This window comes from Myxine glutinosa, unplaced genomic scaffold (genome assembly GCF_964187855.1).
Source record: "Myxine glutinosa unplaced genomic scaffold, kmMyxGlut1.1 SCAFFOLD_154, whole genome shotgun sequence".
In the NCBI taxonomy this organism is placed as follows: domain Eukaryota; kingdom Metazoa; phylum Chordata; class Myxini; order Myxiniformes; family Myxinidae; genus Myxine; species Myxine glutinosa.
Window position 1 is genome coordinate 97,677 of NW_027616366.1, and position 70,608 is coordinate 168,284.

A 70,608-nucleotide genomic window follows, 5' to 3' on the forward strand; every position below is an offset into this window, starting at 1 on the left:
GGTATGGAACACACGTACCTATTTGTTTGCGAACGGGTACGTTTTTCATGGAAGTCCTTGACGAACTTGCTGTCCATGTCTGACGTGCAACTGAAGGTGCTCCAGGAATGTGGAATTTATTGGTTTCATGCTTTAGCATTCGCCATTTCTGTAATGTCTGTTTGCTTCTGGCCTCCCACCCGTGCATAGCACGGGTACCTCACTCGTAAAATTAATTTAACATTTCAGTTGTGAGCTGTGAGTTGTGATTTCCTGTGCCATTGAGAATCCCTGTAGGTGTGTGAACCACTTTGTGGTTGTGAGCTCCTGTGTGATTGAGAACCCATGTAAGTGTGTGAACCACTGTGTGGTTGTGAGCTCCTGTGTGATTGAGAACCCCTATAGGTGTGTGAACCACTGTGTGGTTGTGAGCTCCTGTGTTATTGAGAACCCCTGTAGGTGTGTGACCCACTGTGTGGCTGTGAGCTCTTGTCTTGAGAACCCCTGTGGGTGTGTGAACCACTGTGTGGTTGTGAGCTCCTGTGTGTGAACCACGGTGTGTGAACCACTGTGTGGTTGTGAGCTCCTGTGTGTGAACCACGGTGTGTGAACCACTATGTGGTTTCATTCATTGCACACAAGTAAATCACGCTGCTCGCAAAGTAACGTGTAAGGAGTGAAAGACTTGGGAAAGATGGCTTCTTATTTGTGTCATTGGTGATGTAGCAAGGCTGACCGCGTATGAGAGTGACAGCAGGGGTGGGTTCATCTTACCAATCAGCTAGCTGGTGCTTTGAAATGGACATTGCACTTTGAAACCCCCAATAAATGTAATAACGTCCTGCCCAGGCATCTGTGAGTGTGTGCGCCACGGCCATGTGGTTGGATTAAAGCGGTGGTTGAGGACGAGGACTCATGTTTGCGGTTTGTGTGGTGGGCTGGAACATGAGGAGGGCGACGTTTGCTGCTTTGCCTATTTTCCTTACTTGGCTCCAGATGTTTCAGGGTCCGCTCGTGGCTTTCCCGTCGGCAATGCCGGAGGATGCTTGGATTACATTGCAGAGGAGAAGGAGACATTTGCGGTCCATTGAGAGGAGACTGTTTCGTAAATAGTTTCCTCTGTGCACGGCACCTGGAATCGTGACCTCTGAATGGGCTTTGGAACCATATACATAATACATACGCAAAATCTGTCGCGGCCGTATTTACATATATATATTTTTCCATCTACTTATTACATGCGCAAAAAGTGACCCTTTTTATTTTTTACAATTGTTGCTCTCTATGCTTATGTAATATGTAGATAGCCCCTTTGCAGTTTCTTACATGTTGTGGGCCCTAGAGATGGATAAATACGTCGTTTTTAGGTCATCTGATCTCGATCTCATCTCGAAGAGATGAACTGATAAAATGGGTTATGATATCTGTCTGTCCGTCCGTCCATCCGTCCACTGTGGTTTGGTGGGCTCCGTCTGTTAACTTTTTTGCTATTTTCTGCTACTCCTTCCTTATTACCTGGCTGATTGTTCTGAAACTTGACACATTTAATACAAGACAGTAGCCCACACAATCCATCAGGTTAAGATTTTTAGATTTCGGATATTAATGGCAGGTCCCTGAAACATCGGAATGCCGACTCATCCCTTATTTTCCAACCGATTGATCTGAAACCAGATACAACCCTTCAACTCGATGTAGTAAGGGAAACATATGAAAATCTGTTAACTAAATTGTTACCAAAAAATTTCTTCACCAATATGTTTGTAAAGGTGTGTAATAACATGTGTTAAAATGTTGAAGGTCAACTCCCGTAGGAAACCCAGAAAAAAAGCTGTTGAATTCGGGTACCGAAAAATTATTTTCGAGAATTTTTTTTTTTTTAATCGGCCCTTAAGTAACTTATGAGGGGTCAAATAAGGGTTTTTCATGATTCTGAGTTGATTGTTAACATTTATATTTCACCACAGACACTCCTTTGTGGAAAAATAATTTCTAAATATATCTCATTTTCTACTTTGCAGGACATGGAGTCTAGCAATATGGATGAAGACGTTACTCCACCTGTGCTCAATTGCTTCATCTGTGCACGCTCGGATACACCAGCTGAAAGGCTCATACAGGCAACTCCAAAGGGATACTCAACTTTATTGAAACAAGCAGAAACTGTCGAAAATGTTACTGTTGTGGAACGTATGAAGGAGGCTCAAAAGGAAGGAAAACTGAGGTACCACCAGAAGTGTAAAAATGATCTGTACAACAACTTTGTTGCAACCACCAAGAAGTCAGCTCAAGCATCAAAGGCAGAGAAAGAGTCATCAAAGTTGAAGAGAAGACGCACTACTTGTGAGTTCAGTTCATCAACTGGCTGCAGTTCTAGAAGATCACAGTCAGTTGACCTCCTGTATAAGGATGTATGCATTCTTTGCAACCAACCAGCCCAGCTCTACAAAAATAATCCAGCACAAGCTAGAAAGAAATACAGAGTGCCAGATAATTTGACTGCAGATACACTGAAGGCAAGCTTGCTGAAGACAGCACGGAGTCGCGGGGATGACTGGAGCACTGAAGTCACTGGACGCCTGGAAGGGATCAACGACTTGGTAGCAGAAGAAACACTGTACCATTTGCGATGCAAACTTATGTTTGCGAGAGGTGACAGTTTGTCCAAGACTGATGAGGAAGGAAAAAGGAAGAGAGGACAGAGGAGTATTGATGAGGAGCGAGAGGCAGTTTTTATTGAATTCTGCGAATGGTTAGACTCAGAATTAGAGCATGGGGTAATGAACATGGACCAAGTCCATGAAAAGCTGCAGGAGTTTGATCAGTCACCAGAGAAGAGCCTTTCTTATTCAAAGCATTGGCTAAAGATAAAACTTCTAGAGAAATACGAAGACACCTTGTATTTCACAACACAGGAAAGAAGGGCAGATGTACTCTGTCTCAAAGATGGCACCGACAATATTCTGCGAGAGCATCATGCTAATCTTGACCATGGAGATGAGAAGACTCAGATCATAAAGACGGCACTCAAGTTCATATCCAATGATATTGCCTTGATTGATTTAGGTCCAAAGTCATACCCCACCACACACAGTATGACTGACATCGATAGTCAGCTGACACTTGTTCCTGCAAGCCTTCAGATGTTCTTGAGACCGATTGTCAAGACAGACGAAAGAGTTGCCGTTTGGGGGCAGAATTTTATTAAGGCCTGTCGACCTCGGTCTGGAGTATTGCCACACCAAATGGGGCTTGCCATACAACTTGATCATAGATTTGGTCAAAATGGATGCTCAACAAGTTCCACCGGCTGGGATACACTGAGTCTTACACGGAGACACAAAACTACAAATACTGCTTCCTTAATAGTAGGAGTGGAGATGATGTTCCAGATACTTCTGGCACTCTTGACACCATTGTGGAGGAAACCGATGAACAGATCAATGATGAGGTTGCGGTTGATGCTGCGCTTGAGGATCAATCAGTGATGACAGCCAAAGTGCCAGCCAGTGAAAGTGAATTGTCAAGTAATGATCAGGTGGTCTTTATGGAGGTTGGGGAAACAAACAATACAGTCACTCAGTTTGTTGGAGACAATATAGATTTAAACATTGTCTCTATTCACGGAAACACTCCCTTTCACTCAATGGGTTGGATCGAAGTCACCTCTCCGGCACCACCTTTGCCAGATCCGGCACCACCTTTGCCAGATCTGGCACCACTTGCGATTTTCAAGTACATTTACCATGGACGAGATACTACATTGGGTGAAATTCGGTACAACATGTTCTCAAGGAAGGCAGCGGCAGGAGTGATCAAACCAGAGACTCTACCTCCAACAGAGGGTGCAGCTGCACAACATTCACTCCGTGCCTACCTGCAGACCCGGGACTGGATCCTTCTACAGAGCATGTCTCTGAACCCCAGTGACTATGGATGGACAATAGGTGTGCATGGGTATGAGCCAGTTCCAACAATGGACCCCACGGCTCCTGAGGAGCTATTGCAGTTCACGAGCTGTAATTGTCATGGAGATTGCAGCAACCGGCGATGCAGCTGCAAGAAGAATGGGGTCACGTGCATCTCGGCCTGTGGAGTCTGTAATGGCATTACATGCAGAAACTGCAGTCATGATGTTGTTGACTCTCAAGAAGACATAGACAATGAATGTTGAAACTTCTGACATTGTGAATGAGAAATAACTCTTGAGTATTATATATGTATGTGAAATAAAAGCTACTTTGTGTGTAAATGTAAAAGTGAAAATATAAATGTTAACAATCAACTCAGAATCATGAAAAACCCTTATTTGACCCCTCATAAGTTACTTAAGGGCCGATTAAAAAAAATAAAAATTCTCGAAAATAATTTTTCGGTACCCGAATTCAACAACTTTTTTTCTGGGTTTCCCACGGGAGTTGAACTTCAACATTTTAACACATGTTATTACACACCTTTACAAACATATTGGTGAAGAAATTTTTTGGTAACAATGTAGCGGTTACCGCTGGATGTACATAATCGCCTTGCACCGGCCAGAACACGGCCAGACGCGCCTCTCCCGGGCATGCCCGGACTCACTGTTCCCGGGCACGCCCGAACCTCCCGGGCACGCCCGGTCTCGTCTTTCCCGGGCATGCCCGCTCTCGCCTTTCCAGGGCTCGCCCAGAGCGTCCAGGCATGCCCGCTATCGCCTTTCCAGGGCTCGCCCAGAGCGTCCGGGCATGCCCGCTATCGCCTTTCCAGGGCACGCCCAGAGCGTCCGGGCATGCCCGCTATCGCCTTTCCAGGGCTCGCCCAGAGCGTCCGGGCATGCCCGCTATCGCCTTTCCAGTGCTCGCCCAGAGCGCCCGGGCACGCCCAGCCTCGACTTGCCAGGCCGCAGCCAAACACGCCCGGGCAGGTCCAGACTCGCCTTTCCAAGGCTCGCCCTTGATACCCGGGCATGCCCGGTATAGCTTTTGCCGGGCAAACTTCCCGACATAAATGTGTATATATATTGTTGCCCGAAAAACGGGCTTGTCAGAATACCTGAGCTGTTTGGTTTCAATAAAGCAACTCGGACGAATTCCGTCTTTGGTCGCGTCAATTCTTTCGACTCGCGTTGGAGCGCAGCTCCTTCATTGGTGACCTACCGACATGGATACAGCAGTGACGCTTAAACTGCCTACCTTCTGGGAGACTCACGCGGCTGTTTGGTTCGCCCAGGCGGACTCCCAGTTCGCCCTGCGAGGCATCACCGCGGACGACACCCGCTTCCACCATGTTGTGGCGGCGCTCGGTTCCACCACCGCGGCCCGCGCCTTGAGCCTCCTCCAGCACCCGCCGGCTGCTGACAAATACGACGCGCTGAAGACGCTCCTCCTCGGCGCTTTCGCCCTCTCACCGGCAGCACGCGCACGGCGCCTGCTTGAGCTGCCCGAGCTCGGCGACACGCGCCCGTCCGAGCGCATGGACTATATGCTCTCGTTGCTCGGCGAGCACTCTCCGGCATTCCTGTTCCGGGAGCTGTTCCTCCGTCAGCTGCCTAACCCGGTACGCCTCGCCCTGGCTGGCACGTTGATCACGGATTCCCGCGCCCTCGCCAGGGAAGCCGATAAGATCTCCTCGGCGGGCCAGCACTTCGGCGCGGTTACCTGGAGCCCGCCGCCGTCCGAGGCGACGCCCACGACGCCCGAGCGCCCTGCGCGGTTGGAGGCCGAACTGCCGGTGCAACTGGCGGCCGCCACGCCGCACCGCCCGCTTCTGACACGACGGCCGGGGCCTCCACCTGACCGGGCGTGGTGTTATTACCACGCCAGGTTCGGACACAAGGCTCGGACGTGCCGGCCCCCGTGCACTTTCGGCAGGTCGGGAAACGGCCGGGCCGGCGTTCATTCCCAGCCATGAGCGCCGGCCACTCGGGCAACTTGCTGTTTATTCGGGACAAAGCGTCTGGACGGCGTTTCCTGTGCGACACCGGCGCCCAACTGAGCGTCATACCTGCCTCCGAGCAGGACAGGCTGGACGCAGTTTGCGGCCCCTCTTTGGTCGCTGCTAATGGCTCGGCCATACGCACTTTCGGCCCACGCGTCGTCACCCTCTGCTTCGGCAGCCAGCGCTTTGAATGGACTTTCGTTACCGCCAGCGTCCCCGTGGCTTTGCTGGGCGCCGACTTCCTCTGCGCGCACGGGCTGCTGGTCGACGTCAAACGACGTCGCCTTGTCCACGCCGAGACCTTCAGCTCCCTGGCGTGCACAATGAGCAGCTCCGCGCCGACCGAACTGGCGTGCGCCCTCCCGGCAACGAACGAGTTCGCTCGCCTGCTCGTGGAATTCCCGGCCCTCACGCGGCCGACGTTTTCGGCCGTCGCGGTGCGGCACGGGATCGAGCACCACATACCCACTACGGGCCCGCCGGTCTACGCCAGGGCCCGCCGCCTCGACCCAGCCAAGCTCGCCGTGGCAAAGGCCGAATTCGACGCGTTGGAGCACCTCGGCATCGTGCGGCGCTCCGATAGCGCGTGGGCCTCGCCACTGCACATCGTGCCAAAGCCGGGGGGTGGATGGCGCCCGTGTGGCGACTACCGCCGTCTCAATGACGCTACCACCCCCGACAGGTACCCGATCCCGCATATTCAGGACTTTTCCGCCCGTTTGGCGGGACGGGTCATCTTTTCGAAAATTGACCTGATACGGGGCTACCACCAGGTACCTGTCCGGGCGGCCGACGTCCCGAAGACGGCCGTCATCACGCCGTTCGGCCTGTTCGAATTTTTGCGGATGCCGTTTGGCCTCAAGAACGCGGCCCAGGCGTTCCAGCGCTTGATGGACGGCGTGCTGCGCGACCTGCCGTTTCTTTTCGTCTATCTGGACGACATCCTCGTCGCCAGCACGTCCCGCGCCGAGCACCTCCTCCACCTCCGAACACTGTTCGGTCGCCTCAGCGAGCACGGCTTAATTGTCAACCCGGTCAAATGCCACTTCGGCGCGACGACCGTTGACTTTTTGGGCCACCGCATCACCAAGACCGGGGCCGTGCCGCTGCCGACCAAGGTCGAGGCCATCACCACGTTCCCGCGTCCCCGTTCCATCAAGGCCCTCCAAGAGTTCCTCGGCATGGTGAATTTTTATCACCGATTCGTGCCCCGCGCTGCTCAGCTCATGCGGCCCCTTTACGAGGCCCTCCGGGGCAAGCCGGCCAAGCATGACATTGTTTGGTCCGCGGCCATGGACGCGGCCTTCGCCAGTGCCAAACGGGCCCTCGCCGACGCAACGCTGCTGGCTCACCCGGTGCTCAACGCGCCCATCGCCCTCACTACGGACGCCTCCAACTACGCGGTGGGCGCCGTCCATGAGCAATGGGTGGACGGGGTTTGGCAGCCACTCGCTTTTTTCAGCCGGCAACTCCGGCCGAATGAGTTAAACTACAGCACGTTCGACCGCGAGCTGCTCGGGCTATTCCTGGCCGTTCGCCATTTCCGACACCTCCTGGAGGGCCGCCCGTTCACGGCTTTCGTCGACCACAAGCCGTTGGTCTACGCAATGGCTAAGGTCACGGAGCCGTGGTCGGCCCGCCAGCAGCGCCACCTCTCCGCCATGTCGGAGTTCACCACGGACATCCAGCACGTCGCCGGCAAAGACAACGCCGTGGCCGACTGCCGACGGCCAGCGCGAACGCGGTCCACCTCGGCGTGGACTTCACGCTCATGGCGGCCGACCAGACCACCGACGCCTCGGTGCAGGCACTCCGCGTGGCGGACACGGGCCTCCGCCTGGCCAACATCCCCTTCGTGGGCACCGTCCTGCTCTGCGACGTCTCCCAGGGCCAGCCTCGCCCCATCGTGCCCGTTTCCTGGCAGCGCCGCATCTTCGCCTCCATCCACGGCCTTTCTCACCCGGGCCGGAAAGCTTCTCAGAAGCTGGTGTCGGCGCGTTTCGTCTGGCACGGCCTTCGACGAAACATCCGCGACTGGGCCAATGCCTGCACGGCCTGCCAGCGAGCCAAGGTCCACCGCCACACCCAGGCCCCGCTGGCACCTTTCGCCGTGCCTGAACGGCGTTTCGACCACGTCCACGTGGACCTGGTGGGTCCCCTGCCCCCCTCGCGGGGGTTCACCCACCTGCTCACCATGGTGGACAGGACCACCAGGTGGCCGGAGGCCGTGCCCCTCACCTCCACCACCACCGCCGACGTGGCGCAGGCGTTCATCGCCACCTGGGTCGCACGCTTCGGCGCACCAGCGGACATCTCGTCCGACCGCGGCCCACAGTTCACGTCTGAGCTTTGGGGCGCGGTCGCCCGTTCGTTGGGGGTCACGCTGCACCACACCACGGCCTACCACCCCCAAGCCAATGGGTTGTGCGAGCGGTTTCACCGCTCCATGAAGGCCGCACTCATGGCCGGCCTTCAGGACGACGGTTGGGCCGACCGGCTGCCGTGGGTCCTTTTGGGCCTTCGCACGGCCCCCAAGGAAGACCTCCAGGCGTCCGCCGCCGAGCTCGTCTACGGCCAGCCACTCCGCGTCCCGGGCGAATTCGTGCCTGACGCTACCAGTCCCTGGTCCGCCGCTCGCCAACGCTCGGACCTCCAGGAGGCCGCCCGACGATTTGCCCCCGTGCCGACGTCTCGCCACGGTGGCCCCCAGTCCTACGTCCCCCCGGCGCTTCGCACAGCGGAGTACGTCTTTGTGCGTCATGACGCGCACCGGGGGCCACTCCGGCCGCCGTACGACGGGCCCTTCCGGGTCCTGCGACGGGGCGACAAGTCTTTCATCGTCGACTTCGGCGGCCGGCCGGACCGGATTTCTGTGGACCGCCTCAAACCGGCGCACATGGACGTCGACCGACCACCACGGTTGGCCCTTCCTCCGCGGCGAGGCCGCCCCCCGTCCACAGTTCCCCCCGCTCGACCACCCACCACCACGTCAGACCCCTCCCCACGACCCTCCAGGGGTCGCTTCGGCCGGGTCATCCGGACCCCCCTTAAATTGACCCTGCCGGTGCAGGTCGATTCTGGAGGGGCGTGTGTACCGGTTACCGCTGGATGTACATAATCGCCTTGCACCGGCCAGAACATGGCCAGACGCGCCTCTCCCGGGCATGCCCGGACTCACTGTTCCCGGGCACGCCCGAACCTCCCGGGCACGCCCGGTCTCGTCTTTCCCGGGCATGCCCGCTCTCGCCTTTCCAGGGCTCGCCCAGAGCGTCCGGGCATGCCCGCTATCGCCTTTCCAGGGCTCGCCCAGAGCGTCCGGGCATGCCCGCTATCGCCTTTCCAGGGCACGCCCAGAGCGTCCGGGCATGCCCGCTATCGCCTTTCCAGGGCTCGCCCAGAGCGTTCGGGCATGCCCGCTATCGCCTTTCCAGGGCTCGCCCAGAGCGTCCGGGCATGCCCGCTATCGCCTTTCCAGTGCTCGCCCAGAGCGCCCGGGCACGCCCAGCCTCGACTTGCCAGGCCGCAGCCAAACACGCCCGGGCAGGTCCAGACTCGCCTTTCCAAGGCTCGCCCTTGATACCCGGGCATGCCCGGTATAGCTTTTGCCGGGCAAACTTCCCGACATAAATGTGTATATATATTGTTGCCCGAAAAACGGGCTTGTCAGAATACCTGAGCTGTTTGGTTTCAATAAAGCAACTCGGACGAATTCCGTCTTTGGTCGCGTCAATTCTTTCGACTCGCGTTGGAGCGCAGCTCCTTCAACAATTTAGTTAACAGATTTGTGAAATATCTCATAAAATGCCCTTACTCGAAGGCATGAAATATGTAACGATGTTTTTGTTTTTTTGAATTGACCCCCGGTTAATGCCCCAGTGGTTGGGGTTCTTCGGGTCACAGTGGTCAAAGCAGATAAAAAAAATTCTCATATTGGGTCATTCCTGGTGGAATTTTTTTGCTGTCTCTTAAATTTTCTTCAGGTGGGAAGCGTGTGGATTCGAAATGGCGTGGATTCGAAACTTCACTCGAGTTTCGATTATCATTTAATCAGACTTTGTCTAATGGTGGTAATTGAGTGGTGTAATGGTTAGAATGAGTCTGCTCTGAGTCTGGGAGGTCAGTGGTTGATAACCCCAAACAAATCATACCAAATACTTTTAAAATGGTATGTGCTGCTTCTTTGCTTGAAGCTTAATATTTAAAAAGGACACAGCACGGACAAATAACCATCGGTTGGCAGCCACTGTGCAGGTTGTTTTATTTGGGTTTTTTCGTATACAAGATCGAGGCTCGTGTAAGAGCTAACATTAATCACAAAAAAAAAAACGGACACATAAAATATATTATAAAGGGAGCGGGAGACACGATGAGGAGAGAGAGGGAAGCACACAAGTACAACATTAGAGAACAGGGACATCGGGAGATCTGTGGGAGGGAGAGGGCTTGGAGGGAGGAGGCATGGGAAAGGGGATGGGGGGGGGGGAGGTAGAAAACACATGGACACTGCGAGAACTTCCATGAAAGAAGTTGGTTTGATGGGCTTTTTGGCCTCCTGTGGTTGAAGTTCCTTTTAAGGAAAGCCATTATTATCATTACTGTTAAGTTTCACATGTATTTTGATATTTAATGGACATCATTCACGAACTCATCCGCTCTCTTGTTCCACTTCATTTTTGGGGAAAATGCCAGGGGCATAGAAAAGGCCCCTTTATATGGTACTAGCAGGAGTACCCGGCGTTGCCGGGGGCAGGGGGGTGAGGAGGTGGGGGGAGGGAGGGGTGGGAGGAGGCAGGAGAGGGAGGGGTGAGGAATGGAGTGGAATGGGGAGGGGTGCGAGAGGTGAGGGGAGAGGGAGGGGTAAGATATACCACATGTACATATTTTGGGGGGGGGGAAGGGGAGAGGTTGCTTTGATAGGCCCCTCCGTTTTGGGGGAGGTGGATGAGAAGGAGAAAAAATTCTTGTGAACCGTCTTGTGAACCGTCTTGTTTTTTTGGCCTAAAACACTCACAGACACTCACTGATGAACTTCTGAAAGTTTGACGAAGATCCGTTCAGCCATCTCTGAGAAAAATGGTGACACACAGACAGACAGACAGACAAACGGCTCTCTTTTATAGTAGATGTGCCATGTGGCAAAGTATAGAAAAGAAGGGACGGGAGACAAGACGTGGCTTTCCGTATTTATATATTTTGTTTGGACTTGGACTGTTTTCTACAACATAGCTTGTAGAAAATGTCGAACAATAGAAATTAAGGGGCATTCAAAAAATCTCGTGTGCATGCTGGACTACCCTTGTGTTCTTAGGAGGAACCAAATAATGTGAAAACAGGAATTGCATTTTAAAATATCCTGAACAAACATTATAAGCTAGATATCTGGGATCACAAAGCAATCCCCAAGGGTAAACCTCCCCCGGCTTACCCTTCGCGATTGCCCGCGACGTACCCTTGGCCCATGATACAATTATGGCATATTTCTTTCGGACTGCCATATGACCTTGACCTTCAACATTTAGGGATAGAGTGTAAATTAAGAAAAAGTGTCCACATCTATAGTCTCTCCAAAAAACTCAACATCATGAAAATCAGACGAAAATTATTCAAGTTATGATCAAAAAGGTGTTTTTTTGTTAATTAGGTCACAATCCCTAAAAGGCAGGTCAAGGACATTAATCAAATACCAGGTGCATGACTTCAGTGCAGGTGCACTATTGTGATGGAAGAACAACTTGGAAGGCCACGCGTTCTTTGAGATTCCACGTTGACAAAATTGAGCGATGACAAAAAACACTGGTTTTTTCAAACCGCCATTTGACATTGACCTTTAACCCGGAGGGGAATGATGTTAATTAAGCCTAACTGTGCCTTGCTCTGGGCTAAGGAAGGCAATTTCGTTGAGGTTGAAACAACCTTATTTGATGATGATATGCCTAAAATTGGGTCCTAACCTTAAAATTAGGTCAAGGTCAACTTTTCATATCAACCCACACTTTCTATTCACATTATTGATGCAACAATTAATTCCGAAAGTGCTCATACATTGGCAGAAGTAGGGAGAAAACCTAAATGGTGGTTTAGTACTCCCAGGGGCGCAAGGCCTTGACCTTTAACCCGGAGGGGTATGATGTAAATTAAACGTAAATTATCCTTGCTCTATGTTATCGAGAGACTAGAGAGGACATTTTCGTTCTGATCGGACAAAAATATCGGACAAGTCGAGTTTTGGTGAAAATGTTAAAATGGCCATAATTAGGTCATGACCTTAAATTAGGTCAAGGTCAAAAAAATCGACCCCACGTATTTTCGATTCACATTATTGATGCAAAATTAAATTGCGAAAGTCCCAGCCGGCTCAGAGAGACAGCTTGGAAATTCAGAGTGCAGTTTTCATTCCCTCAATTTCACGTCACCCGTCACCATTTTCCGTGTCAGGTCGAGGGCGAATACCGAGGACGATGGACGGACATTCCAGAGGTTCGGGTCCAAATCCGAATTTTAGATGTTTGTTTCACACACTCCAATTTATAATCGCAATTGTAAATCTGTCACCGTGGCGTGAACCTGTAAACCAATCATGCCCAGTTGAACGGTGTATAGGTGTCACGTATATTACAGAAGCTGGATTGCCATTACCCGCGTCATTTTGCTTACTGTACGTACTGTATGTAGAGTAATGCCCATTTGTAATGATAGGCGGCTTGCCTGTTGGTGTTGTGTGCGCTTAACCCAAATGGCAGAGGTGTATCACTTCGGACAATATAACTGTGGAAAGAAAGGTACGAACTAGTACTATGACGTGGACTGTTTGCTCCCAGTTAGGCCGCGTGTCTTGGTTAGCGAAGGCTAAAGTGTCACGACTCACGACCCACCGCTCCCGGACCCTTCGAGCGCCGCCGCTTTGCCGCGCCTTCCGAGCCGCGACCGCCCGACGGGCTCCGTGTCTGTGAGGAGTTCGTGAGTCTGCGAGAGGAGCAGATTTTACTGGACGAAGTGGAGCCTTCGTTTCGGAAAATGAAGTACCAGTTCGACCACTGGGACGATGTGAGCTTATCTCCCTCTGATTTGTGTTATTTACTCGATTTCTTGCTCCGCTCTGACCTTGAGCATTTCGTTATTGAATAAATGACATTTCCTCGTCACATTCGTAATATTGATTTCTGTTCAATCTGCCACTTGTTTGACCGCCTCACCCTCTGCACTTCAATCTCCGCCCCCTCTATTTTTCTTTGAAACCCCTCCTCTTTAAAACCTTCTCGCTCTGCCTCTGCACTTCAATCTCCGCCCCCTCTATTTTTCTTTGAAACCCCGCCTCTTTAAAACCTTCTCGCTCCGCCCTCTGCACTTCAATCTCCACCCCCACTGTTTTTCTTTGAAACTCCGCCTCTTTAAAACCTTCTCGCTCCGCCCTCTGCACTTCAATCTCCACCCCCTCTGTTTTTCTTTGAAACCCCGCCTCTTTAAAACCTTCTCGCTCTGCCTCTGCACTTCAATCTCCACCCCCACTGTTTTTCTTTGAAACCCCGCCTCTTTAAACCCTCGCTCCGCCCTCTGCACGTCAATCTCCGCCCCCTCTATTTTTCTTTGAAACCCCGCCTCTTTAAAACCTTCTCGCTCCGCCCTCTGCACTTCCATCTCCGTCCCCTCTATTTTTCTTTGAAACCCCGCCTCTTTAAAACCTTCTCGCTCTGCCCTCTGCACATCAATCTCAGTCCCCTCTATTTTTCTTTGAAACCCCGCCTCTTTAAATCTTCTCGCTCCGCCCTCTGTATTTTATCACGCTCCGCCCTCTACGTACAGTACTGCCTTTGACCTTCACAAACTCCACCTTCTGTCAGGTTTCTGATCAGTGCACCCTCTGCATGATCTTGTCATGCTCGACCCCTTGCACAATGTCTGTCTGCTCCCTCTGCCACTGTTTGTACTGCACCATTCGTACTCTTTTCACAGCTGGAAAATGGTCTTTGTTTTCTACACCGCTCTACTTTTATTTCCTGTCTTTGCTACTTGCACCTTTGCCAGGAAATGTTGTTTTGGAACCCATGCATTCATTGTGTTCTTTAACTTCTCAAAGGCTTCCTTTCACAATTTTATTTTGTTGTTTTAAACATGTAAATGAGCGAGCAACATTGGCAATCATTGATAATCCATGTTATATGTCACCTTTCTCCTAATCAAAAATAAAGCATGGAATCAACAATTGCAACAGGGCACACTCACCTCTAAGCTGTGCAGCCTGGATTTGAATCCCGATCCAGCCATAAACTGTCATCCCAGTGTTTCACAGGCAGGTTGAGCCGTCAATGTGTGTCACATTCATCAATGTTCAGCATTTATACACTTACTAGCGGGGTCACCCGTGGGAATCCCACGGGCATGGATGTGTGTGACATTTCGACATATTGAGTTATATGCTGCACATTCATTTTTACAAAATGGTTACTGGCAAGTCATCAGATCCAGAAATGGTGTGATGAACACAATTTATTTATTTCACATAATATGTGACCCCTCACTCCTCTCCACCTGACACTCTCCTGTCTCCACCTGACACTCTCCTGTCTCCACCTGACACTCTCCTGTCTCCACCTGACACTCTCCTCTCTCCACCTAGCACTCCTCTCCTCTCCAAACCCTCACATCCCTCTCCTTTCCAATCCCTCACCTCTCCAATCCCTCACACTCCTCTCCTCTCCAATCCTTCACACGCCTCTCCAATCGCGCCTCACACTCCTCTCCAATCGCGCCTCACACTCCTCTCCAATCGCGCCTCACACTCCTCTCCAATCGTGCCTCACACTCCTCTCCAATCGTGCCTCACACTCCCCTCCAATCACGCCTCACACTCCTCTCCAATCGCGCCTCACACTCCTCTCCAATCGCGCCTCACTCGCCTCTCCAATCGGCTTTCCCCGTCTCGTTTCTCTCCTTTTTCTCCCGTCTCGTTCTTTTTCTTGCTCCAAATTGGCCCGTCGGAATCGGAAATCGGCCCGTCTCGCCCGTCGGAATCGGAAATCGGCCCGTCTTGCTTTTGTGCTTGTGCGTAAATAAATTGTGTTCATGACACCATTTCTGGTGTTGGGCTAGCGGCTAGGGTGCCGGCTTAGGATCCTGGGTTCGAATCTCGGTCGATCGCCGAATTAATGCCAGGGGGGTTGACTCAGCCTGTCATCCTTCCGAGGTCGGCTAATTGAGTACCAGTTCACTGGTAATTCCCTGTTTGTCGTTGAAGGCGGTAAAAAGGGTTGGCGTCAGGAAGGGCATCCGGCCGTAAAACATTGCTTCAAAAAGGGGACAAAAAAACAACAACTACCACGGTCCCCGAAAAGGCCAACCCCCGCTTTGCGGGGAAAAATGGCCTCTAAACGGTGGTTTTTACACCATTTCTGGATCTGATGACTTGCCAGTAACCATTTTGTAAAAATGAATGTGCAGCATCTAACTCAATATGTCGAAATGTCACACACATCCATGCCCGTGGGATTCCCACGGGTGACCCCGCAAGTTTGCATTGACGTTCGTCGATGGACTCGTTCGCCCGTCTCATTCGTTTTCTTGCTGCATCCTGTTCAAGTCTGCGTTCTTCATCGATCGTCTCATTCATTTTGGAAATAGAAGTTTCCACGCAGCGCATGAATTGTCACGATCCTCAAGAGGAATTTGTCTCGTAATCATCAAATGATAAATGGCAAGTAAATTATATTGTGGAAAATTAAAGATTTCAAATAAACCTATTTAAAGTGTATTCGCACATAACTAATTTTAAAAAACGAAGAAATATCTCTCGGTAATTTCCTGAAACATATTTTACTTCCGGCTAATAATGTTGAATTAAATAAAAACGAAGAAATATATGTCGGCATCATTGTTGACGTTTTTGTGACGACTGTCATCAAACGAAAAAGTAATATATCTTAACGGAAAAGCAAAAGCGAATTTTTAATATATATCGACACGTTGCCGTCGGTGTCATGTTGGGCAGTGTATGATACACCATGACGCGATTTTAAAAAATATATCTCTGCATTTTCCCGCGTGTGTGGAATGTTCTCAATTATTGCTGACACCGAGTCCAAAACCATCGATAAAAATGAAATCATATGGTGAGTTAGATTGGAGATAAAGGCGTGAGAGAGACTCAATGGCCTTGAAGTTGAAGTTACAGGCGTTTGAGAATTCATTTCGTTCTATAAACGGCAACTTTCATTGGATTTCCTTCCCGTTTTTTTTCAACCGAGTCGAAAACTATGGTAGCGACTGTGAAAAATGAAATGATATATCGAATTTTTAATATGTATCGACACGTTGCCGTCGGTGTCATGTTAGGCGGTGTATGATACACCATGACGCGATTTTAAAAAATATATCTGCATTTTCCCGCGTGTGTGGAATGTTCTCAATTATTGCTGACACCGACTCTAAAACCATCGATAAAAATGAAATCATATGGTGAGTTAGATTGGAGATAAAGGCGTGAGAGAGACTCAATGGCCTTGAAGTTACAGGCATTTGAGAATTCATTTCGTTCTATAAACGGCAACTTTCATCGGATTTTCTTCTCGTTTTTTTTCAACCGAGTCTAAAACTATGTTAGCGACTGTGAAAAATGAAATGATATATCGAATTTAAAATAGATATCGACACATTGCCGTCGGTGTCATGTTGGGCGGTGTATGATACACCATGACGCGATTTTAAAAAATATATCTCTGCATTTTCCCGCGTGTGTGGAATGTTTGTGGAAAATTAAAGATTTCAAATAAACCTATTTAAAGTGTATGCGCACATAACTAATAAAAAAAACGAAGAAATATCTCTCGGTAATTTCCTGAAACATATTTTACTTCCGGCTAATATGTTGAATGAAATAAAAACGAAGAAATATATGTCGGCATCATTGTTGACGTTTTTGTGACGACTATCATCAAACGAAATAGTAATATATCATAACGGAAAAGCAAAAGCGAATTTTTAATATATATCGACACATTGCCGGCGGTGTCATGTTGGGCGGTGTATGATACACCATGACGCGATTTTAAAAAATATATCTCTGCATTTTCCTGCGTGTGTGGATTGTTCTCAATTATTGCTGACACCGAGTCTAAAAGTAAAACCATCGATAAAAATGAAATCATATGGTGAGTTAGATTGGAGATAAAGGCGTGAGAGAGACTCAATGGCCTTGAAGTTACAGGCCTTTGAGAATTCATTTCGTTCTATAAACGGCAACTTTCATCGGATTTTCTTCCCGTTTTTTTTCAACCGAGTCTAAAACTATGTTAGCGACTGTGAAAAATGAAATGATTTATCGAATTTGATTTGAAATAAAACTGGGAGAGAGAGGAAGACACCACGGGCCTACAAAACAGGACTCAAAGCTATGCGAGTTAATAAAATGGTGGATATTTGTTTATAATTATATGAAGCCACTCCCAGAATGGGTGGAGCTATGGGTGGAGCTACTCTGCAAACCGAGTAAGCCACACCCCGGACAGACACCCAACAGATAGACAGACAGACAGACAGAATCATCTACGGCTATTATAATATAGATGGTCTTGATTGCAGCCCTTATCTTATTCCTCAGATTTGCAATATCGGTAAGCTTCGTTCGGTACACCAGGTCCTCCACATAACCATATGAAAAAACATCCAGAGGCGTTATGTCCAGCAAACGTGGTGCCCACAGTTTCGGATCGTCGCACCCAATCCATCAATCATTGAAGTGTTCATTGAAGAAATTGTGCACTATAAGACTCCAGTGTGGGGGAGCTCTGTATTGTTGGTAAATGACCTCTTTCCATCAGATCCACCAATTGCGGGAGTACAAGGTTCTCCAACATATTCAGCTAATAATTGTCAGACTTTATAGTGGCTTCAGCAGAGAAGAATGGCCCAATGACTCGGTGATGCATGAGGCCGCACAACACGTTAACTTTTTGGCTGTCATGCTCAAGTTCTCAGACCTCATGTGGAGGCTCAGAGCCCCAAATCATGATATTATGTCTGTTAACTTTCCCAAAACATGGAAGGTTAACTCATTTGAGAAGAGCACGCGTCATGGGAATCCGTCATCTCCGTCTCAGCATTCCAAAATATCCACTGAAAATGTGATTCATCGCATGCAGTCGTCCGGTTTAAGTGAACTTTCCATGTGTACAGCTGCAATCGCGTGTGCAGCACTTCATGTACTGTTGAGCAGTGTAGCTGCAGCTCCATGGTGGCAGTCCTAAAGGACTCATAGAGACTGCGCTCGAACGACTCACAAGTGTGTTCAACATCCTCACCACTCGTGCTTGGCTTTCTTCCATAGATCATCCTGAAGCGTTGTTGAACCCATGTAGATGATTTTGTCTTTATAAACCAGGAAACACATTGCGCTGTTTCTTGTGGGGGCACCATATGCAGCAAATGTCATCTACCGTGTATCAGGAGACTCCTGGAACCAAAAAAAAATGTAAATAAAACTTTGAGGAATATTCTTTCACATGCAGCAAACCACATTGTGATATCCCATTTCATCGTTTTTTTATTATTATGATTTGAATTTGGAATGGTAATTTGTGGAAACCCTGTACTTTGCACCACATTGTGTATAACTCAACTCTGTGCAGGATAGTTCCTCATTGACCATAACTCCCCTCTCCCTCCTCCTACCTTCAAAGTCTCCCACTGCCAATTACGCTGCAGCAGCATCCCTCTCTGCAGATCTTGTGAAAATAAGCAACTGTTCATCATCCTGTAATGTCCTGTAATGCAGGAAAGAAACAATCCTCAATTTGTATCTCCATAACAAGCAGCTGGCAAACCCTACAACAGTTTATTTCTGTGGTTACCCTCTCATCTCTGGAGCTCCTGGGACTCGCCATCAGCTTTCATCTTTATTGGGCAGATCATATCGCCAAGCGAGCCTCCAAAGCCAGGTGCTGCATTGGAAAATACATGAGTTTCCAACCTTCTGCATGCAAGAAAAGTTTACACGAGACAAATAATGTCAGGAGATTCAGAGGCTACTGGAGGATCCCTCACTTTGCTGTCCTCTGAAGTTGGAGGCCTACAATATGAGGGAGGGAGTAGCTGTGCCACCCTCAAGGCTTTTCTGAAGTCTCATGGAATATGCTTCTCCATAGTAGACCACTGCTACTGCTTTCCATCTTGCCACCCTTAAAGCAATGACGTTTAAGGCCCACCTTGTCATCAGCATCTTAGGCCAAAAGTCTGAATGTGAAGGTCAGCTTTTTGTTTACCATGAGCAAGTTAGTGGCGTTGCAGTCTTTATAGAAGGGTCAATATACGACAAAAAAACTCACCTAACCCCAGAAAAATTGATAAAGGTTTTTCAATGGATTCTGGTACCATTGGGCATGCTAAATAACATACTAAAAATCTAGTAACATCTGACTTCCGGAAATGGGTCGTTTTCAAGATGGCGTCCAATATGGCCGCCGGGAGCTTAAAATGGCCATATCTCAATTATTATTCAACCTAGAAAGGTGGTTTTGGTGTCTAACCCTAGGTTTTAGGGCCCAAGGAATCCAATTGAATCAATAAAATTACCATCAGTTAATTATTTATTGACAAGTCCAAGATGGCATCCCAAGGTGACATCCTGATCCACTAAAATGGCTCTGTCGAATAGCAGTCAACCTAGAGAGATTTTTTCAGTGTGTATACCTAGGTTTAAGGCACCCAGGAAATCATCAAAATTACTTAAATAAGCACAAAGTAATCAGGTAATCCAGTAAGCCAGGTTTACCAGCCCATTAGGCATTTGTTGTCTTATACAGTTAGTCGCTATTCATCGTCATCCTCCGACTCCTCTGGAAGAAACTTGGTATGTGGATTGTCACATTCTTCAAGTTGGCACGGTCCACAGGCAGTAGTACATGGTAGTCCATATCTTCTACAAGAGCAGCGGAGTGTCTTGCAGGCAGTGGAGCAGTTACAATGAATGACCTTCAAGAGATTGTCTGGAGCAGCGTTCATTCTTGACATAAGTGGGACAAACTGATTATCCTGCAGGCTCCACCCCCATTTCATGGCATCCATACCCTCTTCTTTTCCCATCCACACCATGATCTGGTAGTACGCTCTACGACAGTGAAGTATGGTAGCAGATTTAGTTGGGGGCAGACGCTCGGGTGTTACAAAAGACGAAGCAGAGACAACCATTCTTGCTGAAGGTGTTATATCGCATTGTTGCAAGGGAATCTTTGCACTTGCCACCAAAGAGGATAGCCATTAATCGGCATCCAAAGTCATCAATCACCTCTGTGGTCTGGTTTGGGATGGTGAATGTGTTGGCACAAGACCGAAGGACAGGCTCTCCTTTTACAAGCTTCTGGAAAGCAGTATTTTTGCCAACACCAAAAATCCGAGAAGTCGTGTCACAACCAGTCATGGCATGGATGAATATCAACTGAGAACACATGTCATGTCCGAGGATTTCTTTTAGACAGTTGATGTCATACACTTTAAAACTGCCATCAGCTTTGGACTTGTCTGATCTGAAATAAAGGCTCTTACTGTCTCCCTGCGCAAGTAAAGGAGTAAGACAAGGAGATCAGTATCTTCTCCAATCAGTGTAGTGGTGTGTAGAAGAGATGCCTCCACTGCAGCCTTTACTATATCTACGTCAGCATCTCCAGGTGCATTGACCACAGTGCAATACCTTTCTCTCAGTTCATCACTTATCATCCCGATCAGTCTCTGTTTATTGATATCTCTTGACAGGACCTCCTCCTTCTTGCCTGAGAACTTTGTCTCAGCAGTGAAGCTGACAATGGGATGAATATTGTGTCCTCTTCTCTGATGCGTGTTGTCTTTAATGGACGGCCCTTCCTCATAGCCATCAAAGACAATGGTCGTAGCTGAACCATAATGCTGGATGGTGAAGTCAGCATATGTATTGGGGAGGGTATGATAGTCAGTCATACCCTCCCCAATATAAAATAGTCTGTCCCTTGCCATAACCTCTCAAGCTTTGTACAAACCTTTGTCTGTAATGATCACTGAATACTGTGGACTGGAGTCACAGGTGGCAGTGGTGTAGACACATTACACTCTTATCTCCAATCTGAAACACACACTTGGTTCATTAGCTGGTGAGTCGGAGGATGACGATGAATAGCGACTAACTGTATAAGACAACAAATGCCTAATGGACTGGTAAACCTGGCTTACTGGATTACCTGATTACTTTGTGCTTATTTAAGTAATTTTGATGATTTCCTGGGTGCCTTAAACCTAGGTATACACACTGAAAATATCTCTCTAGGTTGACTACTATTCGACAGAGCCATTTTAGTGGATCAGGATGTCATCTTGGGATGCCATCTTGGACTTGTCAATAAATAATTAACTGATGGTAATTTTATTGATTCAATTGGATTCCTTGGGCCCTAAAACCCAGGGTTAGACACCAAAAACACCTTTCTAGGTTGAATAATAATTGAGATATGGCCATTTTAAGCTCCCGGCGGCCATCTTGGACGCCATCTTGAAAATGACCCCTTTCCGGAAGTCAGATGTTACTGTATTTTTAGTATGTTATTTAGCATGCCCAATGGTACCATAATCCATTGAAAAACCTTTTGTATCAATTTTTTGGGGGTTCAACCATATATTGACCCCTCTATTAGGTCTATTTTCGGCTTGCTCTTGCTGTCCTCACCTGTCTTTCTAACTGTCACACACATTCTATCAGACTTGCCTTGTGACTGTCACCAAGTCTAAACTCGTTGGTCACCTCCATTCACCCCCCACCCCGAGTCACATTTTCTCTCACATATAGAACTTCCCGAATCTGTTGTCTCTTGCCTTTTCTCTCCAGGACCTTCACGTGTGTTGCCTACCTCATGGTGTCCCAATTTTACGACACCGATTGAGAACCTTCCCCCTTTCAACTGAAACTATTCGTACTGTGGTTCATCCTCACTTACATTCTTGTCCCTATTTCCTTCGCCACACTGTCTGTTGACACTTTTGTTCTGCTGTTCCATAAGCTTTGATATCCTTTAAGAAAGTAAAAGCCTGTGGCCAATTTACACTGCCCTGCAACCGATCTGTATAAACTAATTAGGATTTTCTTCTCTTAGGCTATCCATGGCTATCGTGAGATAGAGCGGGAGAAATGGAGTGCTGAGGCTGCCTCCCTGTTGCATAGAGTTTGTGAGACAGCATTTGGAACAGGAAGTGAAGTCAGCCCTCTGATCCACATCCTAGATTTGGATGCTCATGGGTACATCAAACCACATGTCGACAGCATCAAGGTGACATTCATTCATTCACCCATTTCTTCTTTGTAAGTAAATGACTAAAGGGGGGCCCGACAGGATGGTCTCGACCTAGAGGTATGCACACTCACCTCTAAGCTGTCTGGCTTGGGTTTGAATCTCATCCCAGCTGTAAACTGTCATCCTGGTGGGTCACAGGCAGGGCGATTCGTCAGTGTGTGCCGTCCCTCTGACGTTAAATGGGCGTCCCATGTGCTGGCATTATTTGGTGGATGTTAAAGATCTCATGGTGTCCTTCATGAAGAGCAGATGAGCTATCGCCAGCACCATGGCCAAAATTCAATATTCCTGGCCTAACCTTAATTGAACGTCGTCAGGACTGGTTCGTGGAAGATTTGGGACAAGCTTCCCCCGGTCAACCCCACAAGGACGTCGGAATAATTGTGGCCATTAAAGAAGTAGTAGATGACTAATGGATGGAGTGAAAAGGTGCTTCAACAGGTACAAGACCATTCCTGCCTTTTGTATCATCGGCTCTATTACGCTCTACTTTAGACATAAGGAAGGAATTTTCCGAGTTAATAAGCAATGTTGGTATCAGCGAAGATGCTCTGGTGTCGATGCAGTTCTGTGGGAACACCATCGCTGGCCTCAGCTTGCTGTCCACCTGCGTCATGCGTTTCGTACACGAAGGAACGGCTGAACAAATGGATACGCTGCTCAAACGGCGCTCTCTTTATATCATGCGGTGAGTAAAATGTTTGCAACTTTGTGCAATAGGCCACCAGTAATAGAAAAATCAACCCCTTGCTTTACTGTGATGAGTCTGTGCCAGACTAGACATTTTAAGAGAATCTTCCAGGTCATGGGCCACCCTTCACTCAGCTGCAAATTGTTCAAGGAGCCATCTAGAAAAAAAAAAATCACAACAAAGATCCATCAGAACCAGTTGATGTGCTCCATCAGATCTTTGTATATACTTATACCCCACTCCCCGTTTTGCACATACCCTTTGGGACTTGCTAACCTTGCTACCTTGTCGTTTAGCGAGAGCCTCGCAATCGGGATTGACAGGTCGATCCCAGAATCTTCACTCGTCGATCTTAACATTGAAAAAAAAGTTTGGGAAGGGTCGTGGTTCAGTATGGTGGTTGTATTTGAAACTGCAGTGGCTGTGGGTCGCATACGCAAGCTGCTGGAGAGTTTTTAAAAGAGCTAAATGTGGGTGCACAGGTCAATCAGAAATTATTTGCGTTTAAACGAACTGATTATCCATTAATGATGCAGTTGCTGTACTGCTGCGGTTACCATACAGTTGTCGGTTGCTCATATATATATATATATATATATACTTGTGTGTGTGTGTGTGTGTATGTATATATATATGTGTATATATATGTATATATATATGTGTATATATATATATATATATATATGTGTATATATATATATATATATATATATATATATATATATATATATATATATATATATATATATATATATATATATATGTATATATATATATGTATGTGTGTGTGTTTTTTAAAGATTAATTTCCTAAAGCCAAAATGACGAGTGAGAAGCCGGGCCCGTCCAAGAAGGCATCTTTTCGCATTAGCCATCTGCTGGCGAAACATAAGAAACCATTCACCGATGAAGTTAATCAATGAGGCTATGACAGTTACTGCCGACAGCTTGTTTAAAGAAAGAAAAACAACGTGAAATTACGACAGCCATCAAGAGCATGCCGCTTCAAAAGTAGCCAAAAGGGTGGAATCGCTGTCCGAGGATGTGTCTCATCAAATAGACTGTGAATTTATCTTTAAAGACATCAGATTGTGAATGTTTCTCATTGCAGTTTGATGCATCGGTATACACGATGGATACGGCCCAGCTGATTGTTTTAATTTGCATGGCATTCAAGACTCAGCAACAACGGACGACTTTCTCACTCTTTTGCCACTTAGAGGACAAGAGGCGAGGATGTCTACAACGAATTTTAAAGGTGCACCGACATTGCTGGGTGCCAATGCAGGCCTTATTGCACTTTGCTGAAATGATCCTGCATTTGCCTCCTTTGTCAATTACCACCGTGTTATCCACCAACAAGCGCTAGCGAGCAAGGATATCAACGTTTTTCATGTAATGACAGTTATCAAGATCGTCAACTCAATTATTGCTAAGAGCTCTGCACCATTGCTCGTTCAAATTGTTACTCGATGAGCTCGATGCCACCTGCGGTGAGCTCATCCTTCATGAAGATGTGAAGTGGTTAAGTCGAGGAAAAGTCCTCCAGAGATTTTAAAATCTGATTCCTGAAAATGTCACCTTTCCTAAATCAAATATAGGCAAAACTTAACGAGCTGAATCACGAACTGCAGGGGAGGGACAGGGACTTGTCACACATGATCAGTGCAGTGAATGCATTCAAGTTGAAACAAGGCCTGTGGTCCTCCCAGTTAAAGAACAAGGTGTCAGGACACTTCCCAAATCTGGAGAAAATCCTACAAAACACCAAAGAAGTGTTCCATAAACAAAAAAATTGCATGACCACCTGACGATTGGAAAAGGAATTCAACAGACAATTTCAGGAGGTAGACAAGATGGAAGAAATCGTTTTGTCTCAAATAATTTTCTTGAAGTGGACATTGGAGAACAGCAAAATTTCAGCAGGTGTTTGACCAGAGCAGTGGACGTGACATGGAGATAATCACCATGCAAGATGACAGAGCTGAAAGCTAGGTCAAGGGAGAAAGAGTTTTGGGGAATTTCAAACAGAGAGAAGTACCCTCTTCTTACTTCCTGTGCACTCGAGGTGAAGGCCTACTCTAATTCCACATATCTCAGACGATGATTTCATCTGGGAAAAATCCATCTCACAAAGTATCGTACTTATCTCACAGATGTCCATCTGATGGATTGTATGAGACTGGCCATCTCAAACGAGGACCCAGACTTCAAAGCACTCACAGATAGTGTGCAAGCACAGGTGTCACACTAAGAACAAGGTGTGTTATGCATCAGCAAAAATACATCTTTTTAGTAAAGTAGAATTTTTTAAGGGGAGATCTTGGGTTGCATTTCGATTCTAAAAGTGATCTTATGTTTAAAAAGGTTGGAAACCACTGGGCTCGACCTAGACCCTTGCATTATGCAAACATTATTCACCTCTCCATGATTGGAGATATGTGTACACTGTGCAAAAGATCATGTCAGTTTTTAATCTCCCTTCCTCAGGGATAAAGTGCGATACATGTTCACTCACGAAATTCTAAAGAACGAAGAATCCTATTACGAAGGAAAACACATCCCGAGAAGCAGACGGATCGCCATCATTTTCCGGAACTTTCCAGAAGAGAAAACGTGAATCTATGAATTGTGTGAAAAAAAAGTAAAAATAAAAGAGATTCAAAAATAAATTTTATTCCCCCATCGTTTTGGGGGATATTATGTTACATGTTTTGGGGGATGTTAAACAATGTTACATTGAACAAATAAATGACAAACCGTTTCAGTCGTTTTACACATTAGTCGACATCATCAAGTTTACCTACCCCTGTCCTCCTCATAGCCCTTTCTCTCCAAAAGGTTAAACAATAAAGTTTGATCCTTTTGATGTGGATAGCAAAGGTCAGAATTTGCTAGATTCCTCATCACAAGCATCTTAATTCTTCGACTTAGTCTGCCAGCATTGCTCCAAGCTGTCTGCAAGGAGAAGTGGGAAATTTAAACGGCCAACTCAAAACAGCACTTCATTTGCTTTACAGTATGGAGCAGACTTGCAAGTGCAGCGTGACGGCGAACTCTCAACCGAGCCATCGTTATGGCAACTGTGACACAGTGGATCACTTTCACCATTCCAACAATGGTGGAGGTTTGTGATACCATTCGTCAATCCTTTGCCTAGTGGCATGCTGCATTTCTGAGTTTATAAAACAAGTTTCCACCCAAAGTTCTCACTCGGTTCCTGAGGCCTGCGGGAGTGGTTCCACAGGAAGGAATGCAAGCGCTTGCTAAAAATGTAATGCCTTCAGGATAAAGTACACATGGGTTCACACGAGAGCGCGAGTCTCGTGAGAGCGTTGATGGAACACAAAGGAAATGCCGGCATCCCAAGCGGCACGGAGTGCAGTGTCTGGCAGGTGGCGCCTCTCAGCACTGTGCTGCCATTGCGATAAGGCTGACGTACAGTCTGCTTCCGTTGGAGGTGCGCGCACCTGGATGCCGTTCACACAACGACGGCAGCGAAATCTTTGGGCAAGGGGAAAGGAGGAGGGGTGTGGTGGATGTGGGGAAGGAAATGAAGAATTACATTCTTTCATATGATGTTGCACACCTTTCATATACAAAGCAGGGATATTAGAAGACACTATACATAATCATTAATTTGCTAACATAAATCAATGCAGTATATGCAGAGGAGGAACGACAGACATGCTTTTTATTGTAAGGCAGATGCAGGAGAAGTACATGGAGGAAGAGGAAGAAGTTGTTTCTTGGGTTTGTTGATCTGGAGAAAGCATTCGAAAGGGTTCCACGCAAAGTAGTGACATGGGCATTGAGGAAGTTAGGAGTGGAGGAATGGTTGATCAGAGTAGTGACGGCAATGTACGAAAGAGCGCGCACAGCTGTAAGGACGAATGACGGGAACAGTGGTGAGTTTGAGGTGAAGGTGGGAGTGCATCAGGGGTCGGTACTAAGTCCACTACTATTTGTAGCTGTGATGGAGGTGCTGGCTCGGAACATAAAGGAGGGTTTGCCGTGGGAGTTGTTGTATGCAGATAATCTGGTGTTGATTGCAGAAAGTATGGATGGACTGAAGGAGAAGATGAACAAGTGGAAGGAATGTATGGAGACAAAAGGTCTGAAGGTGAATATGGGAAAGACGAAGGTGATGGCAGGTGGTAAAGCATGTGGTGAGGTGGAAAGAACTGGGAAGTGGCCGTGTGCTTTGTGCAGGAAGGGTGTCGGAGTGAACTCCATTCAATGTACAATGTGCGCTGAGTGGGTTCATCAAAAATGTAGTGGTCTGAGAGGGTCATTAACCAGTGTGGCAACTACATTCAAGTGTAGGGTGTGCACAGAGTGAGCTGCAGATGGAGGAAATGTTGAGTTGGATCTTGGAGACGGCGTGAAGCTGGAAGGTGTGAAAACATTTTGCTACCTCGGAGACATGCTGAATGGAGATGGTGGATCAGACTCGGCAATGGATGCTAGAGTGAGATGTGCATGGAAGAAGTTTCGAGAACTGAGTGGCATGCTGACGAGGAGGGGAGTGTCGTTGAAGCTGAAGGGAAAGGTGTATGCTGCATGTGTGAGAAGTGTTATGATTTATGGGAGCGAGACATGGGTAATGAACGTAGAGCAGCAACGAAGGCTGGAAAGGGTGGAAATGTGAATGGTTCGGTGGATGTGTGGAGTATCGTTGAGAGAGAGGAAGACAAATGATGAATTGCGAAAGATGATGGGAATAGAGCCTGTGATGGATGCTGTGAAGAGAAAGAGGTTCAGATGGTTTGGTCATGCGTTGAGGAAGGATGAAAGTGACTGGTTGAGAAGAGTGATGGAAATGACTGTAGAAGGAAGTAGAGGACGGGGAAGACCGAGAAAGACTTGGCTGAAGATGGTGGAAGAAGAAATGCAGGCAAGGGGGTTGACAAGGGGAGATGCAGAAAATAGGGCAAAATGGAGAAGATTGTCATGGGGACCGCAAGGCTAACCCCTGCTCCAGCAGGGAAAATGGCCTTAAAATGCCAGTTGTGTTGTTGTTGTATATGGCATTCAACTCCAGGGTCCCAGTATCTTAAGCCAAGTGTGCAGATGGGAAAGGAGTGGAATGAGGAACGAACTTGTCGTGAGTGTCGCTCGTGGTTTCTTCATTGAGTACAAATAGGTCGCGAAGTTCACCCCGTGTAAAGTGCCGCTCAACATCCGTCTCCTTATCCACCACGCAGCTACTCAGAGCCTTCTTGTGAGTCTGACGTTGCAAAACCTTTTCCTCTATGGTCCCAGTCTGCAGTATCAGGAAGTGACCAACACAAGTCATCCAATAATGCCATTGCCACATTAAAAACACTGTTTTATTCCATTGACGTGCACAAATCCTTACCGATACGAGGCGGTACACGAAGCACGTTTTCTTCTGTCCGTCACGCCACACCCGCGCCATGGCCTGCTCGTCGTTCGCTGGATTCCAGTCGGGATCAAACATGATCAGGCGGTTTGCTCCAATTAGGTTCAAACCACAACCGCCAGCTTTGCTGCTCAACATGAATATAAATTCTGGACTCTGCTTGGGCAGTGTGACAGTATAAACCCCAACAAGTCAGTCTTTACATAGAAACAAAACAGTGCCATCATCGTCTTGTTCACCTAGATCACCGAGCGATTTATGAAGCATTAGTGGTCAAAATTTGGACAGCCAAGACATACTTTCATAAAGTGGTACTCTTTCTTTTTAACGTATACGACCAATATTCATGAAATGGACTGCAGTACAACTTGATTTTATTTAATACATGATGGCGGCCCATGGAAAAGTGAGGCAACAAACTGACAGTGGTGACAAGGGGCCATAGTTTTCCAAAAAACAAGGAAATGAAGAAATGGGCAAAGAGGAGGAAAAATGATAACCTGCAAGTAATAGGGTTGAGATAGGTATGATTCATGGGGGTAGAAAAGATAATGGGTAGGGGACAGAGAGAATGGCATGAGAAGGTGGTGACCAGCCTGTTTGAAGCTCTCAAAGGAAGAGTGAGGTAAAAAACCTCAGGAAGGTGTTTCCACAAATCACAGAAAAGTAAACCAAAGGTTTGGAGGTGTGCGGTGAAAGTGCATTTTGAGAGTCTTAACACCGTATTGTACCGTAAAATACCCCTATCCTACTGACAGACAGACTACAGCTGTGTGACTCTCTGCTGATCCCTAAGATTATTTTGTGGGTCACAGGGAAGAGCAGTACACCATGAGCTACAGACCAAGCCCTTGTAGACTGATTTTCTCTTCAAGAAATTGTCCACAACATCCAAATGATGACTTGCAATCATTGCTTCTGGGTTCTCCTGAATGGACAGTCGAGTCAGTTAAACAATCACAATAATGGAGGCTCTGACTCCTGGTTAACATGTAGGCCTAAGTTGATGATCTTGCCATTTTGAGATCACATGCAGGCAAGACATTTGAGAAAGTTGAAGACACTAAGCAGAGATGTTGCAACAATGAGCCTCTACTACCACCAACGGTGCGACTGTCTCAATGTTCAGAAAACAGCATACTCCGTCTTCCATCTGCAGGATAGCAAAGCAAGGAGACAGCTGAAAGTCAAGCTCAACAACATCCCTCTCTCCTTCCCTCAGATACTTACTTACCTTTGCGTGCAACTCTATTGGGCTGTGACCCTCCGGCAGCATACAGAAAAGGTAGCAGTAAAAGTAGCTGCAAGACTCAAATTGATCCACAAACTCTGTGGCAATGACTTCTCTACCCTCCAAGCCTCAACACTCACATTAATATATGCCCCTGCAGAATACTGTCTCTGCTTCGGACAAAAGCCTTCACACAAAGAAGGTTGACGTGCAGCTCAACATATCTGAGGGCTATCAGTCAGTCAACAGCCCACTCCCTCCCAGTACTTGCTGGCATTCACCACCATCACATCAAGCGTCTAGCTACTAAAAGACATGCAGCACCCAAAGCTTCTAACATCTCAGGACACCCACGACAAAAAGTCTTTGAAGAATTCCCCCCCCCCCCCTCCCTCTTGCCAAACAATTGAAAAGCAGGAAGACCTTTATGAGAGAGGCCAACCGCACATCACTTCAGATGATGGGTCTGGCAGGCATACGTGGCACATTAACTAGTGGTGACCTAACCAACCTGAAGGCCATCTACAATATCTCTCCATCTCCACTAAACCTCCAGGATGTGACATGTCCCTGAAGGAATGGTGCCGCTTGAACCAGCTTCGAACTGGCGTTGACCAGTTTAGCGGCAACAAGTTTACTTGGGGACCTGCGGAATCGCCTTCATGCGAGTGTGGTAACCTCCAGATTACAGACAATCTAGTGCAGGACTGCCAAACTCACAACCTGTAAAAGGGGATATGTGCCAGGAGCTACAAAGCATAATGTCACGTGCCCACGATTGGCAGAGTACAGCAGCTTTTATTTCATCTATCCCACGCTTGAGCCATATGAAAGAAGAATGAGGTTTCAAAGACTCATTGCATTTGTCAGACCAGTATAAAACAATTCCAGATCAACAGAGAGTCAGACAGCTCCTGTCTGCCTGCCAGTGGGATGGCGGTACTTTATGGCACAATGCAGTCATCTGTAAAAAGGAAGAGAGGGTTGTGCAGAGCATCAGAGAAGTCGTGCATTATTATGTGGAACCTCATGCATAAATATGCAGCTTTACCATGCAATAATTTTCTTTTATTAAAATGGACCAGTGTCATTAAAAAGGAGACATTTATGCAACATAAACCATACCCCACAGACTATATAGGCTCTCTTCACCCACCATGTCCATCAGCTCACATTTCACTGCTTCACATGGCCCAGCCTCATTAAGGCTTCTTTGTAACATTTTCGATTCTGCATATGGTTAAAAGGCAACAGGACAGCCTGCTGGCAACTCAATGATAAACATAATTGACTGCGAGCAAAACACAAGGCTGAGCACACCATCCTTCAGATGGGATGTTTGGTCAGCTGTCCTTGCCTCGTCTGTAGTGTGGCTGTTAAAAAAATCTTAGTATTTTCCTTAAACAACATGTCCTTGGACCAAATTTATTGGATGGGTGAAACTTAGGATTGATCACACTAACTCAGTGTGACCCTTCCTGATATATCATCATCATGGAAGCTGCATTAGCTTGCTGTTTTAAATTGAAGAGGAAGCGAACAATTTAACATCAATGCCTCATTCGGACCACTTAATCTGCACCCAGCTTGGCCTCCAACTTGGTGGGAAATATGAAGCTTTGGGCCCAAACTTCCAATCTGAAATCATAGGATTAAAGAGACTCAAATTCTCCTTTTTTCCTCCCAAGTTAAAATTCTTATCAGAAGTGGACATTTTCACGAATGAAGGAAGTGAATCATTTTAGTGAGGTGGCGTACCGAGGGATTGTTGAAACGCTCCACCACCTTGGCTCGCTTTTTGATGGACATGCTCCCATCGAGTCGTACGTACAGATACCTATGAGGTTCAGCAGAAAGTTAGTGCTGACTTAATCACAAGCAATAATTTCATTAATTTATACTTCCTGCTATACAATTTATTTTCCCGACCATATAGCATTTAAACCGATGTTGAGGTTGACAGCAGAATTTGTGCGATTTTAAGGCAGAATTGCCGATCCCCTTTTCAAGTCTTATGAACTGGCTGGCTAGGCCTAACATTCAATCCAAGTTTGCAAGAATGTGGAATTGGTTCACGATATAGGTGATATCTCACCTACTCTTTGAAAAAGAAAACGTGCAATCTTCTATGTCCACCAACTAATGCTAGCAGACGGGACTCCCAGTTTAACGGCAATCCGAGGGAAGGGACACACATCGATGATTCGCTCTGCATGTTTTTTATCCATCCTACTCTTCCAATATATCTTCTTTGATTATTGATTTTCACACCATTTGTGAGCGTAACACTGCGGAAGCAAAAAACACGAGCTCATTGACGTCTAAATAACTTGAGCTCTTCCTTGGCAATTTTCATTACAGCATTTACTCAATTCTAACAAGCTTAGAAACTGGAACACAATTAAAAGGTGTTCAAAATAGATCTCTGAATGTGTACTCACTTCCGAGCAGTACATAATGTTTCAAACAGGTCCAGAGTTTGTGTGTAGTTTGAGACCAAGATAACCTTGTCACTGGTTGAGGAGCGAGTAACTGCCAGGATGTAATCCAAGACTGACATTTTTGCTGAGGAGGAAGCATCATGAAAACAGCAAAGAATGAATAAACAAACAAATAACACAATATAATCATCCTACTATTAGTTTTCCATTGGTCATTGGTTTGACGCCAATGCTAATTTTTTTATTACGGACCCTAGGCATCAAAAAGCTACCTATAATCGAACAAACAGTTTCAAATTAAGCACCTCACCGCCAATAGGGCAATTGTATTGCATCAGATGTGGCAATAAATGCGAATTTTTGCTCCCAGCTTGCTGGCCCAATGACAGAAGACGCCATTTGCATTTTTTCCGCCTCCATTCCTACCCCATTCAGAATCCCGTGTGGGCACAGGCAACTAGCTAATACAATATAATAAATACTAGCGGGGTCATCCGTGGGAATCCCACGGGCATGGATGTGTGTGACATTTCGACATATTGAGTTAGATGCTGCACCTGCACATTCAGTTATATAAAATGGTTACTGGCAATTGATCACATCCACAAATGATGTAATCCACACAATTTATGTACTTTACATAACGTTAATAGGAATACATGTCCGTGTAGATGGGAAATACAGTTTGTTTGAAATAAATCACAAATATCAGAAGAAAGTTTTTAAAATTTAGAACTATTCTCACTCAGAGTTAAACATCACCGTAATATTATGCGGTTGCTTCAACGTTTTCGGTGAATTATATGTCATTCCCATCTACACGGGCATGTATTCCTATTAACGTTATGTAAAGTACATAAATTGTGTGGATTACATCATTTGTGGATGTGATCAATTGGCAGTAACCATTTTATATAACTGAATGTGCAGGCGCAGCATCTAACTCAATATGTCGAAATGTCACACACATCCATGCCCGTGGGATTCCCACCCATGGGAATCCCACGGGCATGGATGTGTGTGACGAATTTTAAATATATGTCGACTGTTATTTTAGGCGGTGTATTTTCGTTTATCATCATAGCGCGATTTTAAAAAATATATCTCTGCATTTTCCTCTCCAATACCTCCTCACACTTTACACACACACCGGCCCATGTTTACATATACACACACACACACACACACATGTACACCCACACACATATACACACACACGTACATCGACACACATACACACGTACAGACACATATACACATATGCACATATGCAAATATGTATACACATATGTATCCACATATACACATATATGCACATTATACACATATATACATCTACACAGACACACACATACACATACACATACACATACACAAAAACAGACACACACACACACACGTACAGACACATATACACACATACACACACACAGACATATATATATATACACATACAACAACAGCATGCATTTTAAGGCCATTTTCCCTGCTAGAGCGGGGGTTAGCCTACATACACATACACACACATATATATATATACACACACACACACACACACGTACACATGTCCCACATGTTTATATCCCACATGTATATACATGTTTAAAGTGTACGTGCCCTTCCCCCCTCCCCCGCCCGGCAACGCTGGGTACTTCTGCTGGTAACGAATAAAATAAAAACGAAGAAATATCTCTCGGTAATTTCATGAAACTCGGTGGAATTGGATGAAATTCGCTCGGTGAATTCACTCGGTGTATTCGGTTCGGCTCGGTTCACTCGGTTTAAAGAAAAAGCGATAATGTCGACATGTTGCTGTCTGTGTCATGTTGGGCGGTGTATGATACTTGTTGGCTGTTGGGCGGTGTTATGGTGTATTTTAAAAAAATATATCTCTGCATTTTCCCGCGTTGCTGACACCGAGTCGTTCTTCATCAACTGTGTCATTCATTTTGGAAATGGAAGTTTCCACGCAACGCATGAATTGTCACAAGTCAAGAGGAAGTGTCTCGTCATCATCAAATGACAAATATATTACATTGTGAAAATTAAAGATTTCAAATAAACCTATTTAAAGTGTATGCGTAAATAACTAATAAATAAAGAAACGAAGAAATATCTCTCGGTAATTTCCTGAACCATATTTTACTTCCGGCTAATAATGTTGAATGAAATAAAAACGAAGAAAGATATGTTGTTTTGTGACGACTGTCATCAAAAGTAAACAGTGAATTCATTCGGTTCGGCTCGGTTCACTCGGTTTAAAGAAAAAGCGATAATGTCGACATGTTGCCGTCTGTCATGTTGGGCGGTGTATGATACATGTTGGGCGGTGTACGATACATGTTGGGCGGTGTATGATACATATTGGGCGGTTGTTGGCGGTTGGGCGGTGATATGGTGTATTTTAAAAAATATATCTCTGCATTTTCCCGCGTTGCTGACACCAAGTCCAAAACCATCGATAAAAATGAAATCATATGGTGAGTTAGATTGGAGATAAAGGCGTGAGAGAGACTCAATGGCCTTGAAGTTACAGGCGTTTGAGAATTCATTTCGTTCTATAAACGGCAACTTTCATCGGATTTTCTTCCCGTTTTTTTTCAACCGAGTCTAAAACTATGTTAGCGACTGTGAAAAATGAAACGATATATCGAATTTGATTTGAAATAAAACTGGGAGAGAGAGCAAGACACCACGGGCCTACAAAACAGACCTCAAAGCTATGCGAGTTAATAAAATGGTGGATATTTGTTTATATGAAGCGAAGCCACTCCCAGAATGGGTGGAGCTATGGGTGGAGCTCATCTGCAAACCGAGTAAGCCACACCCCAGACAGACGCCCAACAGACAGACAGACAGAATCATCTATGGCTATTATAATGTAGGTTGTAACGTTTATAGGGGGAAGGCAATGAAATACCTTAGTCCAGGTAGAAGTGTACAGATTACCATGATCTGAGTGTCGTGTAAGAACACCTTGATGAAAATAAGTCACCTCCGTGTGTTCAGATTAAGTGTGACGTGTGGCCATACGGACGATGGCTCTTGTGCTAGGTAACTTAGGGAATAAGAATAAATCCCCCTGTCCGCCCTACCTCTTGTGATCTGACCTTTGTGGTTATAATAAATCGACCTGCGATAAGTCGAGGGCTGTCAGGAAACGAACTCGGGCATATTACAACACCGACAAGCCCGGCAGATACCCATCACATTTGCCGATCGGCAAGGGATCCCCGCCCCCGAATGTTCTCGATGGGCGTCCAGAAGGGCCGCGAGGACCCGCCCCAAAGGGAATGATTGGTCATGGCCATGGACTGAAGTGGTGGGGCACGGGGATTGGTTTGAGTGTGACGTCAGCGAAAAGAGGGGAGGGTGCGTTTTCGTGCGTTCTCTCTCTCTCTCTCTCTCTCTCTCTCTCTTTCTCTCTTTCTCTCTTTCTCTCTTTCTCTCTTTCTCTCTTTCTCTCTTTCTCTCTTTCTCTCTTTCTCTCTTTCTCTCTTTCTCTCTCTTCTCTCTCTTTCTCTCTTTCTCTCTCTCTCTCTCTTGGTCCTGACTTTGGTCGTGCGCGATCACGTTTTGCCTGTGTGGGCGCCTGTGAGGAGATCGGTGAAAGCTTTTGGGAGCTTTGCAAGTGGAAAGGAGGAGGTTTTGGCGGCTGTGTTGTTCTTCGGAGGCGAAGGAGGTCGCGAGCGAGCTGAAGGAGGTCGTCCTATCTGCTTGCCTCATGCCAGTGGATACTAAGGGCGCCGTGCCACCGCCATCTTGTGCGCTTCCCATGCAGTAGCTTCAAGCTTCAACGACCACCAAGCTCCCAAAGTGCTCGTCGAGACCAGAGCTGAGTGCCGGCAGAAATATTATTTATTTTTATTTTGGTTGACTCAGCCTGTCATCCTTCCGAGGTCGGCTAATTGAGTACCAGTTCACTGGTAATTCCCTGTTTGTCGTAAAAGGCGACAAAAAGGGTTGGCGGCAGGAAGGGCATCCGGCCGTAAAACATTGCTTCAAAAAGGGGACCGAAAAACAACAACAACCACGGTCCCCGAAAAAGGCCAACCCCCGCTTTGCGGGGAAAAATGGCCTCTAAAGGTGTTTTTTTAATTTATTATTCCCCTTGTTTGTATATGAGTCCGTATGAAGGGTCCCTCAATTAGGAATTTAGTTTTACCGTGCATTTCCTGTTCCCTGGCATTATTTTTATTAAACCCTTTTATTGTTGGGCTAGCGGCTAGGGTGCCAGCTTAGGATCCTAGGATCCTGGGTTCGAATCCCGGTCGATCGCTGAATTAACGCCAGGGGGGTTGACTCAGCCTGTCATCCTTCCGAGGTCGGCTAATTGAGTACCAGTTCACTGGTAATTCCCTGTTTGTCGTAAAAGGCGACAAAAAGGGTTGGCGGCAGGAAGGGCATCGGGCCGTAAAACATTGCTTCAAAAAGGGGACCAAAAAACAACAACAACCACGGTGCCCGAAAAAGGCCAACCCCCGCTTTGCGGGGAAAAATGGCCTCTAAAGGTGGTTTTTTTTTTGGTTTTTTTTGCATTTAAATTAAAAGATATATGGAAATGCTGTTGAATGCAGGGAATGAATGGGATGGCAACATCGAGAGTAACTCAGTTTTAGGACCGGCAGGGAAGATAACTGAGAAGGAAGTTGAGGAAGCGATAAAACCAATGAAGAGTAGAAAAGCGGGAGGGCCGACGGGAGTTGTGGGAGATATGTTGAAGGCAGCAGGAAGTTGGGGCGTGAAGAGAATGACAGATCTGTAATCTGGTGGTGAAAGAAGGCCGCATTCCAGTGGAGTGGGAACTGAGTACCCTCGTCCCTCAATACAAGGAGCAAGGTGACCCTCTGGACTATGGCTCGTATCGAGCGATAAAGTTATTGGAACATGGAATGAAGGTATTGGAAAGGGTGTTGGAGAGGAGGATAAGGAAGAAAGTGAAGATCGACGAAATGCAGATTGGATTTATGCCAGGAAGAGGAACGACAGACGTGCTTTTATTGAGGCAGTTGCAGGAAAAGTACATGGAGAAGAGGAAGAAGTTGTTTCTTGGGTTTGTTCATCTGGAGAAAGCATTCGATAGGGTTCCACGCAAAGTATTGACATGGGCATTGAGGAAGTTAGGAGTGGAGGAATGGTTGATCAGAGTAGTGATGGCAATGCACAAAAGAGCGCGCACAGCTGTAAGGACGAACGACGGGAACAGTGGTGAGTTTGAGGTGAAGGTGGGAGTGTATCAGGGGTTGGTACCAAGTCCACTACTATTTGTAGCTGTGATGGAGGTGCTGGCCCAGAACGTAAAGGGGGGTTTACCGTGGGAGTTGTTGCATGCAGATGATCTGGTGTTGATTGCGGAAAGTATGGATGGACTGAAGGAAAAGATGAACAAGTGGAAGGAATGTATAGAGACAAAAGGTCTGAAGGTGAATATCTGAAAGACGAAAGTGATGGCAATTGGTAAAGCATGTGGTGAGGTGGAAAGAACTGGGAAGTGGCCATGTGCTGTGTGCAGGAAGGGTGTCGGAGTGAACTCCATTCAATATACAATGTGCTCTGAGTAGGGTTCATCAAAAATGTAGTGGTCTGAGAGGGTCATTTACCAGTGTGGCCGCTACATTCAAATGTAAGGTGTGCACAGAGGGAGCTGCAGATGTAGGAAATGTTGAGTTGGATCTTGGAGACGGCGTGAAGCTGGAAGGTGTGAAAACATTTTGCTGCCTCGGAGACATGCTGAATGGAGAAGGTGGATCAGACTCGGCAATGGTTGCTGGAGTGAGATGTGCATGGAAGAAGTTTTGGGAACTGAGTGGCATGCTGATGAGGAGGTTGAAGCTGAAGGGAAAGGTGTATGCTGCATGTGTGAGAAGTGTTATGATTTATGGGAGCGAGACATGGGTAATGAACGTAGAGCAGCAACGAAGGCTGGAAAGGGTGGAAATGCGAATGGTTCGGTGGATATGTGGAGTATCATTGAGAGAGAGGAAGACAAATGATGAATTGCGAAAGATGATGGGAATAGAGCCTGTGATTGATGCTGTGAAGAGGAACACGTTGAGATGTTTGGTCATGTGTTGAGGAAGGATGAAAGTGATTCGTTGAGAAGAGTGATGGAAATAAATGTCGAAGGAAGTGGAGGACGGGGAAGACCGAGAAAGACTTGCCTGAAGATGGTGGAAGAAGAAATACGGGCAATGTGGTTAACAAGGAGAGATGCAGAAAATAGGGCAAAATGGAGACGATTGTCATGGGGCCCGCAAGGCTAACCCCTGCTCTCGCGGGGAAAATGGCCTTAAAACGAGCATTCATTCATTCATTTTCATTCTTGACATGAATCTATCTATAATTCCAGTAATCTCTGTACGTCTGTACGTTTGTTTGTTTGTCTGTGACCGCTGTTTCTCGACAACCACGGGTCCGATATACTTTTAACTTGCCAGGTATATTGCTGGGGACCCGAGGATGTGCCTTTTCAAGGTTTCATATTAATCGGACAATTACTTACCGAGCTATGTCCAAAAAACGATTCAACCAATCAGAGAGCAGCGAACGATCGCGTGTGCCGAACGTGGAGGACACACTCTGCCTCGGATGGCACATTTGAGAGCGTATTCATTTATTTCACGTTTGCAAACTATGTTGGCGTTAAACTATGTTTTAAAACTAATAAAACCGAATTTGCGATTCATTCGCTTTCCTGCGCGTTTGTGCACGCGATGGCGATTTCTTTACCAAACTCCGGAAGCCGTTCGCTTTGGACCAAACCATTGCATGTAAATAGAGGGGGGGGATTGTCACCGTACTCGCAAGCCGTTCGCTTTGGACCAAACCATTTCATGTAAATAGAGGGGGGGGATATAATTTTAGATATAGATATAGTACGGGCAATGCCCTAGTATAAGAAATTCAAGCAATGTGAAAAACAAGTGTGAGGTACCTTTGTTGCATTCTCTTCCGAAAGAGACGCATATTGGAAGGCCTATAAGGTTTGGTACTTGGTTGATGAGCCCTTTTCACCAATGGGTAGGGACACAGGTTACTGTTGAATTTTTTCTTGTCTCATGCACATACCATGTTCTCTGGTCGGCTTTTCCAGGGTGTCACCTCTCTACTACAATCAATTTTTTGCAGAAAAAATGTCTTGCACGAACAAAACGGCAGCCACGAAAAGCACATCCAACACCATGGAGAATTCTCCTCCACAACAACGTCTTGTGAACCGGAAGACTCCTCCACAGCAACGTCTTGTGCACCGGAAGACTCCTCCACAGCAACGTCTTGTGAACCGGAAGACTCCTCCACAACAACGTCTTGTGAACCGGAAGACTCCTCCACAACAACGTCTTGTGAACCGGAAGACTCCTCCACAACAACGTCTTGTGAACCGGAAGACTCCTCCACAACAACGTCTTGTGAACCGGAAGACTCCTCCACAACAACGTCTTGTGAACCGGAACTCATCCACATCAACGTCTTGTGAACCGGAAGACTCCTCAACAACAACATCTTGTGAACCCGAATACTCCTCCACAACAACGTCTTGTGAACCGGAAGACTCCTCCACAACAACGTCTTGTGAACCGGAAGACTCCTCCACAACAACGTCTTGTGAACCGTAAGACTCCTCCACAAGGACGTCTTGTGAACCAGAAGACTCCTCCACAACAACGTCTTGTGAACCGGAATACTCCTCCACAACAACGTCTTGTGAACCCGCAGACTCATCCACAACAACGTCTTGTGAACCGGAAGACTCCTCCACAACAACGTCTTGTGAACCGGAAGGCTCCTCCACAACAACGTCTTGGGAACCGGAAGACTCCTCCACAACAACGTCTTGTGAACCGGAAGACTCCTCCACAACAACGTCTTGTGAACCGGAAGACTCCTCCACAACAACGCCTTGTGAACCGGAAGACTCCTCCACAACAACGCCTTGTGAACCGGAAGACTCCTCCACAACAACGTCTTGTGAACCGGAAGACTCCTCCACAACAACGTCTTGTGAACCGGAAGACTCCTCCACAACAACGTCCTGTGCACCGGAAGACTCCTCCACAGCAACGTCTTGTGAACCGTAAGACTCCTCCACAACAACGTCTTGTGAACCGGAAGACTTCTCCACAACAACTTTTTGTGAACCGGAAGACTCATCCACAACAACGTCTTGTGAACTGGAAGACTCCTCCACAACAACGTCTTGTGAACCGGAAGACTCCTCAACAACAACGTCTTGTGAACCGTAAGACTCCTCCACAAGGACGTCTTGTGAACCAGAAGACTCCTCCACAACAACGTCTTGTGAACTGTAAGACTGCTCCACAACAACGTCTTGTGAACCGAAAAACTCCACATCAACGTCTTGTGAACCGGAAGACTCCTCCACAACAACGTCTTGTGAACCGGAAGACTCCTCCACAACAACGTCTTGTGAACCGGAAGACTGCTCCACAACAACGTCTTGTGAACCGAAAAACTCCACATCAACGTCTTGTGAACCGGAAGACTCCTCCACAACAACGTCTTGTGAACCGGAATACTCCTCCACAACAACGTCTTGTGAACCCGCAGACTCATCCACAACAACGTCTTGTGAATCCGCAGACTCCTCCACAACAACGTTTTGTGAACCGGAAGACTCCTCCACAACAACGTCTTGTGAACCGGAAGACTCCTCCACAACAACGTCTTGGGAACCGGAAGACTCCTCCACAACAACGTCTTGTGAACCGGAAGACTCCTCCACAACAACGTCTTGTGAACCGGAAGACTCCTCCACAACAACGCCTTGTGAACCGGAAGACTCCTCCACAACAACGCCTTGTGAACCGGAAGACTCCTTCACAACAACGTCTTGTGAACCGGAAGACTCCTCCACAACGTCTTGTGCACCGGAAGACTCCTCCACAGCAACGTCTTGTGAACCGGAAGACTCCTCCACAACAACGTCTTGTGAACCGGAAGACTCCTCCACAACAACGTCTTGTGAACCGGAAGACTCCTCCACAACAACGTCTTGTGAACCGGAAGACTCCTCCACAACAACGTCTTGTGAACCGGAAGACTCCTCCACAACAACGTCTTGTGAACGGGAAGACTCCTCCACAACAACGTCTTGTGAACTGGAAGACTCCTCCACAACAACGTCTTGTGAACCGGAAGACTCCTCCACAACAACGTCTTGTGAACCGGAAGACTCCTCCACAACAACGTCTTGTGAACCGGAAGACTCCTCCACAATAACGTCTTGTGAACCGGAAGACTCCTCCACAACAACGTCTTGTGAACCGGAAGACTCCTCCACAACAACGTCTTGTGAACCGTAAGACTCCTCCACAACTACGTCTTGTGAACCATAAGTCTCATCCACAACAACGTCATGCAAACCAGACGACTCCTCCACAACAACGCCTTGTGAACCAGAAGACTCCTCCACAACAACGCCTTGTGAACCGGAAGACTCCTCCACAACAACGTCTTGTGAACCGGAAGACTCCTCCACAACAACGTCTTGTGAACCGGAAGACTCCTCCACAACAACGTCTTGTGAACCGGAAGACTCCTCCACAACAACGTCTTGTGCACCGGAAGACTCCTCCACAGCAACGTCTTGTGCACCGGAAGACTCATCCACAACAACGTCTTGTGAACCGGAAGACTCCTCCACAACAACGTCTTGTGAACCGGAAGACTCCTCCACAACAACATCTTGTGAACCGGAAGACTCCTCCACAACAACGTCTTGCGAACGGGAAGACTCCTCCACAACAACGTCTTGTGAACCAGAAGACTCCTCCACAACAACGTCTTGTGAACCGGAAGATTCCTCCACAACAACGTCTTGTGAACCGGAAGACTCCTCCACAACAACGTATTGTGAACCGGAAGACTCCTCCACAACAACGTCTTGTGAACCGGAAGACTCCTCCACCGCAACGTCTTGTGAACCGGAAGACTCCTCCACCGCAACGTCTTGTGAACCGGAAGACTCCTCCACAACAATGTCTTGTGAACCGGAAGACTCCTCCACAACAACATCTTGTGAACCGGAAGACTCCTCCACAACAACGTCTTGTGAACCGGAAGACTCCTCCACAACAACGTCTTGTGAACCGGAAGACTCCTCCACAACGTCTTGTGAACCGGAAGACTCCTCCACCGCAACGTCTTGTGAACCGGAAGACTCCTCCACAACAACGTCTTGTGAACCGGAAGACTCCTCCACAACAACGTCTTGTGAACCGGAAGACTCCTCCACAACAACGTCTTGTGAACCGGAAGACTCCTCCACAACAACGTCTTGTGAACCGGAAGACTCCTCCACAACAACGTCTTGTGAACCGGAAGACTCCTCCACAACAACGTCTTGTGAACCGTAAGACTCCTCCACAACTACGTCTTGTGAACCATAAGTCTCATCCACAACAACGTCATGCAAACCAGACGACTCCTCCACAACAACGCCTTGTGAACCAGAAGACTCCTCCACAACAACGCCTTGTGAACCGGAAGACTCCTCCACAACAACGTCTTGTGAACCGGAAGACTCCTCCACAACAACGTCTTGTGAACCGGAAGACTCCTCCACAACAACGTCTTGTGAACCGGAAGACTCCTCCACAACAACGTCTTGTGCACCGGAAGACTCCTCCACAGCAACGTCTTGTGCACCGGAAGACTCATCCACAACAACGTCTTGTGAACCGGAAGACTCCTCCACAACAACGTCTTGTGAACCGGAAGACTCCTCCACAACAACATCTTGTGAACCGGAAGACTCCTCCACAACAACGTCTTGCGAACGGGAAGACTCCTCCACAACAACGTCTTGTGAACCAGAAGACTCCTCCACAACAACGTCTTGTGAACCGGAAGATTCCTCCACAACAACGTCTTGTGAACCGGAAGACTCCTCCACAACAACGTATTGTGAACCGGAAGACTCCTCCACAACAACGTCTTGTGAACCGGAAGACTCCTCCACCGCAACGTCTTGTGAACCGGAAGACTCCTCCACCGCAACGTCTTGTGAACCGGAAGACTCCTCCACAACAATGTCTTGTGAACCGGAAGACTCCTCCACAACAACATCTTGTGAACCGGAAGACTCCTCCACAACAACGTCTTGTGAACCGGAAGACTCCTCCACAACAACGTCTTGTGAACCGGAAGACTCCTCCACAACGTCTTGTGAACCGGAAGACTCCTCCACCGCAACGTCTTGTGAACCGGAAGACTCCTCCACAACAACGTCTTGTGAACCGGAAGACTCCTCCACAACAACGTCTTGTGAACCGGAAGACTCCTCCACAACAACGTCTTGTGAACCGGAAGACTCCTCCACAACAACGTCTTGTGAACCGGAAGACTCCTCCACAACAACGTCTTGTGGACCGGAAAACTCCTCCACAACAACGTCTCCACAAACAGTATCTTTCGAATTTCAATAAAAGCCACATTGTGGCAGACACGAAAGCACTGACGTGGTGACATCACCCCGCACACCAAGTGGGGATGGGCCACGCCAGGGAGAGATGCGTGGCCTCACGATATACACGGGGCGCGCAGCCCTGAGCAGCTTAGTGTTACAGTGAGCTCCTGAAATAAAGACGCTTATAAGTTACCGCTTGTCCGCTTCCTCCTTGCTCGCAAGCAGCGCGCGTAACGCCGCGCTTTACTGGTGACCCTCGACGTTGGATCTGCCAGAGCGATCCTTCCACACACGACGCCATTGCCATGGCCAACTTCATCAAACTCCCCGAATTTTGGGAGGCCCAGGCCGAAGTCTGGTTCGTCCAAACCAAAGCCCAATTTCAACTTCGGCGCCTCACCGGCGACGACACGCGCTACTGCCACGTCGTCGCCTCCCTCGGGCCTGGCACGGCCGCTCGAGTTGTGTCCGTCCTTCGCCACCCACCGGACGGCCACAAGTACGAGGCACTCAAGCGGCTACTCCTAGCCACGTTCGGCCTCACGGATGACGCACGGGCCGACCGCCTCCTGGATCTCCCCGAGCTCGGCGACACGCGCCCGTCGGTCCGAATGGACCATATGCTGTCACTGTTGGGTGACGAAGCCCCCGGTTCTCTATTCCGGGCGCTTTTCCGTCGCCAACTTCCAGTGCAGGTTCGCCTCGCGTTGGCCGGGACCGCGCTAACGGAACCCCGAGCATTGGCAGCCGAGGCGGACAGGTACTTTGCGGCCGTCACGGACCTCGAGGCTGATGCTGCTGATGATGCTGATCCACAGCATCAGCTTACACAGCATACGCAGCATGCTGATATGCACCTCGTGACCGCCGCCACGCCCCGCCCACCGCCGCGGCGAAAACCGCCACCGCGGGGAAACCCGCCAACTCCACCGGCCTGATGGAGCCAGCCACGCTCCTCCAGCTCCACCACCTGGTGCTGGTTCCACGCCAAGTTCGGCCACGAGGCTCGGCAGTGTCATCCGCCATGCTCCTTCAACAGGTCGGGAAACGCCCGGGCCGGCGCTCAATAGTGGCGATGAGCGCCGGCCGTTCGAGCAGCCTGCTGTTCATAACGGACACCTTATCCGGGCGCCGTTACCTGTGCGACACGGGAGCGCAGGTGAGTGTCGTTCCCGCCGGTACGTTAGACAAGCACGCCGCGGGCGGGGGCCCCGCGCTGCTTGCCGCGAACGGGACGCCCATCCGTACATACGGAAAACGCTGCCTCTCTCTGCGGTTCGGAGGGCAGGTTTTCCGATGGACGTTCGTCACCGCCGACGTGCCCATGGCACTGCTTGGCGCGGACTTCCTGTGCGCTAATGGGCTCCTGGTCGACGTAAAGCGCAGACGTCTTGTCCAGGCCGAGACGTTCAGCTCGCTCGCTTGTGCGCTGCCCAGCTCATCGAGCAGCTCAACGAGCGGCTTGCCGAACGGTTCGGTTCCGGCCACGTTGGTCTGTACGCTTCCGGCAGCGGACGCATTCACCCGCCTCCTTGCCGGCTTCCCGGCCCTCACGCGGCCCACCTTCTCGGCGGGAGCCGTCAAGCACGGGGTGGCCCATCACATCCCCACCGTCGAGCCACCGGTCTACGCCCGGGCACGCCGCCTCGAGCCGACGAAGCTGGCGGTGGCAAAAGCGGGGTTCGCTACCCTGGAGCGACTCCGCATCATTCGGCGCTCAGAGAGCGCTTGGGCGTCGCCGCTGCACATCGTGCCGAAGCCCGGCGGGGGATGGCAACCATGCGGGGACTATCGCCATCTCAATAACGCCACGACTCCCGACCGCTACCCCGTCCCCCACATTCAGGACTTTTCTGCCCCTTTGGCGGGCATGTCCTTCTTCTCGAAGGTGGACCTCATACGCGGCTACCATCAGGTCCCCGTCAGGCCGGAGGAAGTCCCGAAGATGGCGGTCATCACGCCATTCGGACTCTTCGAGTTCCTGCGGATGCCCTTCGGTCTGAATAATGCGGCTCAGGCGTTCCAGCGACTGATGGACAGCGTCCTGCGCGACTTGGATTTTGTCTACGTCTACCAGGACGATATCCTTGTCGCCAGCGCGTCCCACAAAGAGCACCTACACCACCTCCGCACGCTCTTCGAACGCCTGGGCCAGCATGGCCTGATTGTGAACCCCGCAAAGTGCCGGTTCGGCGCCGCCACAATCGATTTTCTGGGGCACCGTGTCACCAGGCACGGAGCCGTCCCCCTGCCGGCCAAGGTGGAGGCGGTGAAGGGGTTTCCGCGCCCCCGCACGATCAGAGGGCTGCAGGAGTTCCTGGGCATGGTGAACTTTTACCATCGGTTCCTGCCCCGTATCGCCCAGCGCCTGCGCCCCCTGCACGAAGCTCTCCGAGGTAAGCCGGGCAAAGGCGACGTAACCTGGACCGAGCAGATGGACACGGCGTTCACGAGCGCGAAGCTCGCCTTGGCTAACGCCACCATGCTCGCGCACCCGGCGCCCGATGCACCGATCGCCCTCACCACCGACGCCTCGGACTACGCGGTGGGCGTGGTGCACGAGCAATGGGTGCGTGGAGCTTGGCAACCGCTGGCGTTCTTTAGCCGGCAGCTTCGCCCGCCCAAACGCCGTTACAGTACCTTCGACCGCGAGTTGCTCGGGCTTCACTTGGCGGTCAGGCACTTCCGCCATCTGCTCGAGGGCCGTGCGTTCACGGCCTTCGTCGACCACAAGCCGCTGATCTTCGCGATGGGCAAGGTCACCGAGCCGTGGTCGGCCCGGCAGCAGCGTCACCTCTCGGCCGTGTCCGAGTACACGACGGACATCCGGCACGTCGCGGGGAAGGACAACCCGGTGGCGGATTGCCTTTCCCGGGCCGTCGCCCACGCAGTCCACCTCGGCATCGACTATGCCCGGATGGCAGCGGACCAGGCCGCTGACCCTGACGTCCAGGCCTTGCGGACCGCCGTCACGGGCCTCCGCGTCACCGAGGTGCCGTTCGATGGCGTGGGCGCGGCCCTCTTGTGCGACGTCTCCCTCGGGCGTCCTCGCCCCATCGTGCCCGCGGGCTGGCAGCGCCAGGTGTTTGACGCCATCCACGGCCTGTCCCACCTGGGCGCGAGGGCCTCCCAAAGGTTGATCGCCGACATGTTCATCTGGCATGGCCTCCGGAAGGCCGTCCGCGGCTGGGCCAGGACGTGCCTCGCGTGCCAGCGCGCCAAGGTGCACCGGCACACCCAGGCCCCGTTGGCCCCGTTCACGGTGCCGGAACGCCAGTTTGACCACGTCCACGTGGACCTGGTGGGACCTCTGCCCCCCTCGCGGGGTTTCACCCACGTCCTCACCATGGTGGACCGCACCAACCGGTGGCCGGAGGCCGTGCCCTTGGCGTCGACGATGGCGGCCGATGTCGCGCAGGCTTTCATCGCCACCTGGGTCGCCCGGTTCGGCGCCCCCTCAGACATCTCGTCCGACCGCGGCCCCCAGTTCACCTCGGAGCTCTGGGGGGCGGTCGCGCAGGGGCTCGGGGTCCGGCTGCACCGAACCACGGCCTACCACCCCCAGGCTAACGGCCTGTGTGAGCGATTTCACCGCTCATTGAAGGCCGCGCTCCGGGCCACCCTCCGCGATGGCGGCTGGGTCGACAGGCTCCCCTGGGTCCTGCTGGGCCACCGGACGGCGCCCAAGGAGGACCTGCGCGCATCCGCGGCGGAGTTGGTCTTCGGGCAACCGCTGCGGGTGCCGGGCGAGTTCCTCCCCGACTCCACGGCACCATGGTCAGCGCTCTGCTCTGTGCACAGCAGCAGGGTGAAGTGCACAGCAGCGCTCTGCTCTGCAAGAGACCGCCCAGAGGTTCGCCCCGGTGCCAACGGCATGCCATGGGCACCCACCGACGCACGTCGCCCCGGAGCTTCGCACGGCGGAGTACGTCTTCGTCCGCCACGATGCCCACCGGACACCACTGCGGCCCCCGTACGACGGGCCTTTCCGCGTGCTGGAGACCGGGGCGAAGCACTTCACCCTGGACATCGGCGGTACTCCTGACCGCGTTTCTGTAGACCGCCTCAAGCCGGCCCACCTCGACGTGGACCATCCACCGCCAGTGGCCCGACCCCCGCGTCGGGGCCGCCCCCCTGCGGGCGGACCCCCGGCATCGTCCAGCCCCGCCGCCACGCCGCCCCCCGGTCCTGCAGCCGGAGGCATCCCAGATGGCATCCCTGCATCTCAGACGCCGCCAGTCGCCAGGGGGCGCTTCGGCCGGGTCATCCGTTTGCCCCGCAAACTGACCCTTCAGGTGCGCGGGGATTCTGGGGGGGCGCGTGTGGCGGACACGAAAGCACTGACGTGGTGACATCACCCCGCACACCAAGTGGGGATGGGCCACGCCAGGGAGAGAGGCGTGGCCTCACGATATACACGGGGCGCGCAGCCCTGAGCAGCTTAGTCATTAGTGTTACAGTGAGCTCCTGAAATAAAGACGCTTATAAGTTACCGCTTGTCCGCTTCCTCCTTGCTCGCAAGCAGCGCGCGTAACGCCGCGCTTTAACATCACTGTTCATATCGGTAAATATTATTCCATCGTGTTTCAAATCGTGATCGATACACGATGATCGTGATCGATAATCATGTTCACAATCGCTATGTCGTACGTACTCCCGATACGTGTACCAAAGTCCCGACAACTGTAACTGCACCAAATCAACAGTTAAAAGGATTTTGAGCTGACAGCTGTTGCGCTTGCGGCCTTGGCAAGATCGATGGAGACAGGAGACCAAAGCTGAAATTGGAAAAACCAAATGGCCTATTTTACTCCTCGAGATCCCAGGATTACCCACAAAATGTCGTTTCGATGGGTTGAGCCGTTTTTGCGGTACCTTCGAACAGACGGACAGACATTTGGTAAATTAAAGAAAGATTCTTGATGTGAAAAGAAAAAATTCACTTTATGTTGTGAAAAACCCTTGTGTCGTACCTTTGTTACGTTTGTTACCTTTGTTACGTTTTCTTCCGAAACAGACGCGTCTCGGAAAGCCGAAAAGATTCGCAGCAATAAAACTCCATGAAAAACCGAGAGCCACAAAAATTGCGTCCGACGCCGACAGAGATTAAGCGAATTGCGAACGTTTTATCTGATTGTGGCGTAACATTGTTACCATGCGTCACATTGTCCTCAACGCAGCCACGTTTGTATTTCAACAACAAGGAGTTTAAGCGCCATTCGAATCATAGTTTCTCATTCTTCATGATTGTTATTTTTTAATTGTCAAAGAAATAAATCGTTTATTTTTTGTGGAGAACATTTGCCGTGCTGGGTGTGCTGAGTTACCAAGTTTCTGGTGGAGCGCTCGCCAAGTAGCTTAAACACTCAGTGCAAAAATGTTGATTTGGAACAACTGGCTTGGGAAGCGCCAGCGAGCTGCTCGGTACCTGAGCATACCCCGGGTCAACCCGGCATAAATGTGCCTAACGACTCTGCTGCTGATCACACTGTCATGGATTAGAACAGTGTTTAACTTTTGTGACTTTTAATCTGTAGCCTCTCAACAGCAGTAGACAGTTGAAAGCTGGGACGCGCACTCCATGGTCTGTGCCCCCACCGCACCCACTGAACTTGGTAACTGAACACACCAGGGATTGATTTAGGGGCAGGTTGGGGGTGGTCGAAGGGACATAAACCGAATTATATTTTAATCATAATAATATTAATCTTCTATTTCAAAATCCTTTCTTGAATAAATACATTGTAATTCTTTTAAAATAAAGGATTTTTTTAAATTTATTTATTTATTATTATTATTACCGCCTTTAATAGGAGGTGTTGTTTCCCTTTCTCCTCCACCACCCCCTCGTTTTAACACTCCTTTCGGACATATAACTGTGACGTCACCACACTCGGGATCCGCCATGTTGGATTGCCAGGAGTTTAAACAAAGCGAAACTACATGTGGATTGTACTATTTTTTAAATGGCGAAGTCTTGCGCTGTATTTTGTTGAATCAGTCGTGACAACAGACAAGATTGGATGTCATATTTATAGACTGCTTACATTTCGTCTTAAGGAAGGGAAACGCGAGAGAGGACCACAGAAAGAATACGCATGCAGTTCCATCGAATTCACCAGGAAACCTAGTTGTAAATTTACATCCTCATAAAAGGAGTTCATGTTTTTCATCTCCAGTTTTATTTTCAACAAATTGACGCATTTAGTTCCACACACCAAACATGTCCCTTTTTTATAATCTCACTATAATTCACCAAATGTCCGTCTGTCTGTTCGAAGGTACCGCAAAAACGGCTCAACCGATCGCAACGATATTTTGGGTGGGTATTCCTGAGACCCCTGGGAGTAAAATAGGCTATATTGTTTTTTTAATTTCCCCAATTTTCCAATTTTCCAGTTTTTCCAAACACGATGGAATAATATTTACCGATATGAACAGTGATGTGGCTTTTATGAAAGTCTGCAAATACTGTTTAGATTTTGATGACAATTATGAACCTACCGCGAATGCGGAAGTGGACAGATGACGGCAATGCGGGATTGATAATATCCAAATACAACAGTCATTCAATCGTAATGTTAAATCGTGAAATGTTAATCGTGTTAATCGTTTTGTTAAAGTATCAATTGATGATTGGAATTGAGTGAATACAATTACGATTTTGAATTCGTAATTGTATTCACCCAGCCATACGGAACTTCACATCAGGATTTAAATATTTGTTTATGTCACGAATGTTGTTAAAAGTTCATTTTTTATATTAATGTTATTTCATTTATGATTGGAGTAATGCTGTTTGTAATGAAAAAAGAGATATCGGGTTCAAGTGAATGATGAAATGATGTGACGGTTTCTCCTTTCTAAACGTGAATTCGCAGATCGCCATATGCAGATTCGCCATTGACTGGGTATGGAACACACGTACCTATTTGTTTGCGAACGGGTACGTTTTTCAAGGAAGTCCTTCCCGAACTTGCTGTCCATGTCTGACATGCGACTGAAGGTGCTACAGGAATGTGGAATTTATTGGTTTCATGCTTTAGCATTCGCCATTTCTGTATTGTCTGTTTGATCATGGCCTCCCACCCGTGCAGAGCACGGGTACCTCACTCGTAAAATTAATTTAACATTTCAGTTGTGAGCTGTGAGTTGTGAGTTCCTGTGCCATTGAGAATCCCTGTAGGTGTGTGAACCACTGTGCTGTTGTGAGCTCCTGTGTGATTGAGAACCCCCGTAGGTGTGTGAACCACTGTGTGGTTGTGAGCTCCTGTGTGATTGAGAACCCCTGTAGGCGTGTGACCCACTGTGTGGCTGTGAGCTCTTGTGTTGAGAACCCCTGTGGGTGTGTGAACCACTGTGTGGTTGTGAGCTCCTGTGTGTGATCCATGGTGTGTGAACCACTGTGTGGTTGTGAGCTCCTATGTGTGAACCACGGTGTGTGAACCACTGTGTGGTTTCATTCATTGCATACAAGCAAATCACGCTGCTCGCAAAGTAACGTGTAAGGAGTGAAAGACTTGGGAAAGATGGCTTCTTATTTGTGTCATTGGTGATGTAGCAAGGCTGACCGCTTATGGGAGTGACAGCAGGGGTGTGTTCATCTTACCAATCAGCTAGCTGGTGCTTTGAAATGGACATTGCACTTTGAACCCCCCAATAAATGTAATAACGTCCTGCCCAGGCATCTGTGAGTGTGTGCGCCACGGCCATGTGGTTGGATTAAAGCGGTGGTTGAGGACGAGGACTCATGTTTGCGGTTTGTGTGGTGGGATGAAACATGAGGAGAGCGACGTTTGCTGCTTTGCCTATTTTCCTTACTTGGCTCCAGATGTTTCAAGGTCCGCTCGTGGCTTTCCCGTCGGCAATGCCGGAGGATGCTTGGATTACATTGCAGAGGACAAGGAGACATTTGCGGTCCATTGAGAGGAGACTGTTTCGTAAATAGTTTCCTTTGTGCACAGCACCTGGAATCGTGACCTCTGAATGGGCTTTGGAACCATATACAAAATACATACGCAAAATCTGTCGCGGCCGTATTTATATATATATTTTCCATCTACTTATTACATGCGCAAAAAGTGACCCTTTTTATTTTTTACAATTGTTGCACTCTATGCTTATGTAATATGTAGATAGCCCCTTTGCACTTTTTTGCTATTTTCTGCTACTCCTTCCTTATTACCTGGCTGATTGTTCTGAAACTTGACACATTTAATACAAGACAGTAGCCCACACAATCCATCAGGTTAAGATTTTTAGATTTCGGATAATGGAGGGTCCCTGAAACATCGGAATGCCGACTCATCCCTTGTTTTCCAACCGATTGATCTGAAACCAGATACAACCCTTCAACTCGATGGTCCGCATGATCGCTCGGTCTTCGATTTTTCCATTTTGTATCAGGGCGGCTCCCATAGGATCAGGGAATTGCCAGGGGGGTCCCACAAAAATTCAGAGGTCTGAACTCCAACCTCAAGAAATGACCGTTAGCCTTCTCAGGGCTATTTATGAAACATGTTTTAATGAAACTTTTCTTATAGATGCAATCAACATTTGGGGAAGGCATGAAATATGTAACGATGTTTTTGTTTTTTTGAATTGACCCCCGGTTAATGCCCCAGTGGTTGGGGTTCTTCGGGTCACAGTGGTCAAAGCAGATAAATTTTTTCCTCATATTGGGTCATTCCTGGTGGAATTTTTTTGCTGTCTCTTAAATTTTCTTTAGGTGGGAAGCGTGTGGATTCGAAATGGCGTAGATTCGACTCGAGTTTCGATTATCATTTAATCAGACTTTGTCTAATGGTGGTAATTGAGTGGTGTAATGGTTAGAATGAGGCTGCTCTGAGTCTGGGAGGTCAGTGGTTGATAGCCCCAAACAAATCATACCAAATACTTTTAAAATGGTATGTGCTGCTCCTTTGCTTGAAGCTTAATATTTAAAAAGGACACAGCACGGACAAATAACCATAGGTTGGCAGCCACTGTGCAGGTTGTTTTATTTGGGTTTTTCCGTATACAAGATCGAGGCTCGTGTAAGAGCTAACATTAATCACAAAAAAAAAACGGACACATAAATTACATTATAAAGGGAGCGGGAGACAAGATGAGGAGAGAGAGGGAAGCACACAAGTACAACATTAGAGAACAGGGACATCGGGAGATCTGTGGGAGGGAGAGGGCTTGGAGGGAGGAGGCATGGGAAAGGGGAGGGAGGGGGGGGAGAGGTAGAAAACACATGGACACTGCGAGGACTTCCAGGAAAGAAGTTGGTTTGATGGGCTTTTTGGCCTCCTGTGGTTGAAGTTCCTTTTAAGGAAAGCCATTATTATCATTACTGTTAAGTTTCACATGTATTTTGATGTTTAATGGACATCATTCACGAACTCATCCGCTCTCTTGTTCCACTTCATTTTTGGGGAAAATGCCAGGGGCATAGAAAAGGCCCCTTTATATGGTACTAGCAGAAGTACCCGGCGTTGCCGGGGGTGAGGAGGTGGGGGGAGGGAGGGGTGGGAGGAGGCAGGAGAGGGAGGGGTGAGGAATGGAGTGGAATGGGGAGGGGTGCGAGAGGTGAGGGGAGAGGGAGGGGTAAGATATACCACATGTACATATTTGGGGGGGGGGGGGAAGGGGAGAGGTTGCTTTGATAGGCCCCTCCGTTTTGGGGGAGGTGGATGAGAAGGAGAAAAAATTCTTGTGAACCGTCTTGTTTTTTTGGCCTAAAACACTCACAGACACTCACTGATGAACTTCTGAAAGTTTGACGAAGATCCGTTCAGCCATCTCTGAGAAAAATGGTGACACACAGACAGACAGACAGACAAACGGCTCTCTTTTATAGTAGATGTGCCATGTGGCAAAGTATAGAAAAGAAGGGACGGGAGACAAGACGTGGCTTTCCGTATTTATATATTTTGTTTGGACTTGGACTGTTTTCTACAACATAGCTTGTAGAAAATGTCGAACAATAGAAATTAATGGACATTCAAAAAATCTCGTGTGCATGCTGGACTACCCTTGTGTTCTTAGGAGGAACCAAATAATGTGAAAACAGGAATTGCATTTTAAAATATCCTGAACAAACATTATAAGCTAGATATCTGGGATCACAAAGCAATCCCCAAGGGTAAACCTCCCCCGGCTTACCCTTCGCGATTGCCCGCGACGTACCCTTGGCCCATGATACAATTATGGCATATTTCTTTCGGACTGCCATATGACCTTGACCTTCAACATTTAGGGATAGAGTGTAAATTAAGAAAAAGTGTTCACATCTATAGTCTCTCCAAAAAACTCAACATCATGAAAATCAGACGAAAATTATTCAAGTTATGATCAAAAAGGTGTTTTTTTGTTAATTAGGTCACAATCCCTAAAAGGCAGGTCAACGACATTAATCAAATACCAGGTGCATGACTTCAGTGCAGGTGCACTATTGTGATGGAAGAACAACTTGGAAGGCCAAGCGTTCTTTGAGATTCCACGTTGACAAAATTGAGCGATGACAAAAAACACTGGTTTTTTCAAACCGCCATTTGACATTGACCTTTAACCCGGAGGGGAATGATGTTAATTAAGCCTAACTGTGCCTTGCTCTGGGCTAAGGAAGGCAATTTCGTTGAGGTTGAAACAACCTTATTTGATGATGATATGCCTAAAATTGGGTCCTAACCTTAAAATTAGGTCAAGGTCAACTTTTCATATCAACCCACACTTTCTATTCACATTATTGATGCAACAATTCTTTCCGAAAGTGCTCATACATTGGCAGAAGTAGGGAGAAAACCTAAATGGTGGTTTAGTACTCCCAGGGGCACAAGGCCTTGACCTTTAACCCGGAGGGGTATGATGTAAATTAAACGTAAATTATCCTTGCTCTATGTTATTGAGAGACTAGAGAGGACATTTTCGTTCTGATCGGACAAAAATATCGGACAAGTCGAGTTTTGGTGAAAATGTTAAAATGGCCATAATTAGGTCATGACCTTAAATTAGGTCAAGGTCAAAAAAATCGACCCCACGTATTTTCGATTCACATTATTGATGCAAAATTAAATTGCGAAAGTCCCAGCCGGCTCAGAGAGACAGCTTGGAAATTCAGAGTGCAGTTTTCATTCCCTCAATTTCACGTCACCCGTCACCATTTTCCGTGTCAGGTCGGGGACGAATACCGAGGACGATGGACGGACATTCCAGAGGTTCGGGTCCAAATCCGAATTTTAGATGTTTGTTTCACACACTCCAATTTATAATCGCAATTGTAAATCTGTCACCGTGGCGTGAACCTGTAAACCAATCATGCCCAGTTGAACGGTGTATAGGTGTCACGTAGATTACAGAAGCTGGATTGCCATTACCCGCGTCATTTTGCTTACTGTACGTACTGTATGTAGAGTAATGCCCATTTGTAATGATAGGCGGCTTGCCTGTTGGTGTTGTGTGCGCTTAACCCAAATGGCAGAGGTGTATCACTTCGGACAATATAACTGTGGAAAGAAAGGTACGAACTAGTACTATGACGTGGACTGTTTGCTCCCAGTTAGGCCGCGTGTCTTGGTTAGCGAAGGCTAAAGTGTCACGACCCACCGCTCCCGGACCCTTCGAGCGCCGCCGCTTTGCCGCGCCTTCCGCGCCGCGACCGCCCGACGGGTTCGGTGTCTGTGAGGAGTTCGTGAGTCTGCGAGAGGAGCAGATTTTACTGGACGAAGTGGAGCCTTCGTTTCGGAAAATGAAGTACCAGTTCGACCACTGGGACGATGTGAGCTTATCTCCCTCTGATTTGTGTTATTTACTCGATTTCTTGCTCCGCTCTGACCTTGAGCATTTCGTTATTGAATAAATGACATTTCCTCGTCACATTCGTTATTGATTTCTGTTCAATCTGCCACTTGTTTGACCGCCTCACCCTCTGCACTTCAATCTCCGCCCCCTCTATTTTTCTTTGAAACCCCTCCTCTTTAAAACCTTCTCGCTCTGCCTCTGCACTTCAATCTCCGCCCCCTCTATTTTTCTTTGAAACCCCGCCTCTTTAAAACCTTCTCGCTCCGCCCTCTGCACTTCAATCTCCACCCCCACTGTTTTTCTTTGAAACCCCGCCTCTTTAAAACCTTCTCGCTCCGCCCTCTGCACTTCAATCTCCACCCCCTCTGTTTTTCTTTGAAACCCCGCCTCTTTAAAACCTTCTCGCTCTGCCTCTGCACTTCAATCTCCACCCCCACTGTTTTTCTTTGAAACCCCGCCTCTTTAAATCTTCTCGCTCCACCCTCTGTATTTTATCACGCTCCGCCCTCTCCGTACAGTCCTGCCTTTGATCTTCACAAACTCCACCTTCTGTCAGGTCTCTGATCAGTGCACCCTCTGCATGATCTTTTCATGCTCTACCCCTTGCACAATGTCTGTCTGCTCCCTCTGCCACTGTTTGTACTGCACCATTCGTACTCCTTTCACAGCTGGAAAATGGTCTTTGTTTTCTATACCGCTCTACTTTTATTTCCTGTCTTTGCTACTTCCACCTTTGCCAGGAAATGTTGTTTTGGAACCCATGCATTCATTGTGTTCTTTAACTTCTCAAAGGCTTCCTTTCACAATTTTATTTTGTTGTTTTAAACATGTAAATGAGTGAGCAACATTGGCAATCATTGATAATCCATGTTATATGTCACCTTTCTTCTAATCAAAAATAAAGCATGGAATCAACAATTGCAACAGGGCACACTCACCTCTAAGCTGTGCAGCCTGGATTTGAATCCCGATCCAGCCATAAACTGTCATCCCAGTGTTTCACAGGCAGGTTGAGCCGTCAATGTGTGTAACATTCATCAATGTTCAGCATTTATACACTTATGGTCTTGATTGCAGCCCTTATCTTATTCCTCAGATTTGCAATATCGGTAAGCTTCGTTCGGTACACCAGGTCCTTCACATAACCATATGAAAAAACATCCAGAGGCGTTATGTCCAGCAAACGTGGTTCCCACAGTTTCGGATCGTCGCACCCAATCCATCAATCATTGAAGTGTTCATTGAAGAAATTGTGCACTATAAGACTCCAGTGTGGGGGAGCTCTGTATTGTTGGTAAATGACCTCTTTCCATCAGATCCACCAATTGCGGGAGTACAAGGTTCTCCAACATATTCAGCTAATAATTGTCAGACTTTATAGTGGCTTCAGCAGAGAAGAATGGCCCAATGACTCGGTGATGCATGAGGCCGCACAACACGTTAACCTTTAGGCTGTCATGCTCAAGTTCTCAGACCTCATGTGGAGGCTCAGAGCCCCAAATCATGATATTATGTCTGTTAACTTTCCCAAAACATGGAAGGTTAACTCATTTGAGAAGAGCACGCGTCATGGGAATCCGTCATCTCCGTCTCAGCATTCCAAAATATCCACTGAAAATGTGATTCATCGCATGCAGTCGTCCGGTTTAAGTGAACTTTCCATGTGTACAGCTGCAATCGCGTGTGCAGCACTTCATGTACTGTTGAGCAGTGTAGCTGCAGCTCCATGGTGGCAGTCCTAAAGGACTCATAGAGACTGCGCTCGAACGACTCACAAGTGTGTTCAACATCCTCACCACTCATGCTTGGCTTTCTTCCATAGATCATCCTGAAGCGTTGTTGAACCCATGTAGATGATTTTGTCTTTATAAACCAGGAAACACATTGCGCTGTTTCTTGTGGGGGCACCATATGCAGCAAATGTCATCTACCGTGTATCAGGAGACTCCTGGAACCAAAAAAAAATGTAAATAAAACTTTGAGGAATATTCTTTCACATGCAGCAAACCACATTGGGATATCCCATTTCATCGTTTTTTTATTTATTATGATTTGAATTTGGAATGGTAATTTGTGGAAACCCTGTACTTTGTGCCACATTGTATATAAGTCAACTCTGTGCAGGATAGTTCCTCACTGACCATAGCTCCCCCTCTCCCTCCTCCTACCTTCAAAGTCTCCCACTGCCAATTACGCTGCAGCAGCATCCCTCTCTGCAGATCTTGTGAAAATAAGCAACTGTTCATCATCCTGTAATGTCCTGTAATGCAGGAAAGAAACAATCCTCAATTTGTATCTCCATAACAAGCAGCTGGCAAACCCTACAATAGTTTATTTTTGTGGTTACCCTCTCATCTCTGGAGCTCCTGGGACTCGCCATCAGCTTTCATCTTTATTGGGCAGATCATATCGCCAAGCGAGCCTCCAAAGCCAGGTGCTGCATTGGAAAATACATGAGTTTCCAACCTTCTGCATGCAAGAAAAGTTTACACGAGACAAATAATGTCAAGAGATTCAGAGGCTACCGGAGGATCCCTCACTTTGCTGTCCTCTGAAGTTGGAGGCCTACAATATGAGGGAGGGAGTAGCTGTGCCACCCTCAAGGCTTTTCTGAAGTCTCATGGAATATGCTTCTCCATAGTAGACCACTGCTACTGCTTTCCATCTTGCCACCCTTAAAGCAATGACGTTTAAGGCCCACCTTGTCATCACCATCTTAGGCCAAAAGTCTGAATGTGAAGGTCAGCTTTTTGTTTATCATGAGCAAGTTAGTGGCGTTGCAGTCTTTAGGTCTATTTTCGGCTTGCTCTTGCTGTCCTCACCTGTCTTTCTAACTGTCACACACATTCTATCAGACTTGCCTTATGACTGTCACCAAGTCTAAACTCGTTGGTCACCTCCATTCACCCCCCCCCCCCCCCCCAGTCACATTTTCTCTCACATATAGAACTTCCCGAATCTGTTGTCTCTTGCCTTTTCTCTCCAGGACCTTCACGTGTGCTGCCTACCTCATGGTGTCCCAATTTTACGACACCGATTGAGACCCTTCCCCCTTTCAACTGAAACTATTCGTACTGTGGTTCATCCTCACTTACATTCTTGTCCCTATTTCCTTCGCCACACTGTCTGTTGACACTTTTGTTCTGCTGTTCCATAAGCTTTGATATCCCTTGTTTAGAAAGTAAAAGCCTGTGGCCAATTTGCACTGCCCTGCAACCGATCTGTATAAACTAATAGGATTTTCTTCTCTTAGGCTATCCATGGCTATCATGAGATAGAGCGGGAGAAATGGAGTGCTGAGGCTGCCTCTCTGTTGCATAGAGTTTGTGAGACAGCATTTGGAACAAGAAGTGAAGTCAGCCCTCTGATCCACATCCTAGATTTGGATGCTCATGGGTACATCAAACCACATGTCGACAGCATCAAGGTGACATTCATTCATTCACCCATTTCTTCTTTGTAAGTAAATGACTAAAGGGGGGCCCGACAGGATGGCCTAGACCGAGAGGTATGCACACTCACCTCTAAGCTGTCTGGCTTGGGTTTGAATCTCATCCCAGCGATAAACTGTCATCCTGGTGGTTCACAGGCAGGGCGATTCGTCAATGGGTGTGCCGTCCCTCTGACGTTAAATGGGCGTCCCATGTGCTGGCATTATTTGGTGGACGTTAAACATCTCATGGTGTCCTTCATGAAGAGCAGATGAGCTATCGCAAGCACCATGGCCAAAATTCAATATTTCTGGCATAACCTTAATTGAACGTCGTCAGGACTGGTTCGTTGAAGATTTGGGACAAGCTTCCCCCGGTCAACCCCACAAGGACGTAGGAATAATTGTGGCCGTTAAAGAAGTAGTAGATGACTGATAGATGGAGTGAAAAGGTGCTTCAACAGGTACAAGACCATTCCTGCCTTTTGTATCATCGGCTCTATTATGCTCTGCTTTAGACATAAGGAAGGAATTTTCCCAGTTAATAAGCAATGTTGGTATCAGCTAAGATGTTCTGGTGTCGATGCAGTTCTGTGGGAACACCATCGCTGGCCTCAGCTTGCTGTCCACCTGCGTCATGCGTTTCGTACATGAAGGAACGGCTGAACAAATGGATATGCTGCTCAAACGGCACTCCTTTTATATCATGCGGTGAGTAAAATGTTTGCAACTTTGTGCAATAGGCTACCAGTAATAGAAAAATCAACCCCCTGCTTTACCGCGTGATGAGTCTGTGCGAGACCGGACATTTTAAGAGAATCTTCCAGGTCATGGGCTACCCTTCACTCAGCTGCAAATGTTTCAAGGAGCCATCGAGAAAAAAAAAAGTCACAACAAAGATCCATCAGAACCAGTTGATGTGCTCCATCAGATCTTTGTATATATACTTATACCCCACTCCCCATTTTGCTCATACCCTTTGGGACTTGCTAACCTTGCTACCTTGTCGTTTAGCTGGAGCCTCGCAATCGGGATTGACAGGTCGATCCCAGAATCTTCACTCGTCGATCTGAACATTTAAAAAAAAAGTATGGGAAGGGTCGTGGTTGTATGGTGGTTGTATTTGAAACTGCAGTGGCTGTGGGTCGCACACGCAAGCTGCTGGAGAGTTTTTAAAAGAGCTAAATGTGGGCGCACAGGTCAATCAGAAATTATTTGCGTTTAAACGAACTGATTATCCATTAATGATGCAGTTGCTGTACTGCTGTGGCTGCCATACAGTTGTCGGTTGCTCATATCCAAAATGACGAGCGAGAAGCCGGGCCCGTCCAAGAAGGCATCTTTTCGCATTAGCCACCTGCTGGCGAAACATAAGAAACCATTCACCGATGAAGTTAATCAATGAGGCTATGACGGTTACTGCCGACAGCTTGTTTAAAGAAAGAAAAACAACGATGAAATTACGACAGCCATCAAGAGCATGCCACTTCAAAAGTAGCCAAAAGGGTGGAATCGCTGTCCGAGGACATGTCTCATCAAATACTGTGAATTTATCTTTAAAGACATCAGATTGTGAATGTTTCTCATTGCAGTTTGATGCATCGGTATACACAATGGATACGGCCCAGCTGATTGTTTTAATTTGCATAGCATTCAAGACTCAGCAACAACGGACGACTTTCTCTCTTTTGCCACTTAGAGGACAAGAGGCGAGGATGTCTACAACGAATTTTAAAGGTGCACCGACATTGCTGGGTGCCAATGCAGGCCTTATTGCACTTTGCTGAAATGATCATGCATTTGCCTCCTTTGTCAATTAGCACCGTGTTATCCACCAACAAGCGCTAGCGAGCAAGGATATCAACGTTTCTCATGTTATGACAGTTATCAAGATCGTCAACTCAATTATTGCTAGAGCTTGCACCATTGCTCGTTCAAATTGTTACTCGATGAGCTCGATGCCACCTGCAGTGAGCTCATCCTTCATGAAGATGTGAAGTGGTTAAGTCGAGGAAAAGTCCTCCAGAGATTTTTAGATCTGATTCCTGAAAATGTCACCTTTCCTAAATCAAATATAGGCAAAACTTAACGATCTGAATCACGAACTGCAGGGGAGGGACAGGGACTTGTCACACATGATCAGTACAGTGAATGCATTCAAGTTGAAACAAGGCCTGTGGTCCTCACAGTTAAAGAACAAGGTGACAGGACACTTCCCAAATCTGGAGAAAATCCTACAAAACACCAAAGAAGTGTTCCATAAAAATAAAATTGCATGACCACCTGACGATTGGAAAAGGAATTCAACAGACAATTTCAGGAGGGAGACGAGATGGAAGAAATCGTTTTGTCTCAAATAATTTTCTTGAAGTGGACATTGGAGAACTGAGCAAATTTTCAGCAGGTGTTTGACCAGAGCAGTGGACGTGACATGGAGATAATCACCATGCAAGATGACAGAGCTGAAAGCTAGGTCAAGGGAGAAAGAGTTTTGGGGAATTTCAAACAGAGAGAAGTACCCTCTTCTTACTTCCTGTGCACTCGAGGTGAAGGCCTACTCTAATTCCACATATCTCAGACGATGATTTCATCTGGGAAAAATCCATCTCACAAAGTATCGTCCTTATCTCACAGATGTCCATCTGATGGATTGTATGAGACTGGCCATCTCAAACGAGGACCCAGACTTCAAAGCACTCAGATAGTGTGCAAGCACAGGTGTCACACTAAGAACAAGGTGTGTTATGCATAAGCATATATATATATATATATAGTAAAGTAGAATTTTTTAAGGGGAGATCTTGGGTTGCATTTCGATTCTAAAAGTGATCTTATGTTTAAAAAGGTTGGAAACCACTGGGCTCGACCTAGACCCTTGCATTATGCAAACATTATTCACCTCTCCATGATTGGAGATATGTGTACACTGTGCAAAAGATCATGTCAGTTTTTAATCTCCCTTCCTCAGGGATAAAGTGCGATACAAGTTCACTCACGAAATTCTAAAGAACGAAGAATCCTATTACGAAGGAAAACACATCCCGAGAAGCAGACGGATCGCCATCATTTGCCGGAACTTTCCAGAAGAGAAAACGTGAATCTATGAATTGTGTGAAAAAAAAAGTAAAAATAAAAGATGCAAAAAGAAATTTTATTCCCCCATCGTTTTGGGAAGTATGTTACATTGAACAAATAAATGACAAACCGTTTCAGTCGTTTTACACATTAGTCGACATCATCAAGTTTACCTACCCCTGTCCTCCTCATAGCCCTTTCTCTCCAAAAGGTTCAATAATATAGTTTGATCCTTTTGATGTGGATAGCAAAGGTCAGAATTTGCTAGATTCCTCATCACCAGCATCTTAATTCTTCGACTTAGTCTGCCAGCATTGCTCCAAGCTGTCTGCAAGGAGAAGTGGGAAATTTAAACGGCCAACTCAAAACAGCACTTCATTTGCTTTACAGTATGGAGCAGACTTGCAAGTGCAGCGTGACGGCGAACTCTCAACCAAGCCATCGTTATGGCAACTGTGACACAGTAGATCACTTTCACCATTCCAACAATGGTGGAGGTTTGTGATACCATTCGTCAATCCTTTGCCTGGTGGCATGCTGCATTTCTGAGTTTATAAAACAAGTTTCCACCCAAAGTTCTCACTCGGTTCCTGAGGCCTGCGGGAGTGGTTCCACAGGAAGGAATGCAAGCGCTTGCTAAAAATGTAATGCCTTTAGGATAAAGTACACATGGGTTCACACGAGAGTGCGAGTGTCGTGAGAGCGTTGATGGAACACAAAGGAAATGCCGGCATCCCAAGCGGCACGGAGTGCAGTGTCTGGCAGGTGGCGCCTCTCAGCACTGTGCTGCCATTGCGATAGGGCTGACGTACAGTCTGCTTCCGTTGGAGGTGCGCGCACCTGGATGCCATTCACACAACGACGGCAGCGAAATCTATGGGCAAGGGGAAAGGAGGAGGGGTGTGGTGGAGTTGGGGAAGGAAATGAAGAATTACATTCTTTCATATGATCTTGTACACCTTTCATTTATAAGGCAGGGATATTAGAAGACACTATACATAATCATTAATTTGCTAACATAAATCAATGCAGTATATGCAGAGGAGGAACGACAGACATGCTTTTTATTGGAAGGCAGATGCAGAAGTACATGGAGGAAGAGGAAGAAGTTGTTTCTTGGGTTTGTTGATCTGGAGAAAGCATTCGATAGGGTTCCACGCAAAGTAGTGACATGGGCATTGAGTAAGTTAGGAGTGGAGGAATGGTTGATCAGAGTAGTGATGGCAATGTACAAAAGAGCGCGCACAGCTGTAAGGACGAATGACGGGAACAGTGGTGAGTTTGAGGTGAAGGTGGGAGCGCATCAGGGTTGGTACGAAGTCCACTACTATTTGTAGCTGTGATGGAGGTGCTGGCTCGGAACGTAAAGGAGGGTTTGCCATGGGAGGTGTTGTATGCAGATGATCTGGTGTTGATTGCATAAAGTATGGATGGACTGAAGGAGAAGATGAACAAGTGGAAGGAATGTATGGAGACAAAAGGTCTGAAGGTGAATATGGGAAAGACGAAGGTGATGGCAAGTGGTAAAGCATGTGGTGAGGTGTAAAGAACTGGGAAGTGTGCTTTGTGCAGGAAGGGTGTCGGAGTGAACTCCATTCAATGTACAATGTTAAAGGTGGGCGCGATTCGGAAAATTTTAAGTCCGCTTACCGCTTATCCGCTCCGCCAGCCCGTGTAGTCCGATTCGCTTATCCGCTTCAGCGGCCGAAAATCTTAGCCCGCTTACCGGTTATCCGCTTATCCGCTTCGATTCGATTTTTTAAAAGCGCTTCGACGTTTTTAAAGCGATTTTTGACGTTTCTAAAGGGAATTTAATGCTTTTTAAGCCTAAATAGCCATTTCTAACTACTACAAAGACAAACAAAGCTTTTAAGATCAAAAATATACATTTTTAATTAAATAAAATTTATTCAAAATTTATTGAAATAAAGTTTTCCACTCGACTCTACTCTACTCTACAGTTAATTTAAATATAATTTTAATATATGCAAGTTACATTGAAGAAAAATCAATTTGCCCGTCCTTTCTTTGACAAGAGAGTCTACTAGTCAACAGACTAGCAGTCTGTTGACTAGTCCTCGTCTTCCTCCTCCACCTTGTGGGCCTTCTTGAGGATTTGGAGGTTGCCCTTCATGAAGACGAGGGCCTCGAAGTTCGGTGCAGCCAGGGCCGACCTCTTAGGCCTGAGGATGTCCGACCCGTAGCTGAACACGCGCTCGACCGAGGCAAAGCTCGGGAGCGGCGTGTTATGCCTGAGAAATAGAGTTACCCAAGCATCATGGAACTCGAGCGGGAAGAGATTGGGCGAGAGCCCCGGGTTCCCCCTCAGCGGCTTCCTCGACCAGTTGTTGACCTCTTCCCTGATCTTCTCCTCGAGGTTCTCCTCCTGCTGCCCCTCCTCCATGGCGAACAGGTAATCCGTACTGCTCGAGCCGGGCTGGGGTCCCTGCTGGGGGGCAGGGTCCAGGTGCTCGTCAGGCAGGACGAGGGCGAGCAGGTCCCTGATGAGCTTGTCCCTCACCAGGTCGCAGATGGCGTCGTTGTTCTGCCTCCTGCAGATGGCCCTGACCGTGGCGAGCTTGTGCTGGGGGTGCAGCGCCGTGGCCATCAAAAGGTCCATGTCCACGAAGAGGTGGCTGAACCTGAAGTAAAAGAAAAGTTATAAAACAAATGTCAAATAATTTCAGATTTGTAAATTGAAAAATTAAATGTCATTCAACTGATTTTAATTCATTTCAAATGAATCATTAGACCGGCAAGGATTTTTTAATCATTTAATAATAATATAATATAAGAAGAAAGAAGCACTTATTAATTTTCAACTCGTTGTGATAAAATATAATAATAATATAAGAACTAACCTGCCGTCAAAGCCCTTTGTTCCCTTCCTGGCGCAGGACGGCTGCTGGAGGAGGCTGGCCACCAGGTTCTGGGCGTGGACGATGCTGCCGTCGATGGACAGCGCCTCCAGGGAGTCCTTGAGCACCTGGAGGTGGGGGAGAAGGCACCCCATGTAGGCCTTCTCCTCGCCCTGGAGTACGTCTAGGCAGGCGGCGAGGGGGGCGGTCACCTTGACGTACTCCGACCAGATCTGCACGTCATCCTCCGTGATGTGCGGCAGGGGGTGGGGGTGCTGCCGCTGACAGATCTGGTTCAGGTTGTTCCTCTTGTCCATGTCAAGCACCTCGGTCAGCAGGCACTTGTAGGCGTCGTGGCTAGAGTTCCACCTGGTGACGCCGGGGGTCACAAGCTTCTTGCCCAGGGCCGTCTTAATGTCATTGGCGGTCACTGTCTTCCTGTTCTGGGCGTTCCACAGGCCCTGGGCCTTGGCGGCCGGCTTGGTGAAGGCCGGCCTGGGCTGGGCGCTCCAGCCGGGCACCTTCTCGACGTCCCTGGAGGCCAGCAGGTTCACTGTGTGTGCCGCACAGCGGCGATGCTTGGGGATGTGCACCACCTCTTCCTGCTGGTCCACCTCCTCCAGGGCGTCCACCACGAGGATGGTGTTGGTCTGCACCACCTCTGGGTCCACCTCCACCACGTCTAGCTGCTCGTCATCGCGCCCGAGGGCCCCGTAGTGATTCAAGGCGCTGATGTAGTTGGCGTCGTTGTCAGTGGTGGTGCTGACAACCTGAAAAGCAAAATACTGTTTTAAAACAAAGTTTATTTTCATTTTTCACTTACAGTTAATATTAAAAGTTTTAAAACTTAAAATGAATTGTTTTAGCAAAATATAATGTTTATTAGGTGACGTATTACTGTAATACGTCACTTAATACACATTATATTTTGCTAAAACAATTCATTTTAAGTTGCCTGAATAATCTAATTAATCTTGACTATTATATTTAAACACTGTCATAAAAAACGCATACTTTTATTGTTAATTGTAATCTATTGAAAATAAATTTTGTAAACAATTTTAAATTCTAAAACTACAGCGTTTACACACCTTTCTTTTGATGCCGAAGTCATCGTGCAGCTCGGAGATTGCCTCTGCCAGGTACTGGCCCGTCTGGCTGACGGTGATCTCCTTAATCCCGAGGACGGCGGACTGCCCCTCGAAGGTGACCCTCTCCAGCCAGGTCACCGTCATCCCCAGGAAGGCCCTGTTGCTTGCCGACCAGCTGTCGGCCGTGGTGGCGACGAACTCCTGTTTGGCGAGGAGGTCCGTCAGGTCGGCCTTGGCCTGGTCCCCCATCGCCCTGATGTCCCGAGTGAGCTTCCGCCGGGAGGGGACCTTGAACTGTGGGCAGGCGTACGCCCACAGGGCCCTGTTGTGCTCGTTGTCTGTCTCCGAGGCGGGCTTCATGCAGCCAATGAAGGACCTGAATTATATATTATATCAATTTATTATAAATTGATATAATGAATGAAAACTCTTAACAATTTATATGTCTCATATAAATTATTTATATGAGACATATAAATTGTTGAAAGATATTTTTGAACAGTCAAAAAAACTTTAACATTGAATTTATAATTATTAACGTGCCTCCGATTGAATCCGATAAATTCCGGTTAAATCGGAATAGAACGGACCGATTTATTCCGAAGTTATTAATATATTCTTACTTTAAGTTGACAAATGAAAATGAGTTTAATTAAAATATAAAATTACCTACCTATAGTAAAGGTCGAGACACCTCTTCTGGCTGAACTTCTCCTTGAAGGTCTCCTCGATGCTGGCCTGCCTCCTGGCGCCGGCCATGTCCTGGAAGGACTTGTGGCGGCCGGGTCTGCTGCCGCCGTCGAGGGCCGCCTTGAGGTCGTTGTGCTGGGCATTGTGGTACCTCTGGTAGTGCACCTTCAAGTTTGAACTTGATCCGGGCTGGGCTTTGAGTGTCTTTGAGCACTTGGTGCACGTGGCCTTGCTGTCCACGACCTTGAAGAAGGGGGCGATGTGCCTCCACTTCTGGCTGAGGCTGGAATTGTCTGTGTCCATTGTCACGTTGATCTCAGCCGACTCGATTGAGTCCAGCGACATCCTGCTCTCGCTGCGCGTGAGCTGAGGGGTCAGGGCGCAGATCTCCTGACTGTCCTCCACGTCCCCCATCATGTTGACCGCCGAGTTGTGGATGTCGCTGTGCTGGGACTGCTGGTTTGCGTCGCTCGTGTGCCTGTCCCTGGCACTGCCGCTGGGCTGGAGAGTCAGAAATCTCTCCATCTTGACGTTATTGCCGCTCTAGCGTCCAATAAAATATTCAGTTTTCACTTATTATTCACTTAAATAAATATTCACAATTCTAGAGTAACGGCTCAGGCTAACAGCTGATTTGGCGAATTGCGATGCGCTTTAATTTTTCGGTAGTCCGCTTACGCTTATCCGCTTCGGTTTCCGGGGGTTGTTCCGATTCGCTTATCCGCTTCGAAAACGTTAGTCCGCTGCAGCGGATAAGCGGATAAGCGGACTTTCGAAGCGGACCACCCACTTTTGTACAATGTGCGCTGAGTGGGTTCATCAAAAATGTAGTGGTCTGAGAGGGTCATTAACCAGTGTGGCAATTACATTCAAGTGTAAGGTGTGCACAGAGGGAGCTGCAGATGGAGGAAATGTTGAGTTGGATCTTGGAGATGGCGTGAAGCTGGAAGGTGTGAAAACATTTTGCTACCTCAGAGACATGCAGAATGGAGAAGGTGGATCAGACTCGGCAATGGATGCTGGAGTGAGATGTGCATGGAAGAAGTTTCGAGAGCTGAGTGGCGTGCTGATGAGGAGGGGAGTGTCGTTGAAGCTGAAGGGAAAGGTGTATGCTGCATGTGTGAGAAGTGTTATGATTTATGGGAGCGAGACATGGGTAATGAACGTAGAGCAACAACGAAGGCTGGAATGGGTGGAAATGCGAATGGTTCGGTGGATGTGTGGAGTATCGTTGAGAGAAAGGAAGACAAATGATGAATTGCGAAAGATGATGGGAATAGAGCCTGTGATGGATGCTGTGAAGAGAAAGAGGTTCAGATGGTTTGGTCATGCGTTGAGGATGGATGAAAGTGACTGGTTGAGGAGAGTGATGGAAATGAATGTAGAAGGAAGTAGAGGACGGGGAAGACCGAGAAAGACTTGGCTGAAGATGGTGGAAGAAGAAATGCGGGCAAGGGGGTTAACAAGGGGAGATGCAGAAAATAGGGCAAAATGGAGAGGATTGTCATGGGGACCACAAGGCTAACCCCTGCTCCAGCAGGGAAAATGGCCTTAAAATGCCTGTTGTGTTGTTGTTGTATATGGCATTCAACTCCAGGGTCCCAGTATCTTAAGCCAAGTGTGCAGATGGGAAAGGAGTGGAATGAGGAACGAACTTGTCGTGAGTGTCGCTCGTGGTTTCTTCATCGAGTACAAATAGGTCGCGAAGTTCACCCTGTGTAAAGTGCCGCTCAACATCCATCTCCTTATCCACCACGCAACTACTCAGAGCCTTCTTGTGAGTCTGACGTTGCAAAACCTTTTCCTCTATGGTCCCAGTCTGCAGTATCAGGAAGTGACCAACACAAGTCATCCAATAATGCCATTGCCACATTGAAAATACTTTTATTCCATTGACGTGCACGAATCCTTACCGATACGAGGCGGTACACGAAGCACGTTTTCTTCTGTCCGTCATGCCACACCCGCGCCATGGCCTGCTCGTCGTTTGCTGGATTCCAGTCGGGATCAAACATGATCAGGCGGTTTGCTCCAATTAGGTTCAAACCACAACCGCCAGCTTTGCTGCTCAACATGAATATAAATTCTGGACTCTGCTTGGGCAGTGTGACAGTATAAACCCCAACAAGTCAGTCTTTACATAGAAACAATACAGTGCCATCATCGTCTTGTTCACCTAGATCACCGAGCGATTTATGAAGCATTAGTGGTCAAAATTTGGACAGCCAAGACATACTTTCATAAAGTGGTACTCTTTCTTTTTAACTTATACTACCAATATTCATTAAATGGACTGCAGTGCAACTTGATTTAATTTAATACATGATGGTGGCCCATGGAAAAGTGAGGTAACAAACTGACAGTGGTGACAAGGAGCCATAGTTTTACAAAAAACAAGGAAATGAAGAAATGGGCAAAGAGGAGGAAAAATGATAACCTGCAAGTAATAGGGTTGAGATAGGTATGATTCATGGAGGTAGAAAAGATAATGGGTAGGGGACAGAGAGAATGGCATGAGAAGGTGGTGACCAGCCTGTTTGAAGCTCTCAAAGGAAGAGTGAGGTAAAAAACCTCAGGAAGGTGTTTCCACAAATCACAGAAAAGTAAACCAAAGGATTGGAGGTGTGCGGTGAAAGTGCATTTTGAGAGTCTTAACACCGTATTGTACCGAAAAATACCCCTATCCTACTGACAGACAGACTACAGCTGTGTGACTCTCTGCTGATCCCGTAGATTATTTTGTGGGTCACAGGGAAGAGCAGTACACCAGGAGCTACAGACCAAGCCCTTGTAGACTGATTTTCTCTTCAAGAAATTGTCCACAACATCCAAATGATTACTTGCAATCATTGCTTCTGGGTTCTCCTGAATGGACAGTCGAGTCGGTTAAACAATCACAATAATGGAGGCTCTGACTCCTGGTTAACATGTAGGCCTAAGCTGATGATCTTGCCATTTTGGGATCACATGCAGGCAAGACATTTGAGAAAGTTGAAGACACTAAGCAAAGATGTTGCAACAATGAGCCTCTACTACCACCAACGGTGCGACTGTCTCAATGTTCAGAAAACAGCATACTCCGTCTTCCATCTGCAGGATAGCAAAGCAAGGAGACAGCTGAAAGTCAAGCTGAACAACATCCCTCTCTCCTTCCCTCAGATACTTACTTACCTTTGTGTGCAACTCTATTGGGCTGTGACCCTCTGGCAGCATACAGAAAAGGTAGCAGTAAAAGTAGCTGCAAGACTCAAATTGATCCACAAACTCTGTGGCAATGACTTCTCTACCCTCCAAGCCTCAACACTCACATTAATATATGCCCCTGCAGAATACTGTCTCTGCTTCGGACAAAAGCCTTCACACAAAAAAGGCTGACGTGCAGCTCAACATATCTGAGGGCTAACAGTCAGTCAACAGCCCACTCCCTCCCAGTACTTGCTGGCATTCACCACCATCACGCCAAGCATCTAGCTACTAAAAGACATGCAGCACCCAAAGCTTCTAACATCTCAGGACACCCACGTCAATAAGTCTTTGAAGAATTCCCCCCCCCCCCCTCCCTCTTGCCAAACAATTGAAAAGCAGGAAGACCTTTATGAGAGAGGCCAACCCCACATCACTTCAGATGATGGGTCTGGCAGGCACACATGGCACATTAACTAGTGGTGACCGAACCAACCTGAAGGCCATCTACAATATCTCTCCACCTCCACTAAACCTCCAGGATGTGACATGTCCCTGAAGGAATGGTGCCGCTTGAACCAGCTTCGAACTGGCGTTGACCAGTTTAGCAGCAACAAGTTCACCTGGGGACCTGCGGAATCGCCTTCATGCGAGTGTGGTAACCTCCAGATTACAGACAATCTAGTGCAGGACTGCCAAACTCACAACCTGTAAAAGGGGATATGTGCCAGGAGCTACAAAGCATAATGTCACGTGCCCACGATTGGCAGAGTACAGCAACTTTTATTTCATCTATCCCACGCTTGAGCCATATGAAAGAAGAATGAGGTTTCAAAGACTCATTCCATTTGTCAGACCAGTATAAAACAATTCCAGATCAACAGAGAGTCAGACAGCTCCTGTCTGCCTGCCAGTGGGATGGCGGTACTTTATGGCACAATGCAGTCATCTGTAAAATGGAAGAGAGGGTTGTGCAGAGCATCAGAGAAGTCGTGCATTATTATGTGGAACCTCATGCATAAATATGCAGCTTTACCATGCAATAATTTTCTTTTATTAAAATGGACCAGTGTCATTAAAAAGGAGACATTTATGCAACATAAACCATACCCCACAGACTATATAGGC

The 70,608-nt window shown here is 47.7% G+C and overlaps 5 protein-coding genes across 8 annotated transcripts in view; 2 read left to right on the forward strand and 3 right to left on the reverse strand.

Moving 5' to 3' along the window:
• Positions 1–12,511: 12,511 nt before the first annotated feature.
• Positions 12,512–25,647, forward strand: LOC137434394 (alpha-ketoglutarate-dependent dioxygenase alkB homolog 7, mitochondrial). 3 transcript variants are annotated; one of them, XM_078768698.1, is made up of 5 exons: positions 12,512–12,939; positions 21,996–22,169; positions 22,760–22,881; positions 25,040–25,144; positions 25,374–25,647. In XM_078768698.1, exons 1-4 carry the CDS (start codon positions 12,910–12,912, stop codon positions 25,110–25,112), a joined length of 399 nt encoding a protein of 132 aa, XP_078624824.1. In that variant the 5' UTR covers positions 12,512–12,909; the 3' UTR covers positions 25,113–25,144; positions 25,374–25,647. The 3 variants fall into 3 exon arrangements, 2 of the variants coding, with proteins under 2 accessions (XP_078624824.1, XP_078624823.1); XR_013621474.1 differs by having other exon boundaries at positions 12,553–12,939; positions 23,995–25,144; XM_078768697.1 differs by lacking the exon at positions 25,040–25,144 and having other exon boundaries at positions 12,553–12,939.
• On the reverse strand, positions 25,339–48,585 carry LOC144888926 (DNA repair and recombination protein RAD54-like). The gene is made up of 6 exons (XM_078768694.1): positions 48,524–48,585; positions 31,942–32,065; positions 31,259–31,337; positions 28,246–28,425; positions 27,986–28,149; positions 25,339–26,387 (listed from the first exon to the last, which is right to left on the reverse strand). The coding sequence occupies exons 2-6, from the start codon at positions 32,058–32,060 to the stop codon at positions 26,189–26,191; spliced, it is 741 nt and encodes a 246-aa protein (XP_078624820.1). The 5' UTR covers positions 32,061–32,065; positions 48,524–48,585; the 3' UTR covers positions 25,339–26,188.
• Positions 48,586–54,648: 6,063 nt separating this feature from the next.
• LOC137434395 (alpha-ketoglutarate-dependent dioxygenase alkB homolog 7, mitochondrial-like) lies at positions 54,649–61,792 on the forward strand. Of its 2 annotated transcripts, XM_068127349.2 has the most exons (5): positions 54,695–55,130; positions 58,407–58,580; positions 59,173–59,294; positions 61,218–61,320; positions 61,552–61,792. In XM_068127349.2, exons 1-5 carry the CDS (start codon positions 54,888–54,890, stop codon positions 61,555–61,557), a joined length of 648 nt encoding a protein of 215 aa, XP_067983450.2. In that variant the 5' UTR covers positions 54,695–54,887; the 3' UTR covers positions 61,558–61,792. The 2 variants fall into 2 exon arrangements, with proteins under 2 accessions (XP_067983449.2, XP_067983450.2); XM_068127348.2 differs by lacking the exon at positions 61,218–61,320 and having other exon boundaries at positions 54,649–55,130.
• Positions 61,516–70,608, reverse strand: part of LOC144888927 (DNA repair and recombination protein RAD54-like) — a 10,621-nt gene continuing 1,528 nt past the window's right edge. The window contains exons 3-5 of the mRNA XM_078768695.1: positions 68,211–68,390; positions 67,953–68,116; positions 61,516–62,532 (exon numbers count right to left, since the gene is read on the reverse strand). Of these exons, the coding sequence (XP_078624821.1) occupies positions 62,334–62,532; positions 67,953–68,116; positions 68,211–68,390 (543 nt within the window). The 3' untranslated portion in view covers positions 61,516–62,333. The remainder of the gene's footprint in view (positions 62,533–67,952; positions 68,117–68,210; positions 68,391–70,608) is intronic.
• Positions 63,039–66,600, reverse strand: LOC144888929 (uncharacterized). Its single transcript, XM_078768702.1, has 4 exons — positions 66,281–66,600; positions 65,608–65,983; positions 64,520–65,286; positions 63,039–64,300 (listed from the first exon to the last, which is right to left on the reverse strand). Exons 1-4 carry the CDS (start codon positions 66,598–66,600, stop codon positions 63,730–63,732), a joined length of 2,034 nt encoding a protein of 677 aa, XP_078624828.1. The 3' UTR covers positions 63,039–63,729.

Excerpts from the sequence above, each read along its gene's own strand:
- LOC137434394 (XM_078768697.1), top strand. The coding sequence starts at position 12,910 with ATGAAGTACCAGTTCGACCACTGGGACGAT. Across the intron at positions 12,940-21,995 it reads AGTTCGACCACTGGGACGAT|GCTATCCATGGCTATCGTGA; the intron begins GTGAGCTTATCT and ends TTCTTCTCTTAG. Across the intron at positions 22,882-25,373 it reads CGCTCTCTTTATATCATGCG|GGATAAAGTGCGATACATGT; the intron begins GTGAGTAAAATG and ends TCCCTTCCTCAG.
- LOC144888926 (XM_078768694.1), bottom strand. The coding sequence starts at position 32,060 with ATGTCAGTCTTGGATTACATCCTGGCAGTTACTCGCTCCTCAACCAGT. Across the intron at positions 28,426-31,258 it reads AGCGTTTCAACAATCCCTCG|AGTCCAGAATTTATATTCAT; the intron begins GTACGCCACCTC and ends CTGCCCAAGCAG. Across the intron at positions 26,388-27,985 it reads ACGAGCGACACTCACGACAA|ATTTCGCTGCCGTCGTTGTG; the intron begins GTTCGTTCCTCA and ends CCTTGCCCAAAG.
- LOC137434395 (XM_068127348.2), top strand. The coding sequence starts at position 54,888 with ATGACGTGGACTGTTTGCTCCCAGTTAGGCCGCGTGTCTTGGTTAGCG. Across the intron at positions 55,131-58,406 it reads AGTTCGACCACTGGGACGAT|GCTATCCATGGCTATCATGA; the intron begins GTGAGCTTATCT and ends TTCTTCTCTTAG. Across the intron at positions 58,581-59,172 it reads CACATGTCGACAGCATCAAG|TTCTGTGGGAACACCATCGC; the intron begins GTGACATTCATT and ends GTGTCGATGCAG.
- LOC144888929 (XM_078768702.1), bottom strand. The coding sequence starts at position 66,600 with ATGGACACAGACAATTCCAGCCTCAGCCAGAAGTGGAGGCACATCGCC. Across the intron at positions 65,287-65,607 it reads ACTTCGGCATCAAAAGAAAG|GTTGTCAGCACCACCACTGA; the intron begins GTGTGTAAACGC and ends TTTGCTTTTCAG. Across the intron at positions 64,301-64,519 it reads ACAAAGGGCTTTGACGGCAG|GTTCAGCCACCTCTTCGTGG; the intron begins GTTAGTTCTTAT and ends CTTTTACTTCAG.